This window comes from Rhamphochromis longiceps, linkage group LG12 (genome assembly GCF_057381845.1).
Source record: "Rhamphochromis longiceps isolate RC_006_pf linkage group LG12, R_longiceps_female_GT1.1, whole genome shotgun sequence".
NCBI classification, from domain to species: Eukaryota; Metazoa; Chordata; class Actinopteri; order Cichliformes; family Cichlidae; genus Rhamphochromis; species Rhamphochromis longiceps.
Window position 1 is genome coordinate 40,354,992 of NC_140568.1, and position 63,579 is coordinate 40,418,570.

General features: G+C 39.4%; 1 protein-coding gene across 2 annotated transcripts; it reads left to right on the plus strand.

Moving 5' to 3' along the window:
* The first annotated feature begins 20,951 nt into the window (after positions 1 to 20,951).
* Positions 20,952 to 59,364, plus strand: ddr2l (discoidin domain receptor family, member 2, like). Of its 2 annotated transcripts, none has more exons than XM_085426340.1 (19): positions 20,952 to 21,258; positions 43,126 to 43,224; positions 43,403 to 43,505; positions 43,786 to 43,855; positions 44,938 to 45,090; positions 47,291 to 47,438; positions 47,805 to 47,910; positions 47,990 to 48,170; positions 49,143 to 49,383; positions 49,466 to 49,543; positions 49,781 to 49,923; positions 50,413 to 50,524; positions 50,674 to 50,790; positions 51,845 to 52,089; positions 52,174 to 52,301; positions 52,796 to 52,993; positions 53,120 to 53,354; positions 54,751 to 54,900; positions 55,175 to 59,364. In XM_085426340.1, exons 2-19 carry the CDS (start codon positions 43,164 to 43,166, stop codon positions 55,307 to 55,309), a joined length of 2,604 nt encoding a protein of 867 aa, XP_085282466.1. In that variant the 5' UTR covers positions 20,952 to 21,258; positions 43,126 to 43,163; the 3' UTR covers positions 55,310 to 59,364. The 2 variants fall into 2 exon arrangements, with proteins under 2 accessions (XP_085282466.1, XP_085282467.1); XM_085426341.1 differs by lacking the exon at positions 20,952 to 21,258 and adding an exon at positions 33,967 to 34,111.
* Positions 59,365 to 63,579: the final 4,215 nt, after the last annotated feature.

Sequence of the window (63,579 nt, forward strand, 5' to 3'; positions counted from 1 at the left end):
AATACTAACCATACAGTACTGTCTTGAGTCACCCCATCCCATTTCTCCCTCACAGTGGAACACTCCCCAAAACCTGAAAATCAGCATTATTGTAGCAGTGTGGGATCTTCTTGACAGAGAACAAAACAAAAGGCAGCTAACAGTTAAAGAAGAACTTTGGAATATCATTAGGAAGCCTGGAGAACTATTCCTGAAGACTAAATCAAGTAATTACAAGCAAGCAAAGAAAGATTAAGGACTTGAGGTGTGGCTCGTGACGTTTACACAGTGCTGTAGATGAAAAGACAAACACTTATTATTATGTCATGTGTCAGTAATCATCTAAATCAAAGCTTCCTCTGGCTTGTTGTCTACACTCTGTTGACCTGTGTTTGTTCAAAAGACAAAGTTTTTCCAGTTATTTGCTTCCAAAACAGGCTCGACGTCTGAGGTCAGCATTTATTGAACATTTCTAAATTAGTTCTAACTGAAATTCCAGCAGATCAGCTTATCTCAGCACCAGCTGATATATTTCTATACACCCTACTTGTATATAAGGTACGACATAAACTGCTTTAGCCTGCCTACAGTTGCTGTGTATCTATAAGCCACCGCTCCTTGGTGTTGTGTCTCAGTATATCTATTGCCATTAATGCCTGCTCTGATCTTTGGCTTCAATGTCTTTCCATTAAAGGTCCTTCAAGGAAAACAAGATTCCCATAACAGAACCGTGCCAACATCTATAACTCTGTGATTTTTTTGTGTGAAGAATTTTGACCTGAGCTCTAAAAATAGTTGTGGAAAAGTGGAGCCAAGGTCAGAAGAGTTCTGTTTACCCACCAAAGTATGACTTTATGTCTGAACTTGCAGCCTGATAAGACACTGACTTATGACATAGTTTCATATCAAGTTTTGCCATTTACTGGTTGCAGCTCTTTCCCCTGTTTAACTGTTGGTAAACCGTTAAAGTCACTGATGATGAAGGACGATGGATGGTCCAACTTTAAGTGTTATCTATTAAACATTAAATAAATAAAACTAAATTCTTTGTTCTCTATATTTGTTTAAACCTGACAAATCTAAATAATAGCCTAGAACGAGGTGCACTCTGGAGTCAGTGCCCGAGGTTCATTTATAAATGAGTCTGAGTGCGTGACTTATTTCCCTGAAGTGGTAGGTAGTTGAGCTACATCTCTGACAACGTGACGCAAGCTGCTCAGGATCATTGGGATTAAACAATTGTAGATTTGTGACAGTTGACAGTTAGGCAGTCCTGTAGCTGCAGTAACACTCTGCTCTTGGCCAGATGACAACCTTCAGTTCGATATAGAGCAAGCTACAATAACGGTCACTAAAAATGTAATATGAGGAAAAAGAAACACTAACAGCTGGCGCTTCAGACAGTAAATGGTAAAAAAGAAAGTTTCCTTAACCAGGAGCTGGTTGCACTTCATTTCAGTGAGAAGCACCGTAATATCAACATTATATAAACCATTGTTCATTACTTAAATGTTGTTTTGTAATTGGCATACATTCAGCACAGAGACAGTTTTGTCTTGTCATCCATTGTCTGTTCCTTACATGAATGACCAAACTCCTCACCATGTTTCTAAGAGCTGCTTGTGTCATAGATGTAGACAGAAGTGTAGTTGACAGATAAATCATCAGCTGGCATTCACACCTTCTCACCTGTCAACCACAACAGCCCAGTACAGCATTCAATACATTTTAAAAGCCTAAAAGTTTTTAAATATCCTATGAAATGTTCGATTGCATTAACATTAGTACTGCAATATCTATAAAACGAACAAAGTCTCAAAACTAAAAAAAAAGTTTGTTTTAGGCATTGATGCAAGAAAGAAATGACGAAAATGAAAAGATTCCTGAAAGTAAATATCAAAAAGAAGATTAAAACTTTCCATGAGATGCTTGCAAATGACGTGTGACATCTCTATGACCAGCTGAATGAGCACATATGGAAGAACTGCATGTAAACGGATCTACTGAGAGCTGTTTTGTTATTTTCAGCTGAGTCATCGTGATGTATTGTTACTCCTGCTGTGGTTCTTATTGCAGTTCTTCTGACTGGGGACTGTCTGACTAATGGGTCGTATCTGCTGAGGTTCACCCACATAAGATAACAACTCAATCGCATTGCATGTCTCCACAAAATCTACTGTTTACATCTCAGCAGACGCTCACACGCACACATTTGCCAACAGCCCACGTGCAATAAATGTGCAATAAACAGCAGCACAGACACACACATACAAATACATACAATGACACACGTGGATGAAGCATTGGCCTCAGTGGAAACTCTGCACTCTGCTTAACTGCGTGATCACTCCATAAACAACCAAACACACTTTATCCATCTTATTTCAGCGGCAGTCAGCGAGACCGTTTCATCTCGTGCTTGAAAACTTTTGTCTTTTCTTTCTTTTTCTTTTTTTACAGAAATCTTTACAGGAAATCTTTATTTGCAGGATAAAGCATGTTTAAAGTTTTGAGAGTTTTCAGCTGTTTAGCATAGTCTCGTGGCACTTCGTGAAATACTCCTGAGATGTAATCTGTTGAAAAAAATAGACCTATACCCCCTTAAAAACAACAGCTTTCACACAGTCTGAGGATGCTTCATGATATACTGCTGAAACGATCCATTCACTTAAGACTTTACATTATTTAGAGCATTTCCCGCCAAATTTATGTAATATCCTGTAATGTCCAATGGGTTTCACCAAGAAGAATGTCTTCCTGATGGAAACCACTTAGCAATTACAGAAATTATACCCAAAGAAATCTGCCCTAATATACATAAATGTAAACTTGTGCATCAGTTGCTGCAACTCTAATATATTATTTTTGTATTGATTTTGTTCATTTTGCCATTTTTTCTTGACTTGTGTCATAATTTCACCCTCTAAATGAGTTACTGTTTACTTCAAGGAAGGAGCTGAGCGTGATTACAAGGGTTAAAGAAAAGAAGGCTGTCCTCCTACACTTCCCTTTTTTTCCCTCCATACCAACACAATGAGTCACAGTGGTAGGAAGTATCGAGAAACCTACCGGTTTGTACTGGAGTGGAGCAGAAAGGAGGGGCAGGGTGAGCACTGAGATCTTACAGAGAGAGAAGAGTGGAGGAAAGGACAGGGTAGGGTAAAGAAGAAAAAGGGAAGACAAGCATTCAGTGGGAGATTCCCCGGCTGTATCAGAGCGGAAGCAGAAGACCAAGTCAGGATTTCTCAACAAATTTTGGTCAATAGTGACGTTTCAACCGGAAAGAAAAATCTTACTAAGTAGATTTCAATATCACCCGATGGGTCAGCCTTAGGGTGAAGAAGCATCATGTAAGGGAAAGTCCTTAATACTTCTTTTATTGCAAAAGGTGTCTCCAACACCAGCAGTATAAAACAAAAGTAGTTCTCTATGTGGAGAGCTTGGGAGAGTTATATCATCAAGTAAACTTAAAAGGGACCAGACACCAAAGAGGTTAATAATTCTTTCAAAAAATACTACTTGTAAAATGATACAAATACATCAGGACCAGTGATGGGAATAAAGGCGTTACAAGTAACGGCGGCGTTACAAGTAACGGCGGCGTTACAAGTAATGGCGGCGTTACAAGTAACGGCGTTACTTTTTTCAGTAACGAGTAATCTAACTAATTACTATTTCTATTGTTACAACGCCGTTACTGTTACTAACAAGAAAATGCGATGTGGTCGCGTTGCTATTTTTCAACAAACAGACGGTTGCAGCTGTGTTCAGCTTACCGCATTTTATATCAGTTGCCGGAAGTATCTGTAAGTAATCTGGGCGCTACAGCTTTAAGCAGCTGCGCGCGCTCCCGCGGACGGCAATCACTTTCTACCCGACAATCACTTTTTGGCACAACACCTGGAGCTAAGGGGGCAAAACAATCGCATGAGTGCTGCTGTTTGACTGAGGAAAAATATAGCAGTCGTGGTAAGCCAATCACATGACCACTTCAAGATGACAAAGCAACAAGGTGATATATACCAGTTTTTGAATTGTGTCAATAGGCCACATAAAAACAGAGTCATGATAAACAATATATATTTATATATATTTTTCCTCAATAGTTTCGTCACGTTTACTGTCTAAGGACAGCACTAGCAAGCACTCTGCTTATGACCAAAAAATTAAAAAACAAAACAAAAACCAGCCCGTTCGTGTTGATGGAAAAATGCACCATGTCGACCAATCAAAAACTGATATGGCAACATGACATTCGGTTGTTTAGGAAGAGGGGGAAGTTTTAGGAGTGACGACGAGAGGGAGAGCAGAAAAAGAGAGAGAGCGAGTTTTGAGATTTGTGACGTTTAGCATGTTTGTAGTGTGTAGTTAATGTGTTGTCTTGTGTAGTTAGTGTGTAGTGTTGTGGCTAGTTTTGTGTTGTGTGTCAGAACAATAAGGTGACTGCTGTCTCCAGGTAGAAACAGGAGTGATACACCTGCTGCTGTCAGACCTGCAGGTATCAGGCTTGTGATGTTCTCCTTTATAATGGACAGAAATCTTTAGAGTGCGGCATCTTATTGAATGCAGAACACCTGATTGGGGTAAAAGGTAAATGGCTGCAAATAACTTTGTTGTTTGCAAAACTTGTGCCTATGATTTTAAAATTGACAATTTATATTTGAATAAAATTTATGAAATATGATGATGATTAAACATGTTTGTGGTTGTTACAGTAAAAAATATTACTTTTTCTACTCGGATTTTATGTTTTTTGACTGATTTTAGATCAATTGTGTTAATACAGTATGTCAAAATGAAAACATAACTGTAAATTAGGACACGTGAGGTTGTGCTGAAAAGAATGATACCAAACAAGGCAAATAAACAGTTTTTAAAGGTGAAACGTAGAGGAAACATCAAAAGTAGTTAAAAATGGCAAATTATAACCTGGACCCCAGAGGGTTAAACTTTTTTTTTTTAAGTAACACAATAGTTACTTTTCAAGTAGTTAATTACTTTTAGAATCTTGTAACTCAGTTACTAACTCAGTTACTTTTTTGAAGTAACTAGTAACTATAAATAATTACTTTTTCAAAGTAACTTGCCCAACACTGATCAGGACACATTTTTGTCTTATAATTTACCTTTTTCCCTTTCTAAGAACATGCTAAAGTACACATACTTTCATTACAGTGTTTTGTTCAATGATGTTATGATGGGAATTGGCTGTAGGGGTGTAGGAGGTGGGGTGGCAGCGGCCCTGGCATGCCCAGGCCCTATTTGTATTAAAAATGGATTGATGGGTGCCTGGAGCCTTCAGTGGTGTATACGTGCTCTCTGCATGATTGCTTGCATGACATCTAGGGGGTTAGGTGTGGCAAGGTCTGTAATTCCATTCACTTGCGTGTCACAGATAATTTGCTATTGGAGGGAGTTAACGTACTATGAAGGGGGGACAATAGAGGAGAGTGGGTTGCAAATTACTTCCACAGCAGAGAAGGTGTGGAGCAACACAAAGTGCTTTGCTTTTTCACAGTGAGTCTTTGTTCGCAGGTTTTTTGTCAGGGTTTATGTCACTGCACAACCTTTGTCGTGATCAAGGCTCAGTTTATTGTCCAGAGTGACTCACAGGCATTCAAAGCACTCACCTGTAAATGTCACAGGTACAAGAAACACTCAGCTATAAATAGTTACTGATGCAAGTAAGGCCTCCATAATTATTCCGAGTTATATTTAGCTGCAGGTAAAAGAAACAGAAAACGCCTCTAAAAAAATAAACTGTATTCTTAATTATATTTTGATGATGTTTTACTAGGTGATATTTATTATGCTTAACAAGTACATTTGACCCTGCTGCATTAAGAATAATACAGCAGGTCCCACACGTGGGAAATTTGTTGTGTTGCAGCAGAAAGTGGACAATACAAAGTTACAGCAGCAAAAATAAGGAAAACTAGAATAAGATCAAAAGAATAACATACTATATAAAATAGAATAAAATACTATATACAGTAGAATGTGTGTGGTCAATTTTGTTGAGGAGTCTGACAGCAGATGGAAGGAATCACCTGCGGAGTCTCTCTGTCCCACATCGTGGGTGCTGCAGCCTGCAGCTGAAGGAGCTGCTCAGTTCTCTCAGAGTCTTCTGCATTGGGTGGGAGATGCTGTCCAGCAGGGATGACAGCTTGTTTATGTACAGAGTGTATTTATGTACAAAGACCAAATATCTTCACCGAGGCTGAAAACTATCCTGACACTATCCCCAAAAGTTGATTCTATTCATCTGGACGCGGCGTTTTCAGTGGGAGAAACATTTCGTCCCTCATCCAAGTGACTTCTTCAGTCTCAGCTTACTGCAGATATCCTGACACTATGCTCTGAACTGAATCCTGATTCGTTTGTGATATTTTCTGGAGAACATCAAGATAATTTCTCACAATTTTCCTTCTTTCAATTTTACTTTTGTAAAGATATGATCCAAAATAACTAATACCAGGCTAACTCACAATGATAGAGCTTACTCTAAAATTTCAGGAAGAAAAATTAAATCCAAAAAGTATTTTTCTTTTCTTCTTTCTAGTAGAAATTTCTGTCATTGTTAGTTAAAACTTTTACTGTTTTATGCATGATGATATTGTATTCTTAAGCAGCAATCCTTCATGTTGAGTAACCGCTCCTTTAAATCCTTCGTTTATTTTTAAAGCTCATAACTAATTTTGCCTCAGAGCTGCATAAATCCAAGATTAGAAAACAATTTGAGGTATTTCCAAGGTGGGGAACACCCACAGTCCATCTGAAAGGCCTCTGGAAGTATGACTCTGCACTTAAATGCAGCTCCACCTGGTTTAGGTGGGGCTGCAGGGTGCAGAATCATACATCGGACACCTGTACTGTGGACTTTGGGATGTTGCTAATTTGATATTTCCCACACCTCCCACTTTCTCACCAATATCATTTGACAGTGTAACTGACCAGTCAGGCAAGAGATTTAATCTGCACCCCATTCAATCTGAAATGTCACCATCATACCTCAGTCATGAGGTATCAATGCTGCACATTCTGTGCCACCATGATGGTGCGGCGGCATTTATGAAACAACAAAAGAGGGTGTAGCCTGATGTCATTCAGTGAAACATACCTGAACGCAACAGCGACTGGTTTCACAGGATTACAGCAGCTTTCTTTGGTTTGTTTTTTGTTCTGTAGGACCAGTTCATGTGTGTGTTGTGCTTTAGTATTTAAAATGCTTCAGTTAATGTGCCTCCAATTTACGTGGTTGAAAAAAACGTGTGATGCCATCCTTTAACAACACGAGGGACGGAATTGTCTCAGTATTGCGTCACTGCACCGACATCAAAGGACAGCTTGGGTGTGTCTGCGAGATTCTAGCAGCTATGACATTCGATGCAGCAGGAATTAGAATGAGCTAGGAATACCTATTCCACCTCTCCCACTTCTTTATGCAGGCTTTATCACCCTCTCAAACAGGCTTGGTCTTGATATCTGCCAAAGCATCATGGTTTTGACTGGGATGCACAATTATACATTGTTAGGTACTGAAAACTGAGTAACCACAACAGTAGGATATACCTAGCAACGTGGTTATGAATCCTGAAACTTGAGCTTCGTGCATCTGAATATCCCATGTGTGTTGCACAAGGGAGTCACGCCTCTTGGAATTTAAAAAAAGAAAAGAAAAAAAGGACATTACATCTCCTTAAAGAAATATCGCTCTAACGGTGTTTCCCACATTTTAAATGTCATTTTTGAGTCTTATATGATCAATAATAATAATAATAATGTAATATTGAAGCAAAGCCCCATGGCCTTTAATTCACATAAAAGCGTAGAAATGTGCTGTATAAAAATATCAGTCATGTGATTCAGGGCACATGACTCTTTTTTTGTCTTCCTCACACAGTTCAGCTCTGTGATCTTCCTCCAGGAAAACTTGTCAGAAATGTATCCACATTTAGAAAAGAGGGATGTTTCATTGTTAATTGTATTTAATTTAAAGTTGTTACAAAATATACTGCATGTTACCTTGAAGTAACATTGTATTTTTATTAATTTCCTCTGTATAATTTTGTTATTGTATATTTTTACTGAGGTCAGAAACATAAGAGGGGATGGGAACTGACAACTGTGCCAGTTTAGAGCTTTTCTCAGTTGCTCAGGTGAATCATGCATTTCCAGGTGGTTCGATTCCTTTATCCTGCCATATCTTTCTTGTGGAGTTGCAGTTCCAAAAGCATGACGTCAGACTGATGCATCTTTTCACACACCTGAGTCACATCCAAGCCTTTTATCTGCTCCATTTCTTTCCGGTTTTCAGCCATAAAATTTTTTCATGTACAGACTTTCTTTTCTTCCACAGAGAAGTGACCAGAATTTGATAACAAAGGTACAAAGAAGATAACGTGCATTAAATACAAAATTTAAAAAACACACTGTTATCAATAGAATAATTACAAAACCCTAACATCATAATATTCATACTATCCCTACAAATCAGTCTACTGCAGTAGGGTATAGTACCAAAAATGGTCATGTCTTCTAAAACCTCATGTTAAAATGCACGTGTTTAACATGTAGAACAAAAAATGACTTTAGTCCATCCATCCGACCAGTTCAGTTCAATTTCATTCATTCATTCATTCATTTATTTATTCATTTTCAGGCACAACAAATACCTATATTGAACATAAAATACACAAAACAAAAAACAAAACTTGCCTGAAAAAGGAGTGGGACGAAGAAAACTTATTAAATCCCACCCCTATACTCACTCATCAACAAAAAAAAACAATAAACTTCCCGCAGCTACGCCCATCATTGCATACAGACCCATCAACAGCCCCGGGCAGATACAAGCATCTAAGCGGCAGCTCGCAACCAACAATTAGAGCCTTCATAACTGAATACAGAATATATAAATTATAAATTGCATTACCACAGGTAACAGGCAGTAATAACTACAAGTAACAGACACACATACATATACATACATATATATCTACACACACAAGTACATATATGTACATACATACGCACACTTTATTTTTTATTTATAAAAGATTAAGAACAAACTTTATTATCCCACATGGGAAATTTGTTTTGGACAAGCTGTGCTAAGCAATATTTGCATAATAAAGCAATGCCAAAAAGCAATCAATAAATAAGTTAATTAATTAATAAAAAAATTTTCCCATAATAAAACTCAATTTTTAAAAATTGTGATAAATCCTTTTTTTTAAAGTGCCATAGGGGAGGAAGACAGGACAAAAGATAGACTAGAGAGTGTATAAATACATAGTGATTGAAAAAAGGTGAAGAAATATTCAGTGCATCATGGGAAGCGATTAGCAGCCCAGGCCTATTGAAGCATAACTAACGTAGGATTCAGTGTCTCTTGATCCAGCCCTAACTATATTCTTTATCAAAAAGGAAACTTTAAGCCTAATCTTAAATGAAGAGAGGGTGTCAGTCTCCCAAATCCAAACTGGGAGCTGGGTCCACAGAAGAAGGGCCTAAAATCTGAAGGCTCTGCCTCCCATTCTACTCTTAAACACACTAGGAACCACAAGGAAGCGAACAGTCTTAGAGCGAAGAGCTCTAAGGTCTTTAATATAACAAAAGTCATAGGATGAGTTTATTTAAGACCTTGTATGTGAGGAGAATGATTTTAAATGTGATTCTGGGTTTAACAGGGAGCCAGTGAAGAGAAGGCAATATGATGAATCCAGCCATCTTTTTTATTGTCACTTATCCAATCCAGAGAGTTAAAGCCTCTCACAAATGTCATAGGTCAAAGGACACGATACACCCTGAACAGGTCGCCAGTCTATCCATGCCTCACATCATCATTTAACCTCTTTGAACTGTGGCAGGAAGCTGGAGTGCTCGGAGACTAGCCCTCTCTGCACAGGAGGAACAAACTGTGCACACTTAGTTTGTTTCTTAGCACTAATTAGCAGATATGTGTCTTGCCAACCAAGTTTGCTAGTATTAGCAGCTAGCTTAGCCGTCAAGCTTTTTATCTAAATATGGTCATTGGCAACTCCAAAAAAGCAGTGGTGAAAATGCCAACAATGACGTTAACATTTTCTCAGAGCAGTGGGGAGCACTACAGTGTTTCTGTCATATGGCAGCACCTATTGTAAGGAGAAAAATGCTGAAATGTGACTCGCTGATCTTGCTATGGCTATGATAACATTATTCAGTTCATTGTTATGTAAAATATGTTTAGACTATTTAAGGTATTCATTGCAATGGGTGGTTCCATACTGCAATCGCTAATCTTGCAAGGTAAGAGATGAGCTTCCCTCTGTAATGGAAGGACATTTTGAAATAAAGATGGCTGAAACTCTTCCTTCTCTTTTTTTGACCTCCAGCGCACCTTTAGCGAACAAAGAAAAGCACAAATGAAAACAGGAATAAAATAAAATCTTTTGAACAAGTGTCTATTTGTGAATCACTGTATTATTTCATTTATTTGTTTCTGTTTATCTATGTTTTGAACTATCATAATATTTTCTCCAAACTTCTGATGATAGTAGAATTTGGATGTGAATCCAAAATATGACTATCCAATAAAACTAGTAAATGTGTATTTGTATCAGACATCATTTGGGTTCATTGCAATTTCAGAACAAATTCTTATTCTTATTATTATTATTAGTAGTAGTAGTAATAGTAGCAGTATAAACCTCTATTACAAATGTATTCTTTACCTGTCATTATAAATTTGCCATTGTATTGATTTGATTTATAAAATAAGCCAAATAAATTATTAATTTTACAACTGAGAGTCCTATGTGTATGTTTTGCCACCATCATGGCTCTCATCAATGAACTATTTTTAGACATGCTGTAACTGTCATGTGCTCAAACGACTTTCTGTAAACACAATGAAGATTTCTATCCTTCCTGGTAGACTATTTGTGAAGTTTCAAGAACTTTGCTCCTCTGAAAAAGCATCACTCAGAGGAATGTTGGCAGTGAGACGATCAGACATGTAGAGCACCATATTTCATTCACCAGCAACAGCAGACAGCTGAATGGAAAAGTTCAAAGGTTTAAAACCACAACATTTGGAAATCCGGAGGATGCCATTTAATGTTGTTTCAGAGATAATTCCCCCCAAGTTATTAGTGAATATTTCATAATAGAAATGACCAGGTTTCCCTATTGACAAGGGTGTCATATTTGATACATGGGTTTTTGAGATCCTAACCTACTTATATGTTTTGTTTTGTTTTTTGCAGTTATTTAATTTTTTTATATGACTGTCCTTGATTATTTTACTATCTTGTGTATTTTAAAATTTAAAAAAAACTGACAGTGTAAGAGTCAAGGCAGGGATTACTGTCATAGAGCTTTGAAATTATTTAAACTAAGAAGGAAGGATCATAGTAAAATACACGTTTAGAAGTTGAAATGTTGAAATGTAAATCTGTAAATAACAATTTGTAATACCTTTATTATATTATCTTCTACATTTCCAGTTAAGATTTAAAGCTCGGCTTGAATTTTGTCAAATTTATTTTTAACGTAAGTGACCTCTTGGGGGATTTTAAGGGTTCCAAGGAAGACAAGTAACTCGCTTAAACTGACATAATTATTGCATGTTTGCTGGAGTCAGCAAGCTGAAGACAAATTTGGATCTTACTGGAATCAGATCAGAGACATAACATCAGAAGTGGTGGGGAGGTTGGGAAATTCAGGAGACAGGAGGATAAAAACAAGCTCAGACATATCTGACGTTCAGTTCAAAGAACTCAATAAAACAGAAAAACTCTTTGGTGCAGTTCTTAGAAGCAAACGTGGGATGGGTTTCATCAGCAGGCAGGTTTCTTTCAAAATGAAACTACAGTTCAGATCAGACTCAGATCCATCTGTTCATTCACTTTCTACCGCTTTATTCAATTCAGGGTTGTGGTGGAGCTGGAGCCTGTCCCAGTTTCACAGGATGCAGGGGACACACCCTGAACAGGGTTGCCAGTCTGCCACAGGGCCAACAAAGAGAGACAGAGTCCTGCAGGAATGTGGGTTACTCGGTTTTGCCAAGAGAAAAGTATAGAATAGCCTGCCAGTCAGCAATTAACATATAACCACTCCAAGGTTCACCCAGTGCTATTTGAATATTAAATTTGCGCCAGAGGCTTTACAAAGCATTTCAAACAAACACTTAAAGTACCATATGCACAAAAATGGTAAAAGTTGAGTAAAAGTTAGGATATTGTATGTTAGAGAAGGATATTGTATGTTAGCATCGACTGCTATTTTAAGGTTAGCTAGCTATTTAGCTTAACTGTGCTCAAACTCAGAACTTCTCAAATAAAAATAATCTTTCTAAAAACTCCAAGTTTCCACAAAGCTGACATATTTTCATTACATTAAGCTAAGCTAGTAACGAATACTTACTGTAGGGTCTGAGAGTATTCCAGGCGAAGAAAGACCGCCACCTTCCCGCCACTAGTATTTCATGTTGCTGAACAGAATTTGATTCATTTTCCACCACGTGTATAATTTAGTTGACTAAAAACAGGCCAATACATAAATACTGAACTGCTTTTTAGGTTTTTAAAAATAACACACAAAATATGTCGAACTGTGTAACATATCAAGTATGTTGACTTTTTTACACGTTTTAAATATTTACGCTGTTTTTTTTTACACATGATACATTAAATTAACTCATTAATTATTAATTAACACATGTTTTGTGTCATTTTTTAAACATCCTTTCTAAGAGTGCATGCGTCTGCATGTATCTCCTTAGCTAACCCGAACCACACTTTGTACAAACATTGATAATTTATTCTTATGATTTCTGTATTTTAATTTTATCATCCCCCTGCAAAGGTAATATTTTATTTTCCATTTGTTTTAGCACTGTAGGGTCACATAATGACACACATTTTCTAATTGTGTTCTTTACCATTTTATCTCTCTTCACACGTGTGGATCTTATTATAGTGTAAGAATAACAAAGCTATTTGGCCTTTCGTGTCTGATGAATGTTTTGGATGTTTTTTATTTACCCTTTTTTTGACATTTTGACAGTCCTCTGTTACATTTGTCTCTGATCTACTCAACACAGCCTAGAAAATGTTTAAACCAAGCAGTCTGCCATGGCCTGTGTCTAGGGACCGAGGGCTCATGTATTTCTGTATTTATGTTTATGTTCCATGTGCAGTGCTTTGGATGCTCTCTCTCCTTTTTCCTCTTGTCTCCCTGTGTGTATTCATTTACGTTCGTACTCCCAGATGTTTTGGGTCGCAGAGGGATTGCAACCCGGAAGTGTTCCTGCGCTGGAAGCTGCCACACCTGCCGCTCATCAGCCATCGTCAGCTGCAGCTGATGGCCTCGTTTAGAGCGCCCTATTTAAGAGTGTGGTTGAGTCAAGCTCATCAGGACTGCCGTGATAGCTGTCATAAAAGTGACATCACATGATATGAGGCAAAGTGTATTCTCATTGTTAATGATATACGTAGGTTTAGGGTTTAATTCATACAGGTAGCGTCATTTAAGAGTTTCTTTCTCATGCCTTAGCATAGGCAGACAATGGGATTAGGCTGTGGACAATAGTTTATCTAATCTTTATAATACCTTTTGTACCTAAATGAGAATAGGGTGTGTTTTTTTTAACCATGTGAACGTAACTGTTATTAGGAGGAGAAGTTCTAAAGGTATAAAAAGTGAATTACATCAGTTTTACAAAACAGATAAAACCCACTCAAAATTATGATTATGCAAAAGTTTTGAACTCTTGTTTGAACTTATTGTTTGTTTGTTTGTTTGTTTTTCGGTTTCTAATCCATCACATTGTTTTATGGATCATCTTATGCTTTTGATATTAACTGATGTTATTAAGCCACATGCTTCATGTGTGACAGCAGCCAACTGGAATGTGTCCAGATAGCTTTTGTCTGACCTCCTACTCCTCCTCCACTCTGCTTCTGTTTTTCTGAATGAATCACAATAAGTTTGTTTTCACGAGGATAAGAGTGTGTCGTAATTCAGTCAATGAAACCACAGGAAGCTTTCATGCATCCATTAGTGACGACTACTGCTCGGAGTCTCCTGGCTGATAACCCAAAAATAAGCACTCTGTCCTCCTCCTTGTTTTTATCAGGAGATATGGGGGTGACTAAACTGATTTTTTTTTAAATAGACACTTTGTGGGTGGCTGCATCTTGGAAAATCCAAAGGTGAATGTAATCACGCTTTTTGTGTCTCACTTTTAAAGTTGGAATTTTGTTTTATTGAAAGATACTCAACAATGTTAAAAAAAAATCAGTAATCTTCAGTTATTTGGAGTAAGCTGAATTTAATTGAAAGTAAGCAGTAGAGTAAATTAATCAGGTCACCATGAATGAATCAGTATTTAATTTCCACTTACATCTCCATTAAGGCAAATAAAACACTGCTTTCAGTGTGACACTTTCATGTGTTTCCTCTTCTAACACTGAAATAGCTTCAACATATAGGCAGCATCCTCTTGTCTTTGGCTGATCTGATTGCTGAGGTTTCTTTTAATATTATAGTCTTACCTCACAATATAAAGCGCCTTGAGGGATAACATAAAAAACTGACTTATATCTTGCTGAAATTGAAGACTTCTTTTGAATCAGCTGTTGGGTGATCTGTGACAATTGGGTTTTTCCTGCATGCTTAGTTAGACTGGCATATTGGGAACTTAAAGACTGGGTTAATGCATTGGCCTCTTAAAGCATTAGACGATGCTGCCATCAGGATGTTTCTGGGAAAGTTTATGTGGTTGGTGCATGTCAAAGTTCAGTTCAAATGTATTTATGTAGCACAGCAATCACTTTAAGGCGCTTTATATTTTAAGGTAGCGACCCTACAATAGTAAAAAGTACACGTAAGTACCATCAACATTTCTCTCATTTAGTGTTTTAATGATATAGATGACCAATTTAAATCGCTGTGTTTGCGCTGATGTGACTGAATTAAAGGAGCAGGGTCCACTTGAGTCCAAATAATTTGAATTTTATCATTAGCGTGAACATATCCACATACTCAAATTTGTTCCAGGACTTACAGACAGATAACATTTAGCATAGATTTGTATTTCAAGCTGCTATGATTGGTGGTCTTTTTTTATGTAGAAAAAGTGCAAAGAGTGAAAACAAAACAAATCGGTGCATTTAAGAAAAAGCAGATTTAGACAAAACATCTTGTATTCCTCCTCTGACGGTGTCTATTTATTCAAACACTTTTAGGTTCATACACCGTTTTACTGAGAAACTGGATTTTTTTACTGTACATTTAACGAGAACATTTGTTCCTCTCCAGCATGAATTCTGCCTTTGTGCGAGGACCAGAAACAAGGACAAGAACTGTGTCAGTCGACAGCGAGCTGGACTGTGACCATCTGTTAGATAACCTGACGAGCATGACACCAGCATGTGGTCATACTTAACAAGTTTCTAATGTTGTTGTTAAACAGAGCTCAACTAACTTTGTTTCCTTTTCTTTCTTGTAATGTATTTTTATTCATTGTAGTTCATGTATAAGCAAAAGAACGTTTAAAAAGCGCAAAACTAATTTTGTTCTGTGAAAAATTACCTTCTAATTAAAACTTTTTGTTTTAATTAATTTCATTAATAATTGTTTTATTTCTGATTCTGACCTTTAATGAAGTGATTTGCCTATATAAACGTAACTTTCCCAAGCTGTCGCAATTATAAAGGGACTCATACATTAAAAATAGCTGCTGGAATTTTTTTTGGGCTAACAAGATGGTGATAAGAATAAGATACACAACAAGCCAAAGAGCCAAAATGCAGCAAATATGAATTTGCTTTAGAAAGTACAGGAAACATGCCCATCAGTCTTATCTGTGGAAACTGTGAGTGTTTCCTGTCTGCAGCTGTGTGACCGAGCTGAGGCCATTAGCATGACTTGCACTGGATGGACTCTTAAATTTGAGGGGGAGGAGTAAACTCATGATGAAACAAACAAGTAATGACGATAATGTTTTACTGCATGGAGGACCGAGTTGCTCCTACAGCCAGATTTGGGAAAGTTTACATGCATGAGTCAGAGCAAGTAAATGTTTAGACAGTAAGATGAAGGCGGCTCTGCTAAGTTGTGGTTATTAACAGCTGTTTGGCATTTCCTGCTCACTGTGGATGACTTACAGGAGTTTTTGTCATCACCTGGACTCCGGTTTCAGTCTGTCTCTTGCCTATGGGTCCAAGAAAATATGCGGAAGCTGTTATTTCGTAACTGTAGAGCAGGGGTAGAGCAGACCAGCTACTGATTGGAAGGTTGGTGATTCGATCCTTGACTTCCCCAGTCTGCATGTAAGCTACTAAGTAGTACAAGTGGCTCTCCGATGCGTTAATCAGAGTGTGAAGGGTGGTTAGATTGCACTTGAGTTTATAAGTGCATGTATGAGTGGGTGTAAATGGTGAATGAGGCATGTTGTATACAGCGCTTTGAGTACTCCAGGAGAGTAGAAAAGCTCTATACAAGAATCAGTCCATTTACCACTCTTACAAGTAGATATATGGTAGTGCAAGACAAAACACAATATCAAAATTGCAATATTTTATACGCATATAACATTGCAACAGCAACAAATGTTGGAATTGTAGTTAAACATAAATTCCCATAAAAGAAGCTGCAGAAGCATTGAAATACTGGAAGCTGTTGCCTCACACATCAAATCATGAGAGCATGTCCAAAACAAAATAACAACTTTCTATCAAAAACACAACTGAATGTTTTCCTAATCAAATGTACATTTTTGGACTAGCCCCTGAGAGACCCATTCATTATATATCGGCTTGCATTGAGACAAGAAGTCATAGAAAGACCCTCCATAAATCACACCCTGCTTTAATCTCCTGCACATCATCAGGAAAGTGTTTGCTGGGGTTGTAGATCAAGTGAGCAGTAAAGCCCTTTTCTCATACACTTCTATCTTGTACAGCCGGAAGAGTCATCGATCAGTTGTTGCACCCAAGTCACAAAATCAGTGATTTTTAGTGATATGTTGGATTGAAATTTTTTTTTACTCATAAATAAGAACAAGCAGATTTATGTTGGAAATGAAACATAATTCACATAGACTAGGAAGCTCATGAATGTGAGACTAAGAGGTCCCTCCTTACTCTGCGTGTCATCAGGATGAGCTTCACTATGAGGAAACTGTGAATAATGTGGGGTTTTTGTCACTCATAACAGTGAATACTTCCTCTGAATAAGAATTTACATAGTTACATGGTTTGTTTTGGGTTTTAAGCATTTAAATATGTATTACCTTGTTATTATGAACTGGGTGGAAATATAATCAATTTAATGGTAAAGACCAAAAGAGGGGAGAATTTAGTTTCTAGTTTATTAAGAATTTGATCAGAAAAAAAAAATTCACAGTCATTGTCACACATTGTGACATATTACAGAGACAAAACCATGTCTACATAACAAACTTTTGTTACGTAGACATTACATTTAATATTTAATATATTATATTATAAATGCATGACTGTAAGGTTTAGGTATAAGGTTAAGAGAATTCACCTTAATGTAAGCGAACGTCCCCTGAAGTGACAGAAACAGGATAATGAGTAGGGATGGGTACTGGTGTCGGTTCTGACATAAACGGTAGTAACCAGACCGAAAAGCAGCGCACATTTCGGTGCTTTATTTCGGTGCTTTTTTTTCCTGAGCTGTGATACACTTCTAGCCAATCATTTTACGTTTCCGAGGATAGTAGGCGGGGCCAGGTACGTGCGTTCTTTTAGAGCAGAGCTACAGATTAAAAATGCCCAAGGCGAAGCGGTCAAAAGTCTGGCTGTACTTCACAGCAAAATATGCAAACTCAGCAGCCTGCAACAAGTGCTTTAAGCTGATACTGTGATACTGTCAAAGGAGGTAACACCAAGAATCCGATTAAACAGCTGGCGACGCAGAGCGTTTTTTTTAAAAGCCGAGAAATGCGCCGTATTTGATAGCTTGCTGCGAGACCTCACACCGTGCACGTCGGGTGGGTTGCCAGTTATCGGACCCGGAGCAACATCCCCCAAAAACCCGAAGAATAGAGTGCTGGCCCCTAGCCCTGCCAGTGTAGCAGAAATGATGACGGATGATGATGCAGCAGCAGCCGTTCTTCTCTGCATGAGTAGCTTCATGTTGTTCGTGTGTAATTTACGTTGAGTAGGCTAACCACGTTATTACATTAATGCAGGTAAGGTGAACTAGCAAACATCATCATAGCTACTTGCGGCTGTCTTCTTGTTTGATGGCAGATACTCCCTTCACCCTGGCCAAAAAGGCTAAAATGACCAAAGAAAAAGTGGGAAACAGTTAAACATGAGAGGTTTTTGGACAAAGTTTGTGTTTTTTTTTAAGCACTGCTTCCAGCCAAGAATCATACCATATATGCCCCATAGCTGCAGAAAAGGCTAACATTGTTATCTTTTTACAAAAAAAACCAGCTGAACATGAGAGGTTTTTGTACAAAGTTTGTGTTCTCCATTCTTTAAGCACCGGTTCGAGCACCGTTTAAGCACCGGCACCGTTTCAAAAGTACCGATTTGGCACCAGTATCGGATAAAACCTAAACGATACCCATCCCTAATAATGAGTGTGTGGCGGATTCCCCTCTAATTGCCATCTTTGTTGTAGTGTACACAGCTCTTGCGTCACGCCACACTGAGGGAACTCTTGTCAACACCGGGTGACCCACAGGGAGGAAGTGATGTGTGAAGTAATGCAAAACACGAGTTTAAGGAAAATAATGAAAAACAAGCAGCAGCTCCCCCAGCTGGATGTGCTGCTTAAAGAAAGACAAGCAGAGAATAAAACATAACCTACAGAAGATTTTTGTATCCATAAGTTATAAAGACCTAAAAAAAAATGTTGTATTCTTGAATAAATTACTCAACAAAAAAGCTCAGAATAACATTAAACTATTTGCTGACAATTAAATGTTTATATGGAAGTTTTTTTATGCAAAGATGATGAAAAAACATAATGTCCTAGCTCCCCAGTGTGCTGGATTTAGTGTAAATGATGTCATTTTTTTATGGAAACATGCATCATATACCTGCGAGCACATGATACACAGATTTTTACCAATTATATATTTATTTTCTTTAAGAAACATTTCAACAAAAATCTTTCTAACTGTATTTTTAACTCATTTTTTCCATTGTGTGTTTCTCTTTCCTGCTTCATGATATGTGTGCACATTTGACCTTTTCTGTGTGTATTGTTCAAGATTGAATAGAATATTTGCCAGTGAGAGGCTTCCACTTGTAACAGAGAATTTTAAAAGTTCAGTACGTTTGCTGATGCTGATAAGCAGGCCTCTGCTTCCACCTGCTGGCTAAAAGACACACACACACACACACACACACACACACACACACACACACACACACACACACACACACACACAGTGGTTTTAGAATAACTGCATATGTTTGTTAAAATACAGTCCTTATGTAGGATAACAACTTACTATGCAAAGTATGTTTAACATAAAAAAAGATTCAACTTTGTTTTTTAAGTGCTACAAAGTTGTGAGGCACAGGTGGGTCACAGAGTCCACTCAGATATAAAATGCTTCTGTGAACAGAGATGGGGGGCAAGAACGGTCAAGATTCTCACAGCTTCACAGCTTGAGGTATGAACCTGTTGAGGAACCGCAAGGTTTTTGGTTTTGGTTCGTCTTCTATATCTTATCCCTGATGGTAGGAAGGAAAACAGGCTTTAATAAGGGTGCGAGGGTGTCCTGGATGATGATGGAAGCCCTGCAGATGTAGTGGTGGTTAAAGATCTCCAGCATGGGAGAGAGGGTGGCAACAATGATCTTTGCTGTTCTCACGAGACTGTCTAGATATTTCTTTTCAGACATTTTAATGCTTTCAAACCACACAGCATTTGAGTTGAGAGTAACAACCTTTCTCATTAAACTGGGAACAGGATCCATGATGATCAAAGTCGATGGTCTTCTGGGCTATGTCATCATCAGCACAGCACAGAAGGTCCTCGGCTGTGCACTCCTGTCCTTACAGGAGCTCTGTAACAGCAAAGCCCACAGTATCCTGAAGGGAACATCCCACGCAGCACATCCCCTGTTTCAGCTCATGAAGGCAGTACAAGACCATAAAAGCCAAAACAGTCAGACTGAAAAAAAGCACACATTCCACGGTTGGTGCAACTATAAATAAAATTATAAAACAACTGAATACAATAAGTAAACAATGGTATGTCCCCTTTCACTAAACCGTTCAATATCGGGCTAATAGCTTATATTAACTTCAAAAATCCAGGTGCATTAGTAAAATGCTCCTGATTAAGAACGACTTCCAAGAATATTAGAGCATATTTGAGACTTTTGAAAGTTTAAAATTGGGGCGTTTATCAGCAAAAGTCTTGCAACTACCAGTCTGAATATTAAATCCAAATGAACAGAAAAGTAAACGTTTTTAAGGTAAAAATTGTTAAATTATTAATTATCCTTTATTTAGTGTAAACTAAAATGTTTTCTTCAAACAGTAAGTCCAGCAATGTTCAAGTAAATGTAACTAGGGGAGAAAACCATGAAGTACTTATAATCTAATGCATGTCATGTGGTAATTTAAGGCAGTTTTTTAACTGGTTGCTGAACTTCATTTGTTTTCAAGCGTTTAAAAATCAATAAATCGAATGAATGGATCTGTAAGGTTTTTAATGTGCGATTGAACAGTGAACTAAGCGTAATTCGGATATTTAGCGACATTTAGTAGCCATTGTGCCGCTAAATATGGCGCTATTCAACAGCAACTAGCTGAAAGTGCAGCTCCGTGTAAGTACTATGATAATAACACGTTGCACTTTACATCACGTTGATGTAAAAGCCCTATCTTCCCTCCGTAGTCCCTTTCATAGGGCTCTTGTGCGCATGTCCTCCAGGCTCAGATGTCAGACACTCAGGGGGCTCATTGCCTTCCTCCTCCTCCTCCGCCTCTTCGGAAACGGGATGTGATGTAAATACACAGAAACTTTTTTTTCTGTCCCTCTCTCCTTGGTGTATGTCTTCTTCTTTCAACAAACTGCTGCGTTAAAAGTAGAATAAGAGCAAAAGAAGTAAAGTAAAAAGTCGCGTAAGTGAAGCATCCGGGAGGTAGTTTTGTTCACCATGATCCTGTGAGCTCCTACGTCTGTCTCCGACAACAAACTCAAGAGAAGCCGGACTGCACTCTGAGAAAAACGAATCGAAGCGGAGAGAGGCTCGCTGCTGGTGTGGACCCGGAGGGAAACTGCGGACAGGTAAAACAGCTGACACTTTCTGTGGGTTTGAAAGGACTGAGAGCGGAGGATCCACGCTGCGGGAAAACTCGTGATGATGAAAGTGCATGATGGTAACAGGGCAGAAATCAGATTCTTTATATTGAGGCCTAGATGAGATGGGACATCATATCTCTTCTTTGTTGTATTGAGAAAGATGCAGGAAAAATAATCAAGACATGATGCAACCAGCTGCAAATAGATATTTACTAATTGACCTACTAATCCTACCGTCCGAACAACAGACATGTCAGAAAACAAAGGTGTGATTAGGTTTACAGAGAGGAGGAGTTTGAAAATTCTGGGAATACTGTAGAAAAATGTGCAGGAAATAAAATAGTCAGTGAATTACTATTAATCTTTTAGGACAAAGGCAAAACTAAACTGTTTAACGTAAAACTTGAAGATGAAAAGTATGATATTGAAAAAGCCCACAAGGTTAGATGTTCAGTTGGTCATGATGTGTTTCAAGTTTCAAGGTATAGAAATGTTTTTTTTCCCTAAAAGAGAAGGTGATAGAAGTATAGTTCTGTCCTGTTTCACAATCATCCCTCTTCCAGATTATGTTTAACACCATGCGCTGTAGGGGTGCTCGATTGTTGTCTTCTGATGTGGTTGGATTCATTACATCTTTTTGTGTTGTTGCGATTTCAAATATTCCCAGGGGCAGGGATAGCTCAGTAGGTAGAGTGGTAGCCCCATGATCGGAAGGTCGGGGGTTCGACTCCACTGAACGGCTACCCTGAGGTACCCCCGAGCAAGGTACCGTCCCTACACACTGCTCCCCGGGCGCTGCACTGGCGGCTGCCCACTGCTTCACTGGGTGAATGGGTTAAATGCAGAGGAACTATTTCCCTATGGGGACTAACACGCACACTTTACACACTTTTTTTTAAATTTTTTTTATTCACAATGATTTGACAATAGGTTGCTTCACACAGACTGAAGGAGTTTTAACCTGGATGATGACTGATGACTTCTTTGTGATAGCTTTTTTTAAACAAACTGACAAACTTCATGGCTCACTTGTAGATTCGTGTTTGGACCTCATCTGGTTCTAGATGTTTATAAATTGTACTAGCACACTCTATAGGGGTGAGGGGACCCCAGGGTTAAAATATGTTACTGGTCTAATGCAAAATACCAACCAGTGGTGCAAACAACTTGATGATAGTGAAAAAAATACTAAAAACCTTCTGGCACCAGCCTCCCTGCAGCACCAGTTAACGACTCCTTACCCTTCAGTGAAGTAAATGGTAAAGTTCTATAGGCTGTTGATGGGGATGCACAATTTGTGTTGACTGAAATAAAGTATTGCAGGATGCAGACAAGTGCAGAACAGCTCGCTGTGCATTAGTTTGTGTTTGTATTTCTGTTGATAATATATATGCAGATGCATTACTGAGCTAGAAAAGTCCTTTAATGGCAGAAGCTGTGAAGCCTTTTAAAGGAACAATGTGTAACAGGTTTAGCACCAAAGTGAAAAGTTAATCAAAGCCAGGTATTTACACCAAAGTGAGCATAAATCACAGAGCTTAAATACAGGAGTAAATGAGGTCTTCTGTATATTTTACTGTGAACTGCTGTGGTTATGTTGTTATCGTGTAAAGAGAGAGCTCATTATCATGTTTGTGTGCAAAGACATTGCATGTGTTTGCAGTTTACAGTAAGTTAATGTCACCAGTCAGACAGCAGACAGGTACTGTTGCCGTTTAATTTAGAACAGCTTGTTAACTGCTTCAAGTGAGCACACATAGGATTTGCCAATCAGAGAGCAGGACTTTCGGTTGCATTGTGAGAGTCCTGCATGCAGAGGTGCGTCTACAGAACTTTGGTGTAAAAGTTTGTAGTCTGCTGTGTTATTATAAGCTTTGCATGTACAGTGTATTTGCATGCAGGTCCATGTGTGCGTGCTGCTGCTGACCTCTTCACCTGCAGTGGGATCATGTTTGGTTTATTTTCATGTTCAGCACTGAGTCAGCTCACATTACAAGGATGAACTTATGGCTCACAGCAGCAGACCTTGAAGTGCAAACCCCAGTACGTTTGTTTTCCGTATCGCTATGATCATCATCAAACCTTAATTTCATCTGTGGCTCAAAAGTAAATATATGCAAAAGCAGAATGCAAACACAAATGGACAAATATGACCAAAAACATGCAGGTTGTGGACAAAAATGATGATGATACTACATTTACCAAGTATTTTTGCCACTTAATGTTGAAAATTAATAAATCAAGGTCATGGTGTTCTTATTTACTGCGCTGTTATCTTATTCCTTTAACCAGGAAGAGGTTTTAATATTAAGAATCATGTTTTGTGGGTGTGTTACTGGCTCACACAGGCAGCATTAACCCAACATGTTTTTCAATGGCAGTAGGGCAGGAGAAACTGGCGCTTCCAGAGAAAACCACAGGAAGAACATGCATACTGCCCACTCAAAGGCCCTGCCCAGGTTGGTTTGAACCCAGGACCCTGTTGCTGTCAGGCGACAGTCTTAAACACTGAGCCAGTGGTGCCAGGCTCAGCACAGTGGTCAAAAGTCTTCTTGAACAATATTGACACAGTTGTAATGGAAAAAACATGGTTTCCACATCAGTTATGGCTGTAACTTTTTTCCTTACAAATTTTTAAGTTGTTAACAGCTCTCTTTTAGTCATCTGACACATATTTTATATGTTCCCTGCCTGTAAATAATTCCAGGCTTTCATAATATCTAAGCTGTGTTATTGCCGGGGATGTGTTAGTATCTAAACTTAAGAAAGAGACATTTGAGGGTTTAGCAAAAGAACATCTGTTGACAGTTTAGTTTGATGTAGATTTAGAAATTCGATAAGCGTGAGCTTTAGATGCATTTCCCCAGCAGCCGATGTTTGGAATAATAAGAGAGTACAGAATACAAGAAAGAGGAGAGCGGTGCAAGGCTGAAAATCCCCTCCACACCATGCATGAACCGAGTCCAGAAGGATCTGGAGGTAGTTTATGAGATTTTCTTGAGCTCATCAAGATGATGTGTCCCAGTTTTTTGTTTTTGTTTTTTCAGTTTGATTTGTCCCGTTATTAAATTTGCTTTAACTCTCAGTAGTAAAGGAACCTTTCAAAAATGTGTAGATCTGGAACAAGTCCAAAAGTTAATCTGCCCTAAGCTGGGCCAAACCCCACCTCTGAAGAAGAAGAAAGAAATCCATCCATGACTTTTTGAGTAATCCTTCTAACAAACAGGCAAGTAAAAACCTATAGCACCAACCTACTTTGTAGTGGAAAAATATAGCTGTTCAGCTCACAGACACATTGCACAAGTTTCCAAAATTAGTGTCAAAATATTAATGAAGCAACTTTTTCTTTGCATTTTTTTAGGTACACTGATGCTAAAGTCCTAAAATACAGACTATTTATCGATGCCTTCATTTACTGATACTAACTAAACTTTCTATTGTCTGAAATATTCTGCTGAAAAGCTCTCGAAGGGGAGGAAAGTCATAGAATCGGACTCCCTTTAAAAGTCCCCAAATCAGTGTAATGATCAGCAAACCAACAAATAACCAGCAAACTGCAAAGAAGGTGACCACAAACGTTTGACACTAACGTTTAATACACAGCTTGGTTAGTTATGGTACTTAAAGCAAAACTCACTTCATCAGCCTGACTTACAACAAATGTTATAAATTATACAGGCTTAAGTTGAGCCCACTGTGAGAAAGGGATTTAAATACTGCCAGTTTGTGAATATCTATGACTAACAGTAAATAATACAAGTGGTTTATTTGGAAACTACTTATCGACCAACAATGTGACGCAGTCTCTGCTTCCAGCTTCTCTAATGAGAGAACGTGCTGTTTAGATTACAGTGAACTGATATTTTAGGACACTTAGACACAAATGGAGACACTGTTTTCTGACATTTTGTAGATAAAGCGATTTCTCTAAAAAGTAATTAACAGTGAGAAGTACCCCACCCCCAAACAAAGAACAAGTTTATTTCTATCAGCCTGGAGTTGAGTCAGTGACTATCCGACCCCTGCAGGTATTTAAGAGGCTTCATGTTTATGACGTGAGATGGTAAAAATTTCATTTGTTGTTTCTTGAAGAGACTCTGAGAGCAGCCTGGAGCTACATGGAGAGAGTGATTGCACAAGAGCAGGAGCTCAGTGTTTGGCTCACACTGTGAGAGCTGACACCTCAGCTCACTCACAAAGAAAAGCAATGAAAGACGCTTCACTCTGCTCAACTTGATGATTCTTATACCAACTGTGCAGTATATTACTCTTATTAAAGAAGTATAGGTCATGTTTGAGTGTAACAGCAGCCGAGAATATAACAAGCAGGATCCGATCTTGCGCTGCTACTGCTGTCATCATAAGCTCATGATGCCTAAACCTTCACCTTAAATCACATGATACTGAGGTGATTCTTGGGGAGGTGGAAAAAAAGTCAACTGAGACAAAGACCTGCAAAAGTTTTGTAGTCTCCACATGTAAAACTTTATTAACTCTGTTAACTGGGAAAATATTTGGCGAGAGCCAAATTTCTCAAGAAATATTGATGTTGCGGCGTTCTTCACCGATTTAGATTTCTTTTCTAGCAGAAAGGACTCTGCAAATGTTACACTGGCCACGTTCTTTGTGACAGTGAATTAACAGATAGCAATGTAACCTGGTGCCTCTCCAGTGAGTCTCTCCAACTCCTCCGTCTTGTACTACAGCTGGCGACAGTCTCGGTTTTGCTCTGCAATCTTGGTGAGCTTGGCATAGAGGCATGTCTGTGCAGTGAGACCGTGGCTAGTTGTTTACCAGCAGCTGAACTTTCAAACTTATTTGTTCTCCCTTTGTATACAAAGAAACTGCTTAAATTAGTTGCCAAGTATACTTGGGTGGCTGTTAATATAGTGAAGTGTGGGAAAACACCGAGGGAGCATTGATGCAGAAGTCTGTACCTTAGCTCTGTGTAAAACTGTGACAAACGTCAAATCTAATTGTTTACAGGAAGAAACTGTTTCTTGGGTGTCAAAAAAACCCACCAAAGACAAGCTCATCTTATGAGCGCAATAGTAAACTAACCTTCATTATTCTTTGCTCCATTGTGAGTCAACAAAGGGCACCAAAAAAGAGGAAAAAAGGTACGAAAATGCAGATATTTCCCATGTACAGAGCCTTGTTACAAAGTAAAGATCTTACATCGGTTTGCATTGTTTGAGTGATGAAACCTTGTGTTTTCAGTCAAACGTGAGAAGGTGTTAAGAACATTTAAATAGCAAGTCTGGGTATCTGTTTTGGTCTATCTGTTGGTAATGACCATTTCCCTCTCTTTTCAATTTTTATTTCCCTTTTTTAAAGAAGATATTGGTGCTCAGCCAAAGCGATTCACATTCATGCTAAAAGATGTAGCATGTTTGCTTTTACAGTTTTGCTACAGAGAAAGAATTGATACTGTCTGAGAGTCCCCAGATGGGAAGTGTGTAATTGGACTCTGAGTGGCAACAAGCCACTGGCGGAAAGTGCTAAAGAGAAAGCAGAGAGATGCTGCTCAGACTTTCTTTTATCTGCATATGCACTGATGTCTGTAAACCTTGGCGTGGTAACCTACACCGTCGATGTGTTGATAGAAAGCAGGGGATAGTCACTTTACAGCCAAATAGTCTTTGTTTTAATGCTTTGGCCTCTCTGCACTCTGAGTCTGGCTTTGAGCTGAACGTTAACAAGATGACGTCAAACCATCTTCAAGAATCTCGATGAACGCTCTGGCTTTCCCATAAAGGATCATCAGACTTACAATATGCACGGCATTGGAGTTGCATCTCTTCTAAAATCTATCCAGCTCAATCTGGAGCCAATAAAGCCATCTATCTGTGGGAATCTAGGAAAAAGTAGACCTTTTTTTAGATTGTATCTCGCATGTTATATATTATATAATGCTATAATATATAATATGATATATCATCCTTCGCCCAACTAAATCTTTCACAAGTTTAGAAAAAGTTATCCAAAGTAATTTAACTTCAGGTCATTAAGTTACCACATAAATTCTTCGACCTTCTCGTCAGGTATTATTACGACATTCACGTAAAGCCTTTTCATAGAAATCCCACCACAGACGCACTGAAAAACACAAACACTTACAGGAAACTTCCACAATAGTTTTTGGAGAAACGTGTGCAGATAGTAGCTGCGGTTGGAGCCGAAGGAACAGATTACAGATAAGTTTAAAGGAGCCCATGTTTAAGTGTATTGAGTTTCCACCAGCCAGGCTGCAGCCAGCAGCTCATTAAACCCTTAAGAAACCACAAGGAGGATCTGTTAGAGTGGATCTGTGCAAGGCACATGAAGAGCAGAAGAAGAACGGCCAACATGGCAGCTGCTGAGAGAAGATGATATTGACTGAAATCGTCCGTGCCTATCACAACTTTATTAAAATTACATTTCTGTAAATTGCCAAAGGGATGCTCTGGTGGTTTGTGCACTGTCTGCTCTGAGATTGAGTCTTATCTGGTTTTAAAATAAGAAAAACAACTTGTCACTGCACTCTCAAATACTCTGTGTAGCTACTCTGCATTATTAGAAGTCTTATAGAAGGACTTTTCAACCGCCGACACTCCCATTCACAGCTTTTGTTCATATTTCTTGCAGTGTGGGATCCATTTCTTGCTCAATCATTTTCAAGTAACTCTCTCATAACAGCCCTTAATGGCTGGTTTAACTGTTGCTGCAAAGTACCCACATAAAAACATTGTTATTTTACAAGCTTCAATTTCCAAATGAACGACTTGCCGCTGAAAAGTTTGCTGGAGAATCATGTGAAGTCACTAGTTACTGAATGTGTTTTGCTTCAGCTGTGGTTAATGTAGCGGTCATATTCCCACCTGTTTACTTCCAGTAAGATCATTGACACCTTTGTTAGTCCTGCGGGGTGAGGAAAGGGTGAACAATCCTCAGTGATGTATCACACTCTCCTTATGGTGACTATGAGACTGATTACGATCAGGACAGACCTTTCCTGACTTCCCCTCTTCAGTGATCTTTTAAACTTTCCTGTGTAGCTTTGTTAATTAAATCCAGATAATATGAGGTAAGTGTCCCTTGCATTTTGTCGAGCACACTGATTTTAATTATTTGTAGCATCTTGATTTTTGTAGTTGCATCTATCTGACTGTTGCCACAAACTTGATGAGAATTCTTTCTAAAGTCGCTACAATGTGGCTACAATGTAGCTTGCTATCGCCAGTGTGTGAATGTGTGTGTGAATGGGTGAATGACTGAATGTAGTGTAAAGCGCTTTGGGGTCCTATGGACTAGAAAAGCGCTATACAAATGCAGGCCATTTACCATTTACCATTTAATCAATTAGACCAATTGTTGACGACCCACCCTGAGACACCTTTTTGGATTTTGGTTTGGATTCTTGCAGCCGATTTGTGACAAGTGGGTTGGTAATGGTTGATCTAATCTATTAGTCCAATTGATTACCATGCCATAGGCTCCTGTATTGCTCCTTAGTATCAGACAGGTAAATTAGTAGTTTGTTAGTACACTCCATTTTGGTGTATTACATCTTCTGGTAATCAAATTAAAGAATCAATACCTATACTTATGTATAAAAAAAATAACTTGTTTTTGTGCATTTTTTTACAATGTACTAAATCAGTGCTGCTGTACTTTTGCTAAAAGTCTATAAGATGAGTTGAACTGCACATTTATGAGTCTGCTGAGTGGATTTGACTAGTTGATTTGCAGAAGGGTTTGGTTTGAATCCAAAGATGCCCTGAATGCACTTTGGGATGTTAGCTGTTGGTTTATAGCTTTTTGGCTCATTAAGAAATTTCTCTCCTGCCCATGCATGCAAGTCAGGCTGGTAAATATGCAGATAAGTATATTCAACAGTTAAGTCACTCTTTTTCAGTTCTCCTGAGTTCTCCTGAGTTTTTATTCAAGTCTTACTAGGGTTTATCCCCATAATAACCACCACCTGCTGACCCATCACTTCTCCAGAAAACAGCATCAACCATTTCTGAAAATCCCCGTCCTGTGTAGTGAGAGATTACGTAGTTTTTAAAGAATGTCTGAAGTCTCTTACGTTCCGTGATAATCATCCATAAGGAGTATAGATTCTCATGAACAACTTGACTCATTGCAGTTTTCCCCTGTTGACTGAACAGTTAAAATGAGTAAGTAAACCTACAGACTTTTTCAAATTGTTTTTTTTTTTTTTTTTGTACTTGCTCACAGCTGGTTTAAAACCTCGGGAACTGGAGCTTGAAGAACACAAGGGAACATTGTCTTGCACTCCATGAGAATAGCTACCTTAATACAAGCAATGTGTCAGTTAAACTGAAGTCAGATCTTAGATAGGCTGCGTTTTTCTTTCTTGTGACACCTTACTTTCTTGGCTTTAAATGCCGTGCTGCTACACATGGATCTCTACAAGTTTGTGACTGGTTATGTGCTGACAACACGGCCTCTTTCTTTTGAAGGGTTAAGTTTGACTTGAATGGTTTATCTGTATTTATCTGAGTTCCTAACCACTTTCATGTGACTGCTAAACCTGGTTTTTAGTGTTAGGGTCAGTAAAAGCAACCGAGGAAGGGCTGTACTGGGTATGTTGAATTTGCTTGTTAGCACAGGCCCCTGGTGAGTTTTTATCACCAGTAATGGATGAAATAAAGCAAATGAATGCCAGATTTACTTCAGCCCTTGAATATGCCAGTTGATCTTTAGCTCATGCAACTCTGTGGTCTGTGTAATCATCTGGTGACAGACTGGGTTTACTCTGCATCTCACCAAGTGCATCCTGGGATGTCTGTAGTCCACGTGTGCTAAACGAGACCTAGTTCTGCCATCTGCCTGGACCGTCACATTAAAGTTAATGTACTCTGTGCTGTAGAAATTTGTGCAAACAGTAAACTGTTGGGTATCAAAAACCAAACAGTGGCCGTTTTTAAAGTGACAGGAGTCGTGAATAATGCTGTTTGATGTCAGAAACAGATTTTAGTTTACAGTTCTTCAGCGTCAACTTGTGTCTGCTCAGTGATAACTTCACTGAGCCTCCTGAGAGAGAGGAGTCGTCTGCTCCCTCCACCTCCAACCACTCCTGACAGAATTATGATACCCTGCATACCTGTGTGTGTATATCTGTGTGTGTACTGCTTGCATGTAGGTGCATGCATGTGTATAAACCTGCAGTGCTTTAAGGATGTATGGTCCTGAGTGTGTTTTAAATGGCTCCAGGTGTGTGCTTGCTTGCATGTGTTTTGTCGTGTCTCCAGGGTTTGTATTCAGACTTAAGCAACAGAGTCTTGAGTGACATTTTGATATCAGAGTAGTTACAAATTCTCCATCTGATTTCCAGAAGAGCAGCACTGAATCAATTAAAAAGAAGATGTGAATGAAGCAACACTTGCAAAACAAAACATTGAAGAGTTTTATGTAATCTTTTACTCAGAACTGCTTCAAGGCCAGTTCTGAGTAATTGTTTGAAAACTGTGATGGTTTACTCACTGAAAGTTTTAGCAGTTACTCAGCCATGCTAGACGAAACAGTTAAAAAGGAAGATGTACTACAAATATTGTCAATAAAATGCGTCTTGCAGAAGGTTTGACTATTTGCCAATCATAGGGCTGCATCTATCGTCAATTTCTTGGTGGATACTACATGTGTTTAAAATACAGTTGGGCTTATTCCCAATACCAGTAAAAGTAACTGTACAGTGTTTTCTATTAGTGGTAAAATAGTTTATCTGTTATTGCAGGTTGTGAGGATTTTGTCTTGCGAGGAGATCTCGAGGCTTGCATGCATGGGCCTTTCTTTTTGGGACTCGTTACCTCTTTGGTTCTCAACCCAGAAGTTAGAAGGAAAATGCCAGATGTCACAAGATGAGTAAAGATAAGAAAAAAGACCCAATTTTGGTCTTTGCTTTCATTTCCTGGCATCAGCTGCACATTTCACACACCTTTTAGCTCTAATTAAAACTATGTGACTCTTGAATGCAAACATTTCCAGAGGTGATGTTAGCAAATCAGTTAAGATCGGGTAAAATATGTCTTTGAAATTTGGAGTTAGCAGGAATTTCCCAGTTTTAGGCTTAGCATGTCCCCCATTCATACTTTTCGGTGTATTTAATTGTGTTTAACTTGGCTTTGGTCTTTGCTGTCAGTTCAAAGCTTTACATGTTAAATCAAGCGCTCCTCACATTCTTCAAATGCCAGCAGCTTTTTCTAAACCAGCTGCTTCTCGGCTCGAGTTCAGACCTCGCAACCATCACCTGCTCCAGGGTTACATTTGCATCTTAAACGTTTTTCTGACTCCCAAGAGCAGTTTCACTCCGTGAGAAAAGTTAATAAAAGAACATAAACATGGACCTCAAAGCGCTGAACAGAGACAGCAGTCTATAGCAGACAACAATAAATGACCACAAAGTTTTGCACAGACTGAACAGGCACTGTTTCTGCTCATAGCTGTGCTTGTGTATGAAATGAACTTAAGAAAGGACTCCACAGATTTTACAGTTGATTTGCACAGCATGGTCAGCACTGTGAAAGCTGTGTATAGCTTCTTTTGTGTGTGTGTGTGTTTTAGCCCAGTTTGAACTTGAAGTCTAGACATCTTGTGACCTGAGTATCACCAAACTTAACTCACACTGCTGTGGATAGAAAATAAAAGCGGCAGATTTTCTGTGAATGTAGCCTAAAGCGAGGGTTTTATGGATGGCCATGAGTCTATGTTTATCACAACCCACAAAGAGATGAAAAAACCCTCTTTTGGCTTTCGATATGTCTACAGCGCTATTTGAAGGAAAACACTGGGAAGAAGGATGGCGCAAAATGTTTTGACGGTGAGCACACATCTGAATTTGGCTGCTCTCGGTCGTGTGGTACGGTTTTGATAAGAGAATCTCTTCATGAGTCTAATTATGGAAGTTTTATTTCTCGTGCAATTGCTCTGTTGTTTCTGTTGATAAGCAGCTGGGAGTCTTTACCGTCTAACAACTTGATGGTGTGTTCCATTACAATCTGGACCCAACAGGCCTCTATGATTGTGTGAGCGCAGCCTCATTTATTGTGTTGCATAATCAGGCAGACATTGCTGCAGTGACAGAAAGGCTTTACAGCAGATTTTGATTCATATTGACTTGATAGCATCGCTACAGATTTGTCAGTTGCACATACATGATGCAAAGCTCCCATTCCAATACATCCCAAAGGTGCTCTGCTGGAGATCTGGTGACTGTGGAGGCCATTTGATTACCAGCTACTACAAATCACTGGTTTATTTCAAGAAACCAGTTTGAGATGATTTAAGCTTTGTGACATGGCACATTATCCTGGCTGAAGCAGCCATCAGAAGAATACTCAGACTGTGGTGTTCATACCATGCTAAAGTGGTACTAAGGGACCCAAAGGATGCTAAAAAATGGAAAGTATCACTCAAACCATTATACTGTTGATGCAGGAGAAGATGAATTCATGCTTTCATGTTGTTTACACCAAATTTTGACTATGTCAGAATGTCGCAGCAAAAATTGAGAAACATCAGACCAGGCAACATTTTTTCCAAACTTCTGTTTAGACCCTGACTGCTATATCAACATGGTATTGGCATTTTAATGGCCAATTAAAAGCTAAAGGAGAAATGCCCTTCAGACATGTCATGAGTTTTAATGTTCCACAGGTAACTTTCCTACTGGCAACTTGTGTTTTGAACGACATGTCAGATTTTTGAATCACCAAGTATCGGTATGAGTATTGGTCTTAAAATCCTATATCAGTATATACATCAGTCTCTACTTCCATTGTTTCTGTTTTTGTGAACCCGTGTGTGCCAAGTGGCACACGGTGTGGTCTTCTGCTAATGTAGCCCATCTGCTTTAAGGTTCAATGTGTTGCACATTCAGAGATACTTTCTTGCATACCTTAGAGATGGTTGTGTGGGAAAATCCCAGTAGATCAGAAGTTTTTGAAATATGCAGCACCAACCAACAACCATGCTGCGTTCAGAGTCTTGCCAAACGTTTTTTTCCTCGGTCTGATACTTGGTTTGAGCTTCAGCAGATCTTAAATGCATTGACTTGGTTCCATGTAATTGGCAAATTAGAAATGTGCATAAGCAAGCAGTTGAACATGGGTACATAATATAGTGCTAGTGAGAATACACAGAAAGATGTTTTTGTTCATTAGAATGGTGATTCGATGGAGAGTGATACAGACCAGCTAACATGGCTCTGGGATTCATAGAAGCAATCACAATTGAAAAAATCATTTTTAATTAACACATTTATGCATTTAAAGGCTTTAAACTACAGAAACTCATCATAAAGACAATTAAAACATTGTGTCCATAGTCCTTGACAAAAGAGTGGGATTGTGGTATCACCTAGAATATGTGTGTGTGTGTGTGTGTTTGATTGGTTTATAATAAAGTCTTGCTCAAAGATCCCTTTTCCCTAAAGTGAAGTCAGGCATAACGACAGATAATTTTAGGTCAGTGTTTGTTACTAATGGTTTCTATTGTGTTCTCGGCGGGTCTGTTCAGTTTTGCTCTCAGTGAACTCTGTCTCATTCACCCCATCAACCAGAGAGAGAGAGAGAGAGAGAGAGATGTAGATTCCTGTGTGTAGCTGTAAGCGAGAGAGAGAGCCTTGGAGAAAGGCATGTGGATTCCTGTGTGTTTGTGTGAGCGAGAGACACAGAAGGAGAGAAAGACAGAAAGAGAGCGAGAGAGAGAGGTCTGGGTTGCGTTGAATGTTTGGAATGTTGAGGCTTTTGGCTTCAGTTTGTTCTGACGGGAGGAGGGAGGAGAGAGAAATGAGGGACAGAGGGAGAGGAAAAGAAAAATAGGGAGAGAGGAGGTAAGTAAGGGGAATTAGAGAAGGACAATGACGGTTTACTCTGTATAATAAGGAAAATGTACTTGAAGTAAAAGTAAAGGTATGAATGCGTTCTAATGGCCATGCCCATTTATGAACATAATTGTAGTTTGTTAGTATTTTGTGACTATTTTTGGCGGCAGTCAACTTTTTCATACTGGTTTAAACTGATGATCGTTTCTTTTTCCTTTGGGTGGTTCCAGTTACTTTATAAAATCCCATTCCCACGTGGCTGACATTCTAACCTTTTTAAACACCTGTTGGTCACGTTTGCATTAAAAATGTTTACTACTTTTCTGAACTGTGGCTTTAGCAATCATGGTGTAGTGTGTGAACTGTAAATGCCAATGCCCAAAACCACTGGAAATGAGGATAATATTTTTACTTTAGTTACCGTATTTTTTGGACCATAAGGCGCACTGTCGATGAACGGGTCTCTTTTCATACATAAGGATTATATGGATTATAAGGTGCATTAACCCTTTAAAAACGGTCAGAGCGGGCATGCTCCGTTTTGCGTAACTATTTTTAAATCCCGGTAGCACTGCAACCACGTGAGCTAGCGCAATAATTTTTTTTGCATATGAAACCAGAGAAGTTGTACTTACATCTTATGCCATCAGCTTGTCCTAGGTCACAGTTTCCTTCCACATATAGCTTTGCAAAAGCTGCATAAAAAGCACTTGCAGCAACAAAAGCATAATATTCCAGAAACACACTTTGCCGATCCGATCAGCTGTTCATAACACTTCCTACGTTGGAACAGACGTCAGCGCGAACTATCGCATGTCCGCCATGACCTGCCCGAAACCGGAAGTGATATCATTTTTGCGGAAATGTAGTTTTTTACCATCAGGGCCTCATGAGCTTATACTGGTGTTTTTAAAAGTTATGTTTGACTTTATGACTTTCTGTGTCGTTTCTGGGATGCTTAGAACTAAAATTGCACTGCTGGAAATAGTTTATTTTGATGCATATGCTGCTTTTTTGCAAATTTGCACTATAATATTTATTTTCGTTTTTCCTGCAGTGTATAAAAATTGGTGTATTTCAAAAATAAAACTATGAAGGCACTCAAAATAAATTTCCTGTGGTGGGAAACTATTTTGTGCAACTTTTTTATATTTACAGTTTTGAGGGATAAGCCTCTTAAATTTCTCTAACTAGAAATATATCTTAAAAAAACAAAAACGATTTTCAATTTTTTTGTAGTTTATTGCACTTTTTTGCAATTTATGTAATTACTATGCACTTGATGCATTCATATTATTAAAATTTAGGCTGTAATGGTTGTATTGATGTATAGCAACTTGAAATGCTCCCAAAAATGGCACTACAGCATGTAAAAATATAATATAAGTTCTGGCGGACTTGGTTCTATGGTAGATCTTAAAGGGTTAAGCGAAACAAAACAGTCAGTCAAACTCCCACCTCCACTTCTGTACCATTGATTCATTAATGTTGAATTCTCTTGCAGCTGCTCTATTCCCATGTTGTTGCAGTATATTATTGACTAACCTCGTATTGTGGATGGATTATCTCAGTTGTTCTCCTGGCTGAAGTTTGGTCCGTTTACAACATCCTGCCATGCAATTGCATTTGTCCCTAAACATCGGGAACCCTCATGTAGGGCTGGGTCATATCATACCATTCACAGTAATACCGGTATAATATTAGGCAATGATAAAAAAATTTAAATATCGCAATAGAATATGGGTAAAAAGTGCATATGCAGTGCCTTTGTTTTCATACGCACATGGCAGAAGAAGCATGGCGACGACGGAGAATGAGAAGGGCGAAAGCGGATCGTTGAATGACAGATGAACCAAAATTGGTTTGTAAAAATGCTGCAACTTCAGTGGTGTGGAACTGATTTGGCTTTCGTCTGTTAACTTTTATCGAGTGGAAAAAAGTTACTATTCATCCTCTAGCTTCACTGTGTTTAACATAGCTGTTTAACATTTTAATTTTTTCAGAAATCTCTGTCAGAACATGCTATATCATGTTTAGGTAGAAACTAGCGAGCTAACTAACTTCTAACTCCGTTAAATTTAATAAATTCTGTTTTCATGGATCCATGGATGTTAAACGTAACTGTTACACCTGGTAAAGCAGCAACGCTGAACATTTTATTACAGATGAAAGTTTTTAACTCTCAGTGATGCCGCAATGTTCGTTTGACTTTGGAACCTGAAGCGCTAGCCGTAATGCTCTGACTATCCATCAAGCGGTGCGGCTTCGTAGCTTACCAAAGTTGTACTAAAACATTTTTTGACAGATTTTTGAGTGCCGTGTACCACATAAGATCGGTTCATGGTCAGTAAGCACAACCAGAATTCATACATAAGGCGCACGGGATTGTAAGGTGCACTGTCGATTTTTGGGAAAATTAAAGGATTTTAACTGCACCTTATAGTGCGAAAAATGCAGTACTTTAAATTAGGGCTGCCACGATTAGTCGACCAGTCACGATTACGTCGACTATCAAAATCGTCGACAACTAATTTAATAGTCGACGTGTCATTTGAAGCTTTGTAAGATCCCAAAAGACGCAGGAATAAGTAGTAGGATTTAAGAGTGTAATAACGGACAGAAATAGAAGATGGCAGCACAGCATGTACAAGGATACCAGCTGCCGTTAAATCCCGAAGAAGAAGAAACTGTGTCCCAGAATTCATAGCGCGGCCCAGCTCAGTTTCCAACAATGGCGGCAGCTAGTTAGTTTTAGTATTACTTGTATTATTCTTTCTCGGTCACAAAATAAACATTTAACATATTTTCAGGCGAGAATGTAGCTGTGTAAACCTCAAATATCTGCTCAGTTTATCGAGACACCACATATTTTAAAAAGCGCTCCGACGTTTTCGGAGACGTCTGTTACCCACTAGCTCGATAGCCAGCCGGGGTTCAAGGCTAACTAGAGCCCGTGAGAACACCGGACTCCCGGCAAATCGTTTTCAAACCCACCGCCGTCTTTCGCTACTCAGGTTAAACATGATATATAAGTCACTTAGATAACTTACAAATGTTATTGTTTGGCTTTTTTTTGTATTTTATTTGTTCCTGAGTAAATCGGTTTGAGATTAAAGTTATAGTTTCTACGCAGCTGAATAAACGTCAAGCAGACGACTGATTATCAGAAGTGTGAGATGGTCGAGAATATACTCCGGTGTCCTGTTATATTTTAGATAGCAGGGAGCAGACGGCTGAGTTTATTAAACTCCACCGAAACAATCTGCAAATTTCATTAAAATTTAATAAACTATCGTCTTGTCTTTGTGTTTAGTTAGCACATACCTTAAACACTTAAAGCTGTAAGCTAATGGTAGTTATATAAGAGCAGATGCTGCTGGTGCAATAAGCTGTACGTTTTACGTCCAATGGACGCATGATCTGATTAGTCGACTAATTGCAAAAATAATCGGTGACTAGTCGATTATCAAAATAATCGTTTGTGGCAGCCCTACTTTAAATATATTTTTATGCTGAACTTTTGTACTAACAGCAAATAGTCTGAGTACATAGCTATTCTTCTATATATCTATAGTTTATCTGTTACAAAATAACATTGTCTTTTTTCATGTAATGCAAAAGTGCACATAAGCTGGACATGAGCCTGGGCATCCTGCACAATGGTTTCTACACTGGAAACACCCATGTTCATGTTTGTCAGAGTGACTGTGACTAAGCAGTGATGTAATCATTTAAAGCACACATAGCTGGGCTAGGCAAAGAATCTCAAAGTGCAAGTTCTGCATAATTGAAACAAAGACAGTTTTGTATGCTTCCATATAATGTGACTCTGATTTTAATAAGATTTAAAGTTATTGATTAAATGCCCCACAGACCAGAGTGCGCTGAACAAAACTAGTCTTTCTGTACTTTTCTTTTATGATAACATACTTGTTTGATGCAAACTATCTTCAGCTATATTGTGTGTTAATTTATTACACAATAATCTCTGTATTGATGCAGAACGGAAATGCTTTTAAAAAATATCAAACTATTTAATGAATCCAGTTTTTTAAATGCGTAAATTTCCTTTCACTAGTTTCGATCATGTTCTTTTTAGGCTTTGTGATGGTGTCAGTTTTGATCTCTGACACTGTTTTCTATTACACTCAGGTGGGTACACAGACCTGCTAAACCCATTTGTGCTTTCTGTCAGTGCTGCAGATTTACAGTTCGGAGGTTTTTGGTCAAAAGAAGGTTGTTATTTCCATCTGCAATAATTTATATTTGGCAGTAAGGCTCTGCTCTGGAAAAGCAGCAGCAAGACCCCTCTACAGAACAGGTCAGGCATCAATAACTTGTGGCTCCTAGAGTTTCCAAAAGAAGAATGGGAAGCAGAATCCAGCCCCTCTCCTGTGGAACCAGCTCCCAGTGTGCACTCAGAGACGCACACCCTCTCTAATGTTAAGAGCGGTTTAAATGTTCTTTTTGGATAATGCTTATAGTTAGGACTGGATCAGGTTACCTTGAGCCATCACTTAGTTGTGCTGCTGTCGGCTCAGACTGCTGGGGGACTTTCCCAGGTTGCACTGAACATTTCTTCTCCTCTCACCTCTTTTCACTGGCATTGCATTTATTGTACAGCTATTGCATGTTACTAACTTTTGCCTGCTCTTTCCTGCAGTGTTTTTCTTTTTTCATTTTGTTTGTTGTGTGTGATCTCTCTATGCTCCTGTTTTTTTCCCGTCTCTTTCCCCTCAAACCCCAGCGGGTCGAGACAGATGGCTGCCCCTCCCCGAGCCTCGTTCTGCCAGAGGTTTCTTCCTCTTTAAAAGGATGTTCATCCACATAGATGATTGTTGTCGGCTCTCCACTCAAATATTATTTGAAATTGAACTGAATCAAACTGAATTTATTTTTTTAAGTCTCTTATCTGTGTAAATTGCTGGACCCACATGTCTTCGTTCACTCAGGTCAGCAGACCAGATACTTTTGCTGATTCTGAAGAGAAAACTCAGACGTGACAGTTGCTTTTTCATTTGTGGCACAATTTGCCACTGCACACCAGGCAGACTTAAATCTCATTTAAAAATACACCTTTGCTCCCTAGCCTTTGTCCCATTGTGAGATACTGACTGTGATTTTAAGTCATCTTTTAATTGTGATGGTTCTTTTGTGTCTCCCTGTTGCTGCTTTAAAAGTAAAAGTGGCGAAAGTATTTTATAGATAGTGAATGTGGTTTGGTATGAATTGAACAGATCATGACATTGAAAGCAGGATGCAGATCTGCATCAACTGTGGACATGCTAGAGCGATTTAGATGAGATTTGCCAATTGGATCCATAGAGCAGTATCAGTAAAGCGATCGGGTAATGTAGGCTGATCCCAGCTGATCTGCTGCGATTTTCTGGACTTTGTAGCCTGCTTGAGCTAACCCTAAACTTGATTTATGCTGCTCTCAGCAGCAGAGAAGTTTGAAAAAAACACAAAAGGCCCTTTGCCAAGTCCACAATTGACCCATTTACTGTATCGCTCTCATGTTGCACACTCATCTAGAACAGTGGTCTAAAGCGAACACAGACCTTTAAAGTAGTTCAGATCTAAACAAAGACGTGGATGATGCATAGACACTGACAAACAATCTCCTGTGTTGTTTAGAGAGCAGGACCTAGTTACATAATGTGCACACTTTGGTAAGGCATGTAATTGCAAGGCTTGATGCCCCAAAGTTGTTTTACGGCGATTTAATTTCCAGAAATCTGGTTTATTTATAGCAAGCCTGAAAAAACTAAATGGTCTGTTTGTCATGGTGGCTCGAGAGGTCAAGAAATACTCCAGGAAGTTATTTATAATTTGCTTATAATGAAGCAGAATTTTTTTCATCACTTATTTGTTACAAAAACAGTTCAGTATCAGTCTTCATTAGATTCTTCCAAGGGTTACTTTTTTGTTTCTCTTTGACTTCTCTTTGTCTCTTTTACTGTCTTTTTCTCTCTGTTATTTTCTCTCCCCCCCTCTCTCTCACTCTCTTGTCATGTGATTTTGCTGTAGAGATGAGCAACAGAGCAGGAATCTGAGGTTCAGCCAACGCATTACATAAAGCTCCCTCCTTCTCCCCCAGTCGTTGCTAGAAAACAAACGTGAACCACTTCTTCTTCAGCTCGGCTAAAGTGAATGAACTCACTTCCTGAAGGCAGAGCAGGGAGTTTTTCATTAGGGAAAAAGAGAGAGAGAGAGAGAGAGAGAGAGAGGGAGAACGATTGTTTCAGGAACAGACTGGATTCTCTGGTATTTAAGAACAGTCAGTATGTGCAGAAAAACATGCAAGTCTGTCTGAAGCGGGCTGCAATCAGCTGCTGCAGCCTGTTGTGTCTACAGACCGAAACATTCACATCCATGTCAAGATGGCAAGGCTTCCCGTCTTTAACTCCTGTTAGCACTGGGCTGGATGTTTGCCACAAGGACAGACAGCAAAGGTTTTGATTCATGGTCACTTTCAGATTTTGCCTGTTGAAGTCATCACGACATAAACTGGACGCATCAGACGTGATTCTTCTTTGTGTTTTTCATTTCATTGTAGAGCAGAGGGTCTTGAATCTGAAGCTCCCTGTGGCTTTGACAAAAAAAGGAGAAACTAAACTTAACTACAGTAACTTTTCTATATTTTATAAGTGAGGTCTGGTACCAGAACTGTGCTGCAACCCCATCAAGAGAAGTTTGTGTCTCCCCCTGGTCTCAAGTCAGACAGAGCCACTGTGATTGTTCTGCAGATGGAGTTTACTTTCTTTTTTACTTTTAACCTCCTAAGACCTGAACTCTTTCATGGCATGCATTTTCAGTTTCTCTTGGGACCTGATGAATGTAAAAACAAAGAATTACGAGATTTTTTTTTTTCTTTTTACCTGATTTTTGTTTCTGAGAGAAATTAGACTGACATATGAGGACATTCGCTTTACATTTCGATAGAACAGTGGCAGTATAGTGTCCTCGGAAGTGGATATCAGGCCCTTGTAGAGCAAAATTTAGTATTTTGGTCTAGACCAGCGGTCCCCAACCCCCTGCCCACGGACCGGTACCAGTCCGTGAGTTGTTTGGTACTGGGCCCGCGAGTTCAGGCACAGGTGTAAAATTTAGGGTTTTTATTGGTTTTTAGTGTTCTTTTTTTAATTGTTTTTATAGTTAACTCTGTTTCCCTGGGTCTTTTCCTGTGTGTTATGAATTAATCTTCTTTTTTGGTACCAGTACTGGTTTTATTTTGCTGTATTTATCTGCGACACCTTAAAGGCCGGTGTGTGAAAATAGTGTCGGACATAAACTGGTCCGTGGTGCACCTTTACTGGGTTAGCATCAGGGTCAAATTCCGCTCTGATCCCAAAAGAGTTTAAAAAACCTGGAAGTTCGTGTTTGACTTTAACGCTGTCCTCTCTCTCTTTGCTTCTCCCTTCCACCCATTGTTGTCCTCCCCACCTTGCTCACCTCCCTCCCTCCCTCCTCCTCTCTTTGTGTTTCTCTCCTTTTCTTCATTTTCTTATCGGCCCTCGGCCTCAAACCGCTGTCTGCGTTCTTTCTTCCTCTCTTTGTCTTTTTTCCTGTCTATTTTCTTTTTCTGTCCTCCTGTCTCTCTATCACCCCGTCTTTCTCGCCTGCCCAGCTGTTCTGACCCCGAGAACTTTACACAGAGTGAATGTAGAGAACAAGACAATACGAGTAGACAGCGGTTGTAGTTTTTCTATATGTGTCTATGTATTTATGCTTGAAATGCTTTGTGTGCAACAATAGGGGTGTGTTCGTGTGCGTGTGTATGTATGTGTGTGTTCTTTAGTGTTGCGTAACCTCTGTGAGTGGGATGCTGTTTGCGTCCAGTGTTTATAAACTACTCCGCTCCAACAGCAATAACGTTGCGAAATCAAACACACACACACACACACACACACACACACACACACACACACACACACACACACGCAGTCCTCTCGTAAATGACGGTAGGAGTCATTCAGACTCCTCCTCGTCCATCCATCCTGCTGCAGTTGTGTAAAACAGTGACCGCTGGAGACAGTCGACTTCCTACAGCGAAAACAAAGATTTTCTTTGTTTTGTTTGGAGGAAATTGCAGTTTTCAATGTTTTAATGTCAGATAATCAGTTAAATTACTCTTAATGTGCACAATGGAACACCTAAATCTCCAGAGTTCTGCTTGAATGAGGGATTCACGTCTATTCAAGCCTCAAATGAGGGATATGATAGCTGAAAGACTCTTTAGATTTTATAGTAAACCGTAGAATGATTCTTTAAACGTAGATAAATTAGAAACAGATGAAAATATGTTGCTGGATAAAATGGGATTAGAGGGAATAAATCATTTTAAGGAGGGAATAAGGATAGGAGCAGCAAAAATCAACAAAAGTAGAATTCTTCAAATATTCATCATCACACAGGAGACGTAAAAAATTCGTTCATGTACTATGATTGTCAACTGTGGGTGACGATGGCGGGCAAAATCAAAGACTTAAACATCTATTCTAGTTATGTGTTTATAGGACCTTTTTTATTTTACAATGGCAGTAATGGTCTTTGCATATGTGCAAATTGGCATGTCAACTTAAAGACAAAATAATGCTGTATTTTATGGGTCAGTTTACTGAAACTTTCCTCATAATTTTCCTAAAAACATGCAAAAATTGCAAAGATATTTCCCAAAAGAAGTCAACGTGGTGCTGCAGTGGTTAGCGCTTTTCCTGTTTTGGAATGAGTTCTTTACACGCACTCTTGGCTTCCTCCCACTGTCAAAAGACATCCTCGTTAGGTTAGCTGGGTATTCTTAATTGGCTATAGGTGTAAATGGTTGTCTGTCTCGATGTGATTGGCGGCCTGTCCGGGGAATAAGCTCCAGCCCGACTACAACCCTGAATTGGATAAAATGAAGAAAATAGAGGGATGGGTTTCCAAAAAAATGTTTACTGTAACACTTTATTCCCTTGTTGTCTGAGCCGTCATTCGCTGTCAGCTGCAGATGTTCATGTTGTTTTTTCTGTGTCTCGCAGAGATGTAGCGTGTGTGTTGGTGTGATCGGCGGACCATCATGCACCTCTTCTTGCTGCTGATCCTTCAAGCTACAGCAGCCATCGGACAGATTGATCCCGGTACACAGGCACACACACACAAACCCCACTTTACCCCATCTTGATTTTAAATCTAAATCAGTCCTCTGCAATGAGCCAATTTAAACAGTTACAACTCAATAAAATGTTTCATTTGTAAAGGTCTAAAATCCGTCCTTGCAAAACACATAAAAATAAAATTGTGAATGTGTTTTTCCAGCACACTGTCGCTACCCCTTGGGCATGGAGGATCGACGGATCAAAGATGATGCGCTCAAAGCATCCAGCCAATGGCACGAAACAACAGGACCACAGTACGCCAGGTAGGTGTGGCTTAAAGGTTAAGTCGACTGGTTTTAAAAAAGTGTCTTTTATTGTTTTTAACTCTTGAATAAAGAAAAAAAGAAAAACCTGAAATGGAATTGTGCGATACAAAAATTGATTAAATATGCTTTAGAATGAAGTCAAATAAAAATTAGAAGATTTTAGAACTCCATCTTTTGGTTAAACTTGTGCAAGTGTGGTTTATGTGTGTGTGTGTGTGTGTGTGTGTGTGTGTGTGTGTGTGTGTGTGTGTGTGTGTGTGTGTGTGTGTGTGTGCAGGTTGAATCGTGAGGAGGGAGACGGCGCCTGGTGTCCTGCAGCGCTGCCATCAGTCAGTCAGTACCTCGAGGTTTGTGTCTGAAGCGTGCTCAGTCATGTCCGGGTACCTGCATTTGTTATGTGGCGAAGTTCTACTCCATAAGTAAGAAGGTGTCGTGCATGCAGGAGTGTGGCGCTGCGCAGTCAGTGTAACATGAGAACGGGTGAAAAGATCACAGTGGATCAGAATCTGAGGTTTCAGAGTGTAACACAATATTTAAGTGCTTTGCAAAGCAGCTAAATTCAGTACATTCTGATTTAAAGGTGAAGTCTGTGTGTGGTCTACAAAGTTATTCTTTGGATAAATCTAGAAGCTCATGTGTTACCCAGAGAAGGCTGTTATTACAAACTGGCATATAAACCTAAATCTGTGTATAACAGCTGACTTGTGGGACGAGTGGAAGACAAAGAAATACTTACCTTCAGAACTGAGCGATCTTTTAATAAAGTTGGTGGTATCGATACTGCGCCACATGTGTGAATGCTGCAGTGTGAAGCTGTAGGTATTTAAATATCAAAGGAGAGAATCTGAGTCACAGTCATCTGTGGACATCAAAGACTGTATGGAAAATCCTCAGTTTCACATTATATTTATGCGATTCAGACATTCTTACACTTCACATCTGTTTAAGTCGCTTTAATATCTGTATATTGACATACGTTTAATATGTTAAAATGAGGAAAGTAATTAAAAAATCTAAAACCTGAAAATAATTTTGTGATGTTGCAGAGGTTTTTGTGTGCACACTGTTGAGTAAAGGCACACAGAGCATCTTTAGTTTTTACAGTTTTCTTTATGGGCCGATTTCTGTAGAAATGCAACAAAAATCCTGAGACGCTGCAAACACTCAGCTCACGATAAAAACCAACTTTGAAGCCTGTTATAGATCTCTGACTTAAATGCATCTCGTATTTGGAAGCTGCATGCCTCTTGACATTAAAATTGCAGGATTAACAACCAGATGTGTGGACGGCTTGCCTCTATACTTTTGGGGTGAACCATTTTCCCACGTTAATGATACAATATTATCTTTAAATGCAGCCTTTAGTTTTTAGGTTACTCGCATGTTACAAGATTTGACCGAAAGCCTTTTGCTGGAATTTTCTTTTTAGGTGGATCTCGGCAGACTCACCTTTCTGACGGTTATTGGTACTCAGGGACGATATATCAGGAACTCTGGGAATGAGTTTGCCCGAGAGTATCGCGTAAACTACAGCAGGGACGGCAAGCTGTGGAAGTCCTGGAGGAATCGGCAGGGGAACGAGGTGAGTGACCCAAATATCTTACAAAAAGGACTTAATGAGAGGAGAGAGGAAACAGACTGAAAAATGGGACATGAGAAGGGTCTGAGCCGAAGGAAGAATAGGAGGAAATACGTGAGGACTGATGGAGGGAAGACTGGAGAAAGAGGAAGAAAAAAGAAACGAACAGGATTTTTTTCCTCTCGTTTTTCACTCTAAGCTGCTTCTGGTCATTCATATTCATATCAGAGGAAATTACATTTACACGCCAGCTTCCTGTTGGCATTCGAGATCCCTGCAGCTACGCAACACTGTTAGAACAATTTAAAACACCAGAATCATGTTTTTGATCTGAGGCTCCTCCCTCACATTCACATGGGGAACTTCCCAGAGTCTGTGCAGATTTCTGGTTATTTTGTGCCCAGCAGCACAAAGATTCACATTCCAAATTTCTCAGGGTGCTTTTTTTCACTTTAGGAAATGAAGCCCGGAAACATCCGCTGAGGAGTAACTGATGCATGCCGTCAGCAGAAACTCTCAAGCTTGTCTTCTTTGCTTTGAATGTTCGGCTGCTTATTTCTACACGTGCAGTTGTGCAGGGGCACTGTGTGAGAGAAGTGAATATTAAAAAATATATATATTATTTTCTTGAGAACATAAATTTGGCATCATCCTCACCGTCCTTTTGCATCTATTTGTGATTATTTTTGTGGTTTTTGTCACTTTGTTCGATAATTCTGCTCATTTAGGGTGTGTTTGCGTTTTGTATTTGTTTAGCATAGCTTTTCTTGTCTTTTTAAAGAGATTTTCCTGCATCATTATAATAATGTTGGTCCAGGATCTACGTTGCAACTCACCAATCAGCTTTCAGTTTGCACTGGCCAAGAAGTTAGTTAATTATTTTAAAAGTATCACTAGCAAACTTACATGAGCAAACTAAATTTGGCTAACAGAAGCTAACTTGATAATATTTTTATTCGATTGTATAGATTAATAAAGAAAACAGAGCGTTTCTTATAAACATAGCCTTTTTTTTCTTTTTTACCCCATAATACAAAGCTGTGACATCACAACAATGTGACTGGTCACTTTCAATGTTGATCCTGGACACACATTGTTATGATGATGCAGAAAAAACACCAACACAGGGATATCAGATGCACCAATCGTTGGTCGCTGCCCCTCCCTGATCTTGATTTTGTCGGTGGTCTCTATTGCCAAGCGCTGCTCATAGCAGGTTGTTTGCTCACTGGGGCTCTCTCTCTAATATTGCAGCATATTTAACTCCCTATTGTCAGGCACAAATTTTCCTCTAGACACCATCACAGTGGATTTTAATCAAGCAATCAAAATGTGACTGAAATGCACATCTTCTGGTCTAAATCAAGGGATTTAACAAAAGTAACACAAAACCTATAAAAGTGGCTAGATAGCAACATTTCTATCTCTTTAATTAGCCCATTCTCACTCCCAATGCCTAATATACCGACGATTTGTCAAATCCTGAGGTGTTCCATGGGAATGTGAAAGGTGACCTTCTGCGTTCCTATGCTACGCGCTGGATTGTGGATGAAATCGAATAGAATGAAGCTCCCACGGTAAGACATGTTCCAGCCGTGTATTCCAGCCCTAACCCTAACCTTATCCCTAATCGTAACCGACACCTTAATCGTGTTAAATAGTGTTTTCCAAAGCAATTTAAGTAAAATAAACGTACATGTGTGGATTCGTTCCAACGGTTCTCATTTTCCGAACTCGTAATATAGCGTTGGGTGGCTGAAATCGTAATATACCGACTATTTGTCACCTAGCATAAAATGTTACACTTTGGGAGTGGGAACGTGTTGCTTTAATAGCTTTATTGTTTGTTTGTTTTTCAGCCTAAAAAAAATCCCTCCTTCACTTGCACCAATGTCTCTTTGGGAGGTCCAATGCACACCTTCCAAACACAAGTTCAGCACTTGGAATCAACTCCAGATCTCTTGTCTGGTTCATTTGTCACTGAATAATGAGGGCACAGGCCTCACCTGGCCAGGACACTGTTTGTCAAGCAATTCTCTGAAAATCAATGGACTGTATAAAGATGGCTATAAAGTCAAAACATGTCACATGACAACTTGTAACAACACTATTAACCTACTGATTGAACAGATGTTCCAGGGGTTTAATCTTTCTGTACTCCTGGTGTGATGGTCTTCTTTGTATCCCTGATATCTGTGTACAGATTATTGAGGGAAACAAAGACGCCTACACCTCTGTCATAAAGGACCTCCGCCCTCCGATAGTCACCCGCTACGTCCGGCTGCTCCCCGTGACCAGACTGTCCACCACCGTCTGCATGAGAGTGGAGCTGTACGGCTGTTCATGGGACGGTAGGACACATAAACACACAGTTTCCTTGTTAATGTGCGTTTTCGTCAGCTCAACTGCCATTAGAGACTGTTTACGCTTCCTCAGAGACAAGTAAACCTCTTCATGTCAACATAAAAGCTTTTAATGTCCATAAACAACTGTTTTTCATCCACAAGCAACACTTTTATTTAACAAACACTGCTGTTTATCAGATCCTTATATCGAGCAAAAACAGGAATTTGAATGATGTGAGTGCGATCCTCACACTGTTGTCATGAAGGTTGAAAGTTTGCTGTTCTGAGTGCAGCTGTGGGATCTTATTGTGGTGAGATAACAGTGAAATGGGATGAATTGCACCTTTAACTTTCCACTCCTCCTGGTTTCAGATGGGCTGATATCCTACAGCGCTCCAGAGGGTCAGCGGATGCAACCGCCGGGTTATCCCATCGCCAACCTCAATGACTCCACATATGATGGAGTACACGAAAGGGGGTGGGTCTCTCTTTGCTGCACTCGTACATACATCACATATCAGCGTTTCCTGTTTACTGACTGCTTTGTCATCCGATAGGAAGCTTTTCGGCGGCCTGGGTCAGCTGACGGACGGCGTGATCGGCCAAGATGACTTCACACGGACCCACGAGTACAGCGTGTGGCCTGGCTACGACTACCTGGGCTGGAAAAACGACTCGCTGGAATACGTGGAGATGGAGTTCGTGTTCGACAGGCAGAGAAACTTCACCTCGATGAAGGTTTTTCATTTTTGCTTCCTCTACCTCATCAGTACTATGAACTCACCACAAACTTTGTCATAGCAGTAGTGGTTGACAGCACTTTTACATGTGCTTTTGCAATTACCAGACTTACTCAGAGCCTAGAAATTGCCTCTGGTTCAGATCCAGTGTCGGGTTTCTCTAGTTTGCTCGGCACCATGTCAGCGTCAGCCTAGGCTGATGGCAGGGGACATGTTTAAACATCTTTGTGAGGACAGTAAATTGCATGCTACTATACTTGTGGGGGCCAGCAGTCACTTATGGGGACAAAATGCCCGTCCCCACGAGTTTGAAGGCATTTTGGAGATTCAAAATGTGGTTTTAGTGTCAGTGTTACAATTAGGTTATGGTTAGGTTTAGGCTCAGGGTTAGGCATTCATTTTTGATGGATAAGCTTAGGGTAAGGGTATGGTTAGGCTAGGGAAAGCATTATGTCAATGAGATGTCCTCACTAACATATGAAAACGTGTGTGTGTGTGTGTGTGTGTGTGTGTGTGTGTGTGTGTGTGTGTGTGTGTGTGTGTAAAAACGTACAAAGTAACTTAACTTTGTACGTTTTCAGGAGCATGCACAGTATTGTCGCATAATAAAAGAGATTGAAAAGTATTTTCTGCCTACCTTTATATCTGGTCAAGCTTTTTAACCAGTTGCTTACAGCTCTCCTTCATCACTGTGTAACTGATTTAACTGCAAACTTACTTTCCATCCAGCATTTGCTCTTCCTGTAATATGGAGCGCAGTCAGCAAGTGCTCCAGCAATGTTCAGTGGAGTCATGTGTTTACTTTTAAGTCACGCATCAGCAGCTGCTAGCATCTCCTCCTACTGTGCCATCATTGCCACTTTGTCTGAGTCCATTATAAATGAGCTTTAGATCCCCGTGGAACTCCCTCACGCTTTACAAACAATAGCAGATGTTCTGCTACTTACTCTTACTTTCATTCTCCATCCAGGTCCACAGCAACAACATGTTCTCCCGCAATGTGAAGATCTTCTCCTCGGTCTCCTGTTGGTTTAAGCCCCACTTTGTATGGGAGGCGGAGCCTGTGGAGTTCAGGACGGTGCTGGATGACCGGAATCCGAGTGCTCGCTACGTCACCGTGGATCTGAACCACCGCACTGCCAAATCCCTCCGCTGCCACTTTTACTTTGCTGACGTCTGGATGATGTTTAGCGAGATTTCCTTTCAGTCAGGTAACAAACACGCACGTGCAAACAAAAGTGCAGAACAGTAAAAGAAGGAAAAATAAGTGACTTCCTGTTTTTTGTTTTTCAGTGGATACCATATTCCTGACCCAAATGACATCTCCTCTACCCACTAAGGACACCATCACAACACCTGCACAGAAGACAGGTGTGACAATTAATTGTTTCACGTTTTAAAGTCGCCACTTCAAAACTGCGACCGATAGAGGGAGCTGTTTTGTCAGTTTGTGCTCAGGTCATTTTTTTTCCCTTTTTCTTAATTTTTGAGGACGTATATCTTTTTTTAGCATTTCTGTCATACTTAGTGGAGCTACCACTAACAAATGTATTTGCAGAAACAAATGATAAAATCTTTGGTATATGGTATTCTAACCTGTCTTCTCAGCCGCTGCTCCATCAGCTAGTGCCACACCAGATGATGGGAAAACACCCATCCTTATTGGCTGCCTGGTAACCATCATCCTTTTGTTGGTCATCATCATCTTCCTCATCCTATGGTGTCAGTACGTCTGCAAGGTATTAGAGAAGGTGAGGATACAAATAAATGAATTACCTTTGTTTTTCTGAGTGGAAGTGGGGGTTTCTTAATAAAGTACCTTTATTTTGTTAACTTCCTGTCATGTCCGTTGGTGTTAAACATGCTGTAATCACTTAATCGCTTTAGGTTTTAAAAAAATGTTCCTGTAAACAGCTGCATTCTCTGCTGAAATGCAAACCATTTCCTAATAGATGTCCACCAGGAGGTCCCTGGTTCCATTTTATGGTCTTTAAGTCACCTCACACATTTGTTTTGATTTTTCAAAAAGAGGTTAAAAGCTGCAGTTTAGATCCCAAACTCACGTGGGAGATGGGAGGCATTTCTTTTTCTTTTTAGGAAATAAGATTATAGCTTATGTTTGTGGCTAAATCAGGACTATTAAGCATTAAATCAGATTAAAGAACGAATAAGAATGAACTGACTGACTCTTTACAGGCATCTGTGACCCCATGTTTTTTCTTTCTTCCATCCTAATCTAGGGTCCACGTCGGATTCTTGATGAGGAGGTGACGGTCCGGCTGTCGTCCTGCAGTGACACCATCATTTTACAGACTCCACCTGTGCCCCCGCGCTCTGGACGCGCCCCGACTGGTACTCTTCTTTTACTTGTATCGTTTAAAACATGCCTTTGTTTGCCATTATTATTCATGCAGAAAGAATTGGTGAAAGTTAAGGTGTTAAATTTCGTGTTTGTAGGAGAGATATTCTTATCCTTGACTGATTCCTGCTGTTTTCCTCAGGTCCTGTGAACACTGACCCTCACTATGAGAGAATTTTCCTGTTGGACCCTCAGTACCAGAACCCAGCGGTGCTGAGAAACAAACTTCCAGAGCTGTCACAGAGCGCAGAGGCATCTGGTAAACACCTTCAACGATGAAGTCGATGCAGGCGTTCATTTAAGAATTAGTGAAAAAGACACAAGTTGAGAAATAGCAGAAAGTCCGTTGAACGCTGCGTCATGATGTTTGTCTTTGAGTGACCGCTTCATAACCGTGTGTTTAGGCTTGTAGTAGGAATTTGTGTTAAGAATCATTGATGCCTCAGAGATGTTCCAGATCTATCCAATATGACATGATTAATCACAGCTGTAGAGGAAAAAAGGTCGAAAGCCTTTCAATAAGAGAGTCTGCTGCCTCCTGGTGGCGATGTCAGTAATTTCAAACAAACTCTACAAACTTCAAGCATCCATCAAAGTTCTGATCTTCTGTCACTCATTAACAGCTCCTCAACCTGTTTCTCTCCTGTTTATTTACTTCAGAACGTGTTAAATAAGCTCTTTTTTTCTCCTTTTTCTCTCTATTTAAGTTTCCCGGATGAAGTTGAACATGCATGCTCATTCATACTTATTCTGCAGTGCTTCTCTCCTTTTTCTCTCGGCTCTCTACGCCTCTTTTCCAAGTTTCCTCTTCTTCCAGCTCTCCTCCTTGGTAATCCTCTCTATGACCTCCTCCTGCTGACTTCCTGTCATATGACATCAGGATGGCTTCGTGGTAAGAGTTGAAAGGTGTGACTTCATGCAGTTAATCAGATCACATATACTTAAGTGAAATCAAGTGAAGTTTGGAATTTTATTTTATTTTTATTTTTCAATTCTTTTCCTTCTATGAATCATCTTATGACCTCTCATGACCTACTGGAGGGGACCTAACCCTGAGAGGTTGGGATATCCTGGATTGAAAAAACTTCTGTAAAAAACAAATTCAAACTAGTAAAACTTCAGTCAGCAATTAGAATAATGGTACTAGTAAAATGATAAAGATGTACTGCTTTTACTTTAGATAGAAAACTAGAAATTACCAGTAATTTAATGTTTTTACTATAATCTTGTGCTGTTGGTACTTTTCAGTAAGCTTCACTTCATTTTTTATTTATATTAGACATTAATTAAACAAGCGCTTGTCTTTCCAACAGCATGTGGAGGTGGCTATGCTGAGCCAGACATCACCCAGTGCACGCCGCACCAGTGTTTCCATAGCAATGCGCCACACTACGCTGAGACGGACATCGTGCGGCTGCAGGGCGTCACTGGCAGCAACATGTACGCCGTCCCCGCCCTCACTGTGGACTCTCTCACCAGGAAGGACATCTCCGCTGCCGAGTTTCCTCGGCAACAGCTGATCTTCAGGGAGAAGCTGGGGGAGGGGCAGTTTGGCGAGGTGAGCTTGTGGGAGGTTTCGTGGGCTTCAAAGTTATCCTGGAAAAATCTTATTTCATCCCTATTTCATCTTCTTCCCTGGCAGGTCCACCTGTGTGAGGCGGAGGGACTCCCAGAATTTCTTGGGGAAGGCTCGCCCCTCCCTGACCGAGACGATCACTCTGTGCTTGTGGCTGTTAAACAGCTGAGGGCCGACGCTACCAGCCAAGCCAGGTACTCTTTATGAGTGTGTATATGAATCGCGACAATGTCAAACTATATAAATTTGGAGCTGAGGTGGTTAAAGGTTCATCCCCTGGAGAGCATATATTGGTTAAAATCAGTGTATTCATTGCTTTAATGTGTTCATATGATGAGAATGTTTCACTATTTATACACTAAAAACAAAAATATAGTCCATAACTAGTCAAATGAATAACGTGCAGGACCGAAAGCTCCAAACTGCATTTCCTGGTTGACTATTTTTTGCAGAGAAAGCCCTCCTACCTACAAATGCAGACCATGTTATTTGAAGTGAGAGCAGTACTTGACTCCGTAGATGAGAATATATTAGGATAAACTGGTGTAAGAGCTTTAAGGGATGTGCAGGATCTATCTGTGCATCAGGCTTCGCTGTAACACTGAGAAATACATACCTGTAGTTGGTTCCTTTGAGTTGAAGAACAGATCTGGAAATGCTTCCTCTCCTTTATCTGTCCGTCGATCAGGAACGACTTCCTGAAGGAAATAAAGATTATGTCTCGTCTGAATGACCCCAACATCATCCGACTGCTGTGTGTGTGTGTGTCGTCCGACCCACTGTGCATGGTTACTGAGTACATGGAGAACGGAGACCTCAACATGTTCCTGTCGCAGCGGGAGATCGAGAGCACTCTTACACATGCCAACAACATCCCTTCAGTCAGGTTAACCATGCACACAGTTCGCACAGGTCATACATGAAAACAATCGAGCGTCAGGTTTCTAAACTATCTTGTTAGTGCACTTTTGATTCTCACCACTTTGAATCGCTTTCTGCTTCTCCACTTCAGCCTGTCTGACCTCCTCCATATGGCGGTGCAGATCTCGTCGGGGATGAAGTACTTGGCATCTCTGAACTTTGTGCACCGTGACCTGGCCACAAGAAACTGCCTGCTGGACCGCCGCCTCACCATCAAGATTGCCGACTTTGGTATGAGCCGAAACCTGTACAGCAGCGACTACTACCGTATCCAGGGCCGGGCGGTGCTGCCTATACGATGGATGGCCTGGGAGAGCATCTTGCTGGTAAGGTTTGGACGAAGGGAGTTGATTTAAGATACGATCTTTATTTTGCTCCTTTTAAACTTTACACCCCTGTCATGTGTTACTTTTTGGTGGAAGTTCTGCGGTTATTCTGCTGCTGCATTCAAAATCTTCAGATACTTGAATGAATGTTACCCTGATGATACTTTCCTCTGTATTAGAGAGCTGAGAGCTGCTGTCATATGAGATAAGCTGATACGTTTTCACAGGATTCTGTCTGTAAGCACTAATCATGATTCAGTAGCTTGAAGAACCATCTTTAAAGTCATACAGCATTTTTTTGCTGTATGACTTTATTAGTCTAATATAATTGTGGAGGAATTTTAGCCCACTGTTGTAGTTCTTAGGTCTTTTTTTTCCAAACTGGGAAAACATCTGCTGGTAAATAGGTGGTCAGATATTATTGTATGTTTTTCACATGTTCGTACAGGATATTGTATTTGTTTTAAATGTTATGCACTTGTGTGGTACATGTATTTTGACTTTTGTTGCTATGATGCCAGGTCTCTCTTGGAAATGAGATTTTTAATCTCAATGAGATTTTTTACCTGGATAAATAAAGGACTAATAAATAATAATAATGATGATACTAATAGTAAAAAAATTGCTGATTATGCTACTTAGCCTATTTTAACCCCCAATACTTCACACATACTACCAGCCAAGCCAGACTCTATGCAATGCTATAAATAGTCTTTTTCAAATGACTGGTAGTCTATAAATGTCTTTAATATTCAAAAGAAGAAGAGCTAAAAGTTCCAGAAGTTTATATAGGCTTGTAATTGTATTCAAACCCTGGGGACATTTGCCTAGATCAGTTCAGCGACTTATAAAAAACATGTACGTTCCCCTCACATCTTCTTTTTTAAAAATCAACAGCTGAAAGCAGTAAAACAGTTTTCCACAAAACAAATAACAAACTCTTTACAGTTGCTTGTCTTTAAAATTGCTAGATGCATAAATGCAAATGCAAACTGTTTCACTAAAGGAAGTTTAGCTAAGAGTTCTTCAAAAGCTTCCTGCCCTCCAGAGGAAGCACCAGTAGCGGTTTGCACACTAAAACAATGGAACATTTTTTTGCTGCAGTGTTTTCTTTCAATAACTTTCCTGTTCTGCATCATGAATGTGGTTGCATAAGTTTAATGTCTTTTGCAGCTGTAAAGTTAAGCGAAAAAACAATGGATCCAAGCGGACCCAAACCAGGTCTAAAGCAGAAGCTTTTATCATACGTTTTTATCGTATCGTATTTTTTTTGTAAGTCTCACAAAGCATCGCAATCAACATTTCATCAGCAGCTGTCTTCAGAGAGTCACTGAAAATAAGACAAAGTATTTTAAAGTTGGAGTGTTAAACTTTCAGATGTGATTTTTCTCCTCAGGGTAAATTCACCACAGCCAGTGACGTGTGGGCCTTTGGAGTCACCCTGTGGGAGATCTTCACTCTGTGTAAGGAGCAGCCCTACAGCCTGCTGTCTGATGAACAGGTCATAGAGAACACTGGCGAGTTCTTCAGGAACCAGGGCAGACAGGTGAGGCGAAACACAGGACAGAGTCACAGATTATTACCTTCTGTCACTGGATTAAATCATTTTGCCCACCTGAGAGTAAAACTGCAAACATTTAATTTAATTGCAACTGGATCCAAGACAGCTCATAGCAGTCTTTACAAACCTGGAAATCAGGACCCTTGTAAGTGCCTGCAGGATAAATTTGAGGGGCTACTAAACCTAAACCAACATTTGTCTTTTTTAACAAATCACTGGACTCTGTCATCACTCTTAATTCTCCCGTGTCCCTCACTAGATCTTCCTCTATGCCCCTCCACTCTGCCCACCTTCTCTCTTTGAGCTGATGATGCGTTGCTGGAGTCGCGATATCCCTGACCGACCCACCTTCGAGGGACTTTACCAAGCCCTGAAGCCCCACGTCAACCAGTGAGTCAAGGCTGCTGGGATCTGCTGGTTGGGATTTCCGTGGCGGTGGGACTCTTATAAGAAGACAGACTGACACAAAAGCACAGAGGACTGGAATTACAGTGCAGAGGGATTGTTGGTTTGCTTCACGGCACTAGCGACTCCCTTTTCTGAAAGACCAGGTGATGATGGAGGGAGACGTGACTAGTCAGCTCAGAGGAGAAAATATGGCAAGCTTCAGACCTTTTGGTCCATAGTGAACAAACCATTGGCAGTTTCATAGCTTCTTCTGTTTTTTTACAGCCGCTTTACCCCAAGCCTTTTGACTTGTTTGTGCCAAAAGTTGCCTTAAACCATTTGTTTCCTTCTCTTTGACTTTTAGAGATTACAAAAAACTGGATAGTCCTTGTAGTTTCTCCTTTCCCTGTGGGTTTTTATTATTATTATCATTATTATTATTATTATTATTATTGTTATTATTATTATTGTAAAGCACTGTGTCTGTGTCTCTCAGTTATTCATGTTCATATATTAATCCACACTGGAGCTAGGGCTATAGGGTCAGATTTTAGTGTAGGATTTTATTTTTTAGATTTATTCTATTTTAAAATTTTGTTGTTTTGTGGAGTTTCACAATCGTTGGTCTTTTTTTTTTGTGGATATGAATGTTGGTCAGCTGAGGTTCACGTCGCGGTGCCAAGAAGCTGAAGAAACCTGTGTGGCTCACAGACTGAAAATCAGTCGGTGGGTATCTGTGGGAAATTCTGAAAAAAAAGAACTTAAAGCCACATGAGAAAAAAACTGAATCATGCCACTTTTGTTCCCTAAGAGACAAAAAAAATGTTGAAATGCAGTTTTAAAATAAAAACAGAATTGTAAGCATCTTTGTGAAGATGGGCATGATGGTCAAAATTTATGATCCTTTTATTCAAAGTGCTTTGCATATGTAGCAAAATCGGTACCAGAGGGAAAGGTCATGGACGCCTGACCCTCAGATGCTGGTCACAGGGAGATTAACCAAGTGTCGAATATCAAGGTGTCATTTAACCTGTCGGTGTTTGTCTTTGGGGACCTGCAAAATATACATTTTGTGGATAAAAAAATCAAAAAGCATATCTGATTTAAACGTGGGCACCACGTGGTCAGAGTTTAGTGCACACCAGCATGCAAAACATTAAAAAAGCAGGATTTTCACTCAGCACTTGGTTTGTCCTCTCAAAATGAAATTCAGGTTCATTGGTCACACACGTCAGTGACACACAAATGCAAATCTGATAGTTATGAGCCCTGCTTAGGCAGCCCATCTCTGTGGGGAGATTTAAAACAGGTATCCTTTTTGATTTTTGATGGGCATTGTGGAACTTTATGAATGCACCTTGCATATCTCCTTATTTGAACTCACAAAGCTGAAGGTGTTAAGCTCTTCTCTGGCTTCATGTAGTCGGTTTTATTCACAGAAATAAACTGCAGTAATACTTACTGCATTGCTGCACATGTAGATGTCTCACCATTTGATATGTCTAGTCTTCTGTAGTCTGAATTTGCTAGGATTTGAACTCCAGACAAGGCATTTTGTCTTGACTTAATGTACCATCTACATTTGGGGCTGTGAGTTCCCAAACTACTGCGTTACAACAAGGTTCACTGATGAGTGAAAGCTGATAGACTGTGGGCAAATGGAGGCCTTACACCAAGGCTGGATTTCCAACTAGGCAAAGCAGGAAACTGGGAAAAGGCCATTTGTCTGTCACCACTGGTTGTAGCTAAAAAATGTTTTAAGTGCTTCCAACACTGAGCAGGTATTTAACCGAAGAGCGCCCTGCAATCATAGTTCATTTTCTGACCCTGTGTAGTGGAATAACCCTGTGGCAGATTGTACCATTTTAGTTTAGTTTGTCCGTAGCGGAGCCTGTTCCTGAAGTTATATTTAATCAAATGTAGGTGTAAAGACTAATGTTTCAGCTCAGAGGATCTGATTACACGGTTCATATTCAAAGGCACGCTGGTCAGGAGATCAGTGTTAGCTATCAGTGTATGTTTTACATGGGGGCCACTTAACAGGTTCATGCATCAGAGAAGTCACTGCATCCAATCACTGCAGCACCTTTACTGAAAAAACCATAAAGATTTTTATGTTTAAAAAGCAATGCATTCATTCTGACTTTGTTTTGCATAGCATTCAGATGAGTCTTGTTTACAGAACTAATGCTGGATCGATGCAGACTGTAGACTGGATTTATTGTTCTTCTGTCAGGATGTCTTAGGAGTAATAAATTTTTAACAAAAAAAACCCAAAACAATAAATGTTTCATGTCCAAATGTTTCACGATGATTTCAGCTTCAGCCAAAACTGACAAACGATACGAGCGTTGGAATTTTCATGATTCTGTCTCATCTTCAAAGTGTTGGCATTAACTTTAATCCAAGTATCAGTCCTCACCTTCCTTCTTGCAAGATTAAAAATGTATAACCGATAAGGAAGTTCATGTCGACAGTGCAACGATTTAAGCGAGCAGTTACAGATATAAGGCCATACAGATTCATATAGATAGGTGACCATAGCCAGTGAGTATTTTGCACAACCTGACAAGGGAGGGATGGATCTGACTATGAAACTGAGGGATGGGTCGTAAGGAAGGCCCGTTTGCATAAGCAAAGCATACCCTGCTTTAAGTCCAGTTAACTCTAAATGAACCATAGTTTACAAAATAAAATTTGTGCTGAATTAGGTCAGACTAGAAACTATTGAATAAGACTATAAACTACCTGGGAAAGTCTTTACTTCACAAATGAAGTTAGCTGAAGAGAGATTCTCATAGACTTCTGTACAATCAGACTTTTTGCCACTAATGGAGTTTCCTCTGGGAAATGGGAGGTTTGAGGTACTTCTGTGTTCTGTGCCTCATTTTTCAGACACAGAGACTCTTTCTGTCTTTTCTACAGTCTGTGGATGGTAGCGGACGGTGCAGCCTTTTGACTAACTAACTCAAGTGATGCTGATAGTGGCTATCATGTTAGTAGTAGCAAGAGCCGCTTTGCCCCCATGCTTCCTGCACCATTCATTTTAACATGACTCAATAAACTTCTGATGTGTCTGTTTTCAGAGTTCTTGTCTAATGTATAAAGGTGGTAAAGCATAATTTAATGTCTTTTTTTTTTTTTACTGTTTAGGTCACTCAGTTAATGTCAGTGTGTATTATTTGTATGCAGTACACATTTGCAGTATTTTAAATCCTCCCTGAGAACAAATCGTATAAAATTAAAAATGGCGCGAACGGAGAAAGACCAAACATGTAGATTTTTGAGTACATTTTTCTGTGTTTTGTTGTTGTTGCAGTAGTGTTTTGTTATCTGTACTGTATCTTACATTTCTTTCAGCGTGTTTGTGCGAGTGTTTAAGAGAAAGTGAGATACTGAGTGAGTCTTTTCAACATTCCCTTGAGCACTGGGAGCTAGTTGAGGTTAAAGTGGTTAACTGGATTTGCTCGGTTGTGCCAAATTATGTTAACTAAGCAAAAGAGGGAGTTGGGTTTTGTTGTTGTTGTTGTTGTTGTTGTTTTCAAGGCAAGAGGAAAGATGGACAGAAGGAAACCACTAAACTCAATCTCCCAGAGTCCTTTGCTACAGTGAGCCTGTGTATTTTGTTTTGGTTCCATTTGAGAAATCTTTTAGTTTGATAGTGTACAGTATAATTGGTCTATAATATCTCAGTGTGTGAATGCAGATTAGGTGTGGTAATTTTTATTAATAATTAATTGTCTATCTGAATTTATAGCTATTTCTGTTTGTTTTCCCTTTTTTTTTTTTTTACACAGGAATTCAGCATTTATGGACATTTTTCTGAACAAGATGTTCTGTTTTGTTTCCCTGTTGTGTTCACAGTAATTTCTCATCCACACTGTTTAATCTTTGCTCCCATCTTCAGTATGTTTCAGACACATATTGTACATAGGCTAGTAGCTGTTTATATTAATATATAGGGAGGAGGAAGCTTGGTGTTCTCTGGTCCCAAGTGGTTTTCACTCTGTACTTTATCTCACTTTGGTTTGTTTTCCTATAATAAACAGTAAATGTGTCAAAGATGGGGTTTTTTCTTTTGTCTTTGTTTGTTTGTTTGTTTGTTTGTTTGTTTGTTTGTTTGTTTTTTTCATGAGTAGAGAAAACACTGCAAATTGAAATCTAAGCTTTTCAACAGTTGACGTTACAGTTTTCAGTCTAGACCACATCGATGTTCTGTACAGCAGGGGGCAGCAGAGAGATTTAAAACACACACGTATACAGGACAGCCTATATGTGGAAATGAGTCCTAGAGAAGCTTTGTTGTTCTGAAGGAACACTGAAGGCCTGATTTCTGCACATTTTTATGCCTTTTGTTTCAGGTTTGAATGTTCTGTGAGGATTTACGCCTTTTTGGTTTTTTTTCCAAGAAAAATAAAGGTTAGCAGGGATCCAACACAATAACAGGGTCCGTGGTGGGCAGGAACTTTTTTGTGAATTAAGGCACTGGTAATAAAACGTAACAGCCAATGATTAAAAATGACAAATTTCAGGCTCTTTAAGCTCTACTTTGGTCTCAACCTCCTCGGGAAAATATGTCTAGAGTAACCGTGGGTTTACCAAACTATGTGGGTTACATTATTAAGCCAAGATTGTTGCATCACTCGCTCCCTGTTCAATGTAGAATTGAATTAAATCCTTCTCTTTATAAACAAGGTCTTGAATAATCAGGCCTCATCTTGTCTTAAAGACCTTAAGTACTGCATTACTGGGATATTTAAAAGTAGAATGGGAGCTTTCATGCCTCTCATTTGTGGCACTAACTCTCAGTTTGGATTCGGGAGACAAACACCCTCTTTCATAATGTGTTAAAGGTTTTCAGTTGGCTGGACTGCAGGCAGGGCAGTTTAGTACCTGGACTCTTCTACTACTTCTTCTACTATAGGTGCTGTGTGCGGTTTAGTATTGTCATGTTTAAATATGCAAGGACTTCCCTGGAATAAGACATCATCTGGATGGAAACATGTGTTGCTCTAAATCTTGTATATACCTTTCAGCATTGTTGATGCCTTTTAATGTGTGCAAACCACCAGTATAGGCACTAATGCAACCTCATACCATCAGAAATCAAACAGCTTTCCCATTTGGATTTCTCTGACTACAGAAGAGCTTTTCCACTTTGCCTCAGTCCATTTTAATGAGCTTTAATGAGCCACCGTTTCTGTTTTCAGATATTGCTTCTTCTTTGCATGATAGCACTTAAATCTGGATTTTAGGACTGGAACAGGGAATTGTGTTCACAGACTCACAGACGATGATTTGTGGAAGTTTTCCTGAGCATGCAGTGATTTCCATGACAGATGCATCCCTGTTTTCAATGCAGTGCCCCCTGCAGTTCTAAAGATTACAAACATCCAATACTGAGTTTTGGCCTTGTCTCTAGCACACAGAGATTTCTCCAGATTCTCTTAAGCTCTTGATGATATTATGTACTGTAGATATTAGATATTCAAAATCAATTTTTTTACAGATTGGTGAACCTCTGCTTATCTTTACTTCTGAGAAACGATGCCTCCCTAAAGATGATCTTTTTTTTCCTTTTCTAGCCTTCTGATGCCCCATTTGACTTTTTTTTAAAAAAATAGGGATTGCTGCCATCAAATTAAAAATGACTTGTTTTAGTTTTCCCATTTGAAACATTTGATATGTTTTCCATGTTCAATTGTGAATAAAATATGACTTTATGAGATTTGCAAGTCATCTCATTGTGTTTTTATTTCCATTTTACTCAACATTGCAACTTTTCTGGAATTGGGTTTTGGTCTCTTTTAGTTGAGATGTTTCTTTTGTATCTAGGATTTATCATGCATCATAATCAATCAGTTAGTTTCCGTAGTAACTGCACAAATTCAGTAATGAAAGAGAAGTGTTATAAAACCTTTGCAGGTTGCTCATGAACTCTGCAGGAATCCTGACAATCACAGATTTTGTAACTGTCCTAAATTTGGCAAAGAAGCCAAAGGCAGAGGTTTGCCTGCATGTGTGGGCTCAGTGCCGGCAGATTTCATAAGGGTGGTTCACGGCCAAAAAGCACGGCGCAGGTTTTACTTTGATGGAAGTTTGTTTAAAGTTGCCATGTCTCTCTGTAGGTATGAAGTGTAAATGTCTCTTGGTTGATAAATTGACAGCCTAAAAATGTGCTGTAAGTTTAAAAAGCACTAAAAACCTTCCACACGTGTGAAGGTTTACACAACACTGGGCAAGGTGACAACAGCTTTTATACAAGTGGTATGATGCTAGAGTAGATCCAGCCAAACCCAACCTGACTGTAATTGTTGGTGCTCTGCTCCCTGCTGTCCTTCCAAATGTGCGAGTAGGACTGGTCACAGTAGGGACTATTTTTGTCTCTTTAGTGTGAGAGCTGTCACGTACACCAAAAGCTTCATAGAGGACTGAGAATAGCTTGAGCCATTTCATTTTTGAACATTTACTTTCCTTTCACTTTAAAGGCCGTCAGTGACAGAATGACAATTAGCAAGTGGAGTACGCGAACATTTGGAATGGAAATGCCTTTAAGTTTCATTCTATGTCCAAGTCCTGCGTTTGGGTCCGTATCCTGCCACAGTACACACCTTGAAAGGTGCAGCACTGTGTACCTATTTTATATACCTATTTCACCTTGAGACTGCCACCAACATTTTGCAGACTGGCTGAGAAATATACATTTTTCCATAGTGATCTGTGGTTACCAGATGGTCTCCAGGCCTGTATGACTGGAACCTTATGTTACCTGTGCATTTCCATGACTCTGCTACTTTCAGCTGCTCCCTTAATCCCAAGAGCGCAAGCACCTCGGCACAGATTTACACCAGATATACTTCCTGACAAAACCCCAAATGGGATTTGGGTCTCCATCTATGATTGGACCAAACCAAACCTTACAGTTTTAAGGTGAATGTGTAAACCACTACACTATGGAGTCTCTTGCTTCTTCTTACTGATTCTTCTTCCCACCTTTCTTCACCTCATAAGGTTTTCTACTGTGGTGAAGAAAAGGTAACAAGGAAAATGTTGTAGGGAGTAAATGTTTTTTTTAGCTTTTCCACTGAACCCTCAGTCTTTGTTAGGTTGCCATTTAATCTCCGTTCTGTTTCTCAGTTTTCCGTTTTTCTGGCTCCCAAATTTTGATTTGCTTCTAAATAAATAGATCCTTTCATATTTACTGCCAGCCATCAGTCCCATCCAAAAACCTTTATATTTAAATTTGCAGATAAATTAATGTAATCTACATCAGTTAAACATAAATAGTTATAAAACCAGAACTCTTCTAACTCTGGTTTTTGCATTATGTTCACTCGTGGAAGAATCTGGATGTCTGTATAAACTCTCACAGCTCCTACAGAGCAAACAGCAGGATGCTATAAGCCAGTCATGAATGAATCGAAGCAACAGCACAATCTTTAATCTTTAACTGAATAAAATATGATACACGGAGGAATGTTAAGCCTTGTGTGCACAGATAAAGGATTCGGGTCATTCATTAAATAATGCCACTGTTGTGTTTTGATGCAGGTAAATGCCCATGTGCCATTTTAAGAACTCGGTTTTAATTCTTATTTTGCCAAAAATAAATATATCTTGAAACCCTAAGAATCCGGAAAATAATAATTGTTTTCAAGTTCAAACATCTGGCTGAATAAAGCCTCATTAGTTTGTGTCGATTAAAGATTTAATGGTCCATGTCAGGAAACAGGGTCCCTGCAGGAGTTATAATAGGAAAGACCACAGAATAAAAAGGATGGAAAGAAGGAACCAGCAAATTGGTCCTAAATGGGCCAAATCACGCACAAGATTGAGGGCTTGGTGTTATTTTTCTCTAACATCACTTCAAAGAATGAAATTATATTATTTAAAATTGATTAGCTTAGGTGCTGAAATGTATGGATGACCATGAACAAAACGTTTTATTTCCTTTCCCTTTGTGAAAGTAAATTACATTTTAGAATGATTTATATTTTAAATGTTTGTTACTTTGGGAGTGTTAATTGATATTTCCGCCTCTAGAACTGCTCTCAGGGGTTTTGACACAGTTAGTGCTCTGAGGAATTTTACAAAAGCCTTTTGCTTTGCTTTGATTTGTTTTATTTAAATGGAGCTTTTCTAGAGGTCTCTGTTTGAGTGTAACAATCAGATTACTACAAGCGAGCAGGTGGCAGATACTGAACTGTACATGGAGAGCAGAGACCACCAGATGAAAGTACCAATGCCAACAACGTGCAGCCCTGCCCATACAGGGTG

Coding starts and splice junctions, on each gene's coding strand:
- ddr2l (XM_085426340.1), top strand. CDS start 43,164: ATGCACCTCTTCTTGCTGCTGATCCTTCAAGCTACAGCAGCCATCGGA. Junction 52,994..53,119: donor AACAACATCCCTTCAGTCAG/GTTAACCATGCA, acceptor TCTCCACTTCAG/CCTGTCTGACCTCCTCCATA. Junction 53,355..54,750: donor CCTGGGAGAGCATCTTGCTG/GTAAGGTTTGGA, acceptor TTTTCTCCTCAG/GGTAAATTCACCACAGCCAG.